At 37.3% G+C, this 65248-nt stretch overlaps 1 long non-coding RNA gene across 1 annotated transcript; it reads left to right on the top strand.

The window, feature by feature from the left end:
* The first annotated feature begins 4974 nt into the window (after window positions 1-4974).
* LOC135301219 (uncharacterized) lies at window positions 4975-30560 on the top strand. Its single transcript, XR_010362951.1, has 4 exons — window positions 4975-5118; window positions 12153-12244; window positions 13514-13584; window positions 30231-30560. It is a non-coding gene; the product is annotated as an uncharacterized LOC135301219 (long non-coding RNA).
* The last annotated feature ends 34688 nt before the right edge of the window (window positions 30561-65248 follow it).

Genomic DNA, 65248 nt, shown 5'->3' with positions numbered 1-65248 from the left:
CACCATCCTTCTTATTTGAAATGTTTACACCATTTCTGCTATCATGGTGTTATCATGTTTTTAATCTCTTGGTCTATACTTTTAAAATACACATAGATCGGAATCAACATCACCTCAATTACAGGGTTTTATTGTTTTCCTTATTACTTTTCTATTTTTCCTTTTTTTAAGTTTTTTTTTTTTTTGAGCACAGACTTGAAGTTTCTTCTCAGAAAAACAATTTGAATTTCATTTGCTTTGAATCTAATTTCTACACTGCTGTGTCTTCCAGCATGAGAATATTTATTATCAGCAGAAAGCTCTTTTTATGAAATGTGCATTTGTATTTGAAATCAAAAATATGAATATAAAATCTGAATCTACTCTTAGTTAAGCCAGTGCTAAAAACTCCATGGGCATTCAATAAAAAGGGAAACAAACCTTTAGAGGACAGCAGGGCTATAATTTTGTTGCCTACAATGGGCAAGGTAACATCTATAGCCAAAGAGGAAGAGAAGAGTTTTGAATAAGTTAGGACATCAGTAGCAGCATAAAACATTTAATTTAAATAACTATAACATAAAAAACCCCAAACCAAACGAATTGCTGATACCATTTTTTCCATGGGAAAGCAAAAATTGCTGTGCCACACAAGGTAAGAGTAGGAAGTATACTTCCTTACATGTAAGTTTCATGGCATACACATTTTATAGAGACTCTTTCCCTACAGGTTATTCCAATCTCTCTTGCATGGAATTCATCATTATATGTCTGTCCTCTTCCTCACTCCAATCCACATCTAGCCGAGTCTAATTAGTGGGGGCTTTCTCTCATGAGTTACTGCAAGCCTGCAGTAACTACTGCAAATACAGGATGTTTTACTCACAGGTCTGACTGCAAAAGATGAGAAACATCAGATTCTGTATTCAGAAATATAGCACAGGAAAACTGCTTAAAATATCTGCTTCAAATGATTCCCAAAGTCTTAAAAGTAAAGTAAAAAGTATGGCTTAGATACTGGTTTTAAAGTAACGATGTAAGATATTACAGCTTTTGGGAGAGTATGAGTACTTTTTGGTTTTTTTAAAATAATTTTTGTTCAATTTGCATTATTGAATGATGTATAATTTGAGAAAAACAGGTTGCTTGTGTTTCTTGTTCCAATAAAGACCCAAATGAAGTCCTGGTCTAGTAAAGGAACCTTCCTTTGCTTTCCACAAGCCCTGGATTTCACTCTGGTGAAATCCTGTGTGCTGCCAGCCTGAGCTATCTTTACACCTGCAACCTCAATTTTTGCTTTTTTTTTGGGTTTGATGGATTTATTGCTGGACACAATAGTACAGCCAAATACTCAGCAAGATGCACAGGACTGAAAACAAAGGAAATAACAATAAAGGAAAAACAAGCTTTTGCTCCTCTGCACCAAGAACTTGTTTCTTACTAGAGCGTTTCTTACTAGTGACAAACAGGAAAGACTGGCAGACTCAAATTAGAGGTTAAGCAAAGGCTAGCTGAGAAGAACAAGAGTCAACTACCTTAGTTTAAAAATAGAAACAGAATGAAGCTAGCAACCTGAGGGAATTGACATGTAGCAGATTATGAGGAAATTGGGAAGGTTCTTTTATTACAGTTAAAACACAGAAGAAATGAAAAAAGTGCCTGCTATACCAGTTTCCAGTTCTGCCTTCAGCCAAGAAGAAAAGTTCATAGTAGTAAACCAATTAAGATTAAAATGAAACTTGTAGGCAAGATGGTCCATTCTCTGATAACCCTTTTTGTGTGGTGCAACAGATGAGATGTATCCCTTCCCCACAAGATGGCCAATTAAAAGGTTAATGTGCACTAAATTTTTAGAATTAAAGCAAGGCTGAACAGCTTTTTCATTACAATTAACTTTAAAGGTTTGATTATCATTCACATTAGACTGCCTTTTTTCATTTGCAAACCAATTCTTCTTGAATATTGACATCAGAGGAGGAGAAAGTATTCCAAGCACTAGTGAGAGGGGAAAACCAGGATGGGAATCTTCACCTGCAGTTTAGGAGATGCTAAGGTGTGTTGGATTTATCACATCATGGCTTGCATGCACTTATCTGTTCTGTTCTTGGTAAAGACTGCTGAGATTTAACAGAAATATTTATATACACTGCACTCCATCTTAGGAAACTTCTGAAACTGGTAATTTCTAGATACAGTCAAACAACAGAATTTTTCCTGTGGAAAATTGCCTTTTTGATGAAAATCCTGAAGTTTTCGTTATCTGACAAAAATTTAAAGTTTGAGGAAAGCAGACACTGTAGAAATTTGTTTAATGAAAACACAAGTTCCTACACAAGAAATTTAACAGAAAATACTTGGCAGACCCTAATTATTTCTTTCTTGTCTTATTTCCTCCTTGTGGCACATTACTGAGAAAGATGTAAGCAAATAGGATCTGGAGAATTCAGGACCCCTTAATCCACCTAATTCAAGACACGGTATAGCATGCAGTTTTCAGTAGTTCATAGCTTCTAGAAATAGAACCATAGAATCATATAATCATGGAAAATTTGAGTTGGAAGGGATATTAAAGGTCATCTCATCTCAACCCCCCTGCCATGGGCAGGGACAAATTCCACTAGACCAGGTTGCTCCATGTCCCATCCAACCTGGCCTTGAACTCTTCCAAGAATGGGATGTAATATAGAAATTCATCACAGCTAGAAAGAATTTTTTTTTTTTTTTTTTTTTTTTTTTTGCAAATAGAGTCCTAGTGCTTTCAGAAAAAATCAAGTCCTTGTACTGTAAGTTTAATTCAGATGTAGAAATAACACACTTCAGAGCTGCTTTCAGAAAGGCCTTGGCTGGAAGAGCTCAAGATGCAATTATATGATATTTTATATCTTTTATCTTAATTAAAAAAAATGTTCAATATGAAAATATTCCATTCACATGACTGAAGCTGGTTTCTGACAAGGACTATAATGTCAATATCTGGTTTCATTTTAAGACATGGACTCTTACTCCATAATGATATTAATTTAAGGAAGATTATCTGAACTTTGAAGGTAGTTCTTTTCTCTATACCATTACTCAGTGCAACTGAACAGGGGGCACACTAAGAGTCAGTAATGGCCCATGTATAAGAACATAGCCTAAGTGTCAATAATGCTACACAAAAATGAGGTAAATCTGATAATGTGTTTAGGGGATAACACCCTGTATAAGTCCCCCAGCAGTTATCTTTTCCTTCACAGTGGAGTTCTAAATCAATTCCTAATGTATGAAATGTACAATCACTTTAGTTTCCCTTAGTGCTGGTTTAATTGCCGTAATTCATTGGGGGAAAAATCACAAAATAACAGAAGTAACAAAGAAAAATCAGTATTAAAGGAAGAATAGACAGAGTCAGAATTCCCATCTGAAATATAGATGGTGTTTAAGTCCAAAACCTGACTTGAATTTTACACTCAAAATCAAGAGCAAGCACTTTTCTGTACTCCTGCTTCATATATAGAGAGGAATGAATATAGACTAATCTAAATTGTAATTTCATAGGTTGTTTATACTGCATAAATAAGGTACAGCAGCTGTTTGAAAGGCAAATTGAACTAAAAGGTCTCTGGATTGAATCCTAAAGTATTTATATTCAGTTTTTCACATTGTGTTCTGTTTTCAAAACCATTGCTGAATTTGTTAAATCAGTGTTGTGCTTGTTAAAGAAAATAATATTCCATGAATGCTGGCTACCCTTTGACTCTCTCCTTGAATCTAAGCATTTGTAGCTAAATACAAAACCTCTGACATAGCTGTCTTTAGTGAACCAAAACAAACTGCAGTGAATTCTTGTTTAAACTCCATCAGCCATGATGATTATACTGTATTTGTAATGAAGCAAGGCCTCCCAATAACACTATGAGGACACATTTCATAGTGTCTAATGGTTTATACTGTATATATGATTTCACATGTCATTAGCCAGACTTTTCAAATGTCTTCCAAAGTAGCTTATAGAAAAAAACACAAACATGCTGAAACAAGATTATTAACAAAATCAATATCACTGAACAGGCAATTTATGTTTCTTTTCCTACTTCTGTTGGTAACTACTCTAGCAAGACCAGAAGACCAGATTTAAACTGAAAGAGGGTAAATTTAGATTAGATATTAGGAAGAAATTCTTCCCTATCTGGGTGGTTAGACACTGGCATAGGTTTCCCAGAGAATCTGTGGCTTTCCCATCCCTGGAAGTGTTCAGTGGCAGGTTGGATGGAGCTCTGACCAGTCTGGTCTAGTGGAAGGTGTGCCTGTCCAGGTAGAGGATTAGAATGAGATGATTTTTAAAGTCCCTTTCCATGCAAACCAGTCCGTGATTCTATGAATATAATACAAATATTCTGTTGATCCGAAAAAAAAATCCCAATTTTTCTCAGGAGTATTTACTGTAGTATGTTAAGACGTCATTGAAGTTTTATTTGAGTTTTTTCTCTTTCATGTAAGAGATTTCACATAAAAATTTCTTATTCTTATTAGCCTCAGGACTTTAAGCAAGGAAGATAATGAATTAAGCTCATGCAATGTTCCTCTCATCCTACCTTCTTTCCATCCCATGAAATCCCTGGCTTCATAGTGAATTCAAACAGACCAAGCTTGAAGCTACCTTGTGAACTGTTCACTCTTTTTGAGCTATTTCTTTCCCATGCCCTAAATTTTCCAATCCCAATTGCTCAGCAGCATTACTTCAGTAGTAGACACAGTGCCCAATTCTTCTGCCTTTTCTTCTTCTCTAGCTGCTCAGGAAAGACCCTGGAGTGGGAGTAATTTGAATATCCAAAGTCTGAGGGTGATTTAACATCTCATAAGGGTGTGAGGGTTTTATCCATCACAGTATGGGCTAATATGAGGATTTTTCCCTTGGGAAAAGTAAAGAAAGACTGTGCTCTGGAGTAAGAACATTCCTGGGGGTGGATTTCTACAAATTCCCATTCTCATGACAGAGAAAATATAGCAAGAAAATCAAATCAGGCAGACCTTTGGTAATAATTTCCGGCCCTAAGGAAGCATTTCTTGTTAGTGTTTTCATCTGTCTGTCTTTGAGGAAAGCAGAACTGAATTCTCAAAGGCTGCAGAGGTGGGAACTGGGAGAAGGCAGGTAGGCAGGTAAGTAACACTTCTGGGGACAAACAACTGGGTTAAGATGATTTAGGAGATCTGAGATAAGGAGAGAAATGAAAGCTCTGTTTATTCTTTTTGATATCTATTGCAATGTCACCAAGACCACTGAAAATAAGGAATTTGACTGCCAATGCTCACAGCTATTTATCTGATTGCGTGCAATCTTTACTAGAAATAGTCATTTTAGATCTTCTGATAATTACCTGTGAGTAAGCATTCAATTTTGTGATTGTATATTTGACATCACTGAGTGCTGATGGATTTTCCACTTGGGGGATTGAAATACTATTATTTAATGTTTATTTATAAATGCTGAGTCTTTACAGGTCCCTTAAATAATCTAATTATTTCCAGATGATCTGGAACTTAAGTAGTTTTTCCTCCCTCTCCATTTGGATAGATATTAGTAATTAACTTCAGTAGTACAGGAAGGACACAAAAAGGGAGTTAGAAAAACTTTGACTGAAAAGGATGCTGGTATGGTTATATCCTTGTCTTGCAAGAATTTATATTCTTGCTGAATTTCATTCATAAAAGCAATCCCATTTTTATGCTCACAGCCAAGAAATAAGATCAAGGTAGTGTTTTATTATTTAAAAATTAAGGACTTGGAGTTGTTTTTAAAAGTTTTTTTGTGTGTGTTAAAAGAAAAAATATCTAGAAGTAAAAGGTAAAAGCAGGAGGAAGAGATTTTCATTTTTCCATCCAATTTATCTGGAGTAGTCGATTCAAAAACTAGAAGTTTAAGAAAAAAGAAATAAGTTGTTTTTGCAGTTTTCCACAATAACAATGGTGTGGACATCACTTCAGATAAATGCATTATCTTGCCAAGCAAAAGTTTGAACAGCTTTGCTCTGAGATATACTTTTTATCAGAATGATTGCAGAAAGCAAAAGATATATTGGTTTGAGTTTGGACATTTTGTGGGAAAAAAAGTCCTTATGTAGTTATATAAAATTCATTTAATTTCAGACTTGTATTTCTCATTTACACCTTGAGGGTCAATATGAAAATGTGCTTCAAGGTGGTTTGTTTATTTATTTCCTCAGGGGTGGTCCTTGTTGCTTAGGGTAAACATTTGCTCTGCTCTGACCTCTCTATCCTTTATGAATACAAACATAAATAAAACTTAACAACACATGATTCAAGTTATTCTGAAAAATCTATACCAGCAGTGGTGAATTGCTCTCTGAGATTTTCTATTTCTTTCCAATGGCTACAGAGAAAGTCAAGAAATTAACTGTGAACAGACCCACTGTACACGTACTGATGGATTCTGGCTCTCCAGTGGTCAGATATTAATCAGAGTTCACTCCTCTGTATTTGGAAAGATACAGTTCTTTTACTGGGCCTGCCCATGATCCTGACACATACAACACCAAGGCATTTGCTTTGACCATCCTAAAATGCTCCATTCTTCTTGCCAGCACTAGAAATTTGTTGTGCTGTGTGATACTTGCTAAATATTTTATTCTGCTTTTTAAGCTGTAGTATTAATAGCAGGCATTTTTCTCAGGTTCTATATTTTTTCCTGTCATTTGCATCTCTTTGACAGGATAAAAAGAATGGATAAAAACTCTCTAGCTTGTAGCTACACACACAAATGGTCACTGCTTGGCTCAGTTTCCAAATTGTTTATGGCATTTGAAATGTGTGAGAATCTTTTATCTTTCCTGCAACTCTTCATTATCTTTTTGTATTTGTCACCTCAGTGACAATACATCAATTTCCTAAGATGCCTCAAGCAGTTTTAATTTTCAGTTCTATACACCAAAATCAGTCAGATTGAGAGTCTCTGTGTCTAGAGGTTGATTCCTGACTGCTCTGATTAGGTCTTCATTATCATAAAATCACAGAAACATAGAATATCCTGAGTTGGAAGAGAACCCACCAATTCCACCACATGACAGCTGATTTACCCTTGCAGAACATCATGTTGGTTTGTGCTGTCTGTGACACCTGTATGGGCCCAGCAAACAGAGCCCAAGACCTACAGGAAACTTGCATCAATCCAGCTGAGTTCAAACTCCACCAGCAGAAAAATCCCTAAATTCCAATTGAAAATTTTTAGGTTGAAGTATTTCAAGACTGTAGGACAAGACATTTTGGTGGAAAAGCAATCTATTGGGTTTTACAGGACCTGATGAAGTCCTGTCCAGTACCTTCCAGTATCTTAGCATTACCTGGATGTTTGACCCTTGAGGAAATATCCAGTCATCTTGATGGCAGGAATCAAGGATCTTCTGAAGAATGTCTTTGGCTAGATTTTGGTGCAATTCAGTTATTTGGACAGGGGTGTCTATTTCCACCTAAACCAACTAAAGCCTAGCAAATATCCACCCCTGTGCCATGGCAGCTGGATATCAGGAGGGAACACTTTGGGCTTCTCAAATAGAATGATGTGCCCACATCCAGGATCACCTCCTTTAAGTCCTCAGGTAAATAAAACTAACAGTGAAAGCAGGAGAATTTTTAATTCATTCTGTTTACCACTTATGATTTAAATATAGCTTAACAAGGCAAACAAAGCAGAGTGCCTCTCTTCCATTATCTTTTTATATTCTGGGAAAAAAAGACAATGCACAAAAAGTGTCTAAAATTGAGCAGCTTATGGTTATGTTGCTATAGTTACAGGATGATCAGAGGCTTTGCTAAGCCAGAAAAAGAAATGAGCAGTTTCAAATAGTTTTGCACCTAGTCCCTGCAGATAGTGCTACATTTCCAAGTACACAGTTTTGATCTGCTTCTCATTGGTGAAATGCAAAGAAGCCATTTGTCTCCTGAAATTTCTTATAAATAAAAAAACCCTTTGCATTTTGCATCTGAGAAATCCCATGTATATTTCAAATAGGAAAAACAGTTTCTATTAATAGACATGGTCAGAAAATGTTTGTGGTTTTTTCTCAGAATAATTCGTTTATCCACTTTTCTTTACAAAATGAAGCATTTAACTTTCTTGTGCTGAAAATCAAAAACTTCTGCTTTTGAGTCAAATGTGTTATCTATATGCATAAATCTATAATATACTTCAACCAAATACTTAAGTTACACAAGAACAAATACACCCATGAAACGGTCAGCTCAAAATAGAAAAATAACACCAGAATTTTTTTTCTAGAAAAAAAAATGTCATAATCATATTAGCTTTCTCCCATTTAAAAATAATTTCAGTATAAGTTACCAATAAAAATTCTCAGTCAGAGATGTTATTGCTAGAGATTATAATAGAGCTTGGGAAATTCTGCTGGTAAACTGTGTATAAAAAGCTGAATTTGCACTGGTTTGTGCCTAAAATCTTATATACTTTTTAATAAAAACTCTGAAGTCGGCTTTTCCATTATGTTTTGCTGCACAAATGAAAAAATTTTGTACCTGAATATGATGACTACATAAGACTAAACATTAGCAACTAATTTTCCTTATTTTCCCAGCCCTTCTCAAATGCAGTTTCATTCAAGCAAAGTGCCTGCTGCTCTTAAATTTGTCCATCTTTCAGTGTATATTGAAGTGTGTGGTGCAAATTTTCTGCTATTTCTCTTTCATTTATTCTATTGCAAATGTGTCCTACCACCCTCTAAAAAACTCCACCACAAATTAAAATTTGTGCTCTTACAAAAATGGCTGCTTCATCATGAAATCAGTGGGGTGGCAGAGGGAATCCATCCAGGCTTCAGAGCTTTGTTTTAAAGTGATGAAAGGACTTGGCTTAAATCAAGAAGATTAGCTACAGCTCATCTATCAGAACATGTCCATTTATAGCACCCCAAAAGAGATAAGAAGGATGATTTTATTGCAGTTTACTGGCCCTTTCTACTTATCTCTCTTGGTCTGGGCCTTTTAGGCTTCTGCAGGATTTTGAGCAGGGGGATGAACTCAATGGCCTCCAGAGATCCCTTCCATCCAAATTATTCTGTGACCCCTCCCACCTCTCAGATATCCCAGATCGTGTGGGTCAGCACAAATCAAAATTCTTCTCTGTCTCTGAATTTTACAGAAACTCTGAAGTTTTACTGACCTGTCCTACTTGGCAGTGATGGGACTTGTGGGAAATCATTGATCATCTGAATCAGAACCAGCTGCTTTTGAGGGAGCTGAGCATGGCTTCAGGTTTTCATTGACTAAAGAGAATCAAATTCTCAAACAGAGAGTTCAGACTCATTAATCACTTGTGAGAACTTAATTTATATGCATCTACCTGTAGATATTTCATCTGCAGACTGAAGCACACAGTTATAGTTTCAATGTCAGTAAGAAGTTAATTACTCAATCCTTCTTTAAAAGTTGATAAAGATCTAAGATAAGATTAAATTCAACTCAGTGTAGGCATATGAAGTAGTTCAGAAGAATAATTCCCTGGAAGTGATTCTGTTACTCCCATAGAACACCTGGTTTTATTTGAAATATCTTAGGGAAACCTGTGGGGTGTCCTGGTGCTTCTCCAGAAAGCCACTGCTCCTCAGTGGATCCAATGTCAGATTTACTGGCGTTAGATACCCTGGGGGTTATAACTGCATTTAGTAAAATTTGTTGCACAAATATAGGTTACTTCCTCTCCCAAGTTAGGAGTCCTACAATATAAAGAACAGACATGCAAAGACAGGGCAGGAGATGTTCAGTTTTAGCCCCCTGCACATCCCAAAGTGCTAAAGACAGGGACAGAGAGAGACCAAAAGGAGAAGAGAAACTGATGAGTTTTCAAAGAAAAAGCACAGTGGTTTGTTGGTGTGATAATCCCTTACTCCACAGAGTTTCTAAAGACTTTTGAATGGAAAACTGATGCTATTCATTATGCATGCATTGCAGATTTACCATTAGCCCAGTAATTTTTTTAGCATAGAAAAATATCTCCAAAGTAATTCATGTTTTAAAGAAACCCTGCAAGAGTCATCTAATGTGGTTTTGAGGTGGGAGAAGAGAAATACCTGTCACCTTTTGGATAGTGGTTATTTGCTCCATGTAACTTAGCTGTTTCAAGATGTTTGCACAGATCTCTTAGCACAAAGAGAGTTAACTGTGATCTTTGAAAATATGTGATTTTGTCACACAAATGTTTTTCTGCATGAAAACCAATTCAATTTATTTTGTGTAAGTTTGCTTTTTTGTTAAACTGAGAAAAAAAAAATAGAGGTGAAACTGAACTACTTAGGGTTACACGCTGCCACTAGCAAATGAGTTTTTGCAGAACTGGGTTACAGTTATGGTAGTTCTTCTGAAGATAACTACTCAATTTAATCAAAGATTATATGAAAACACCACAATAATAATTTTGAAATAATAGATGTGTGTATGTCATCCAAAATAATGCCCAAATTGTTCTGTTGGGCTGTAATTTCTTAGCAGCAGTTCTCCCATTTTGCAAACCTGTTATTTATAAGAGAATTAAACAGCATCATCAGATGGCTTAACTGACTCTGAAATCATAGTATGAGGAAAAAACTGGGAGGGAAGTGTCAGGCTATCAATTGAAACATTACTCTAGCAATGTCTGAGGTGATCAGAGAACAAATAAAAGCCCATACTCCCACCCGAAACTACCAATTAGGGAAGAACCACTCATCCATTATCATGAGCAAATTAGACTAGAAAACTCCACTGGAGATTATTTGAAATTGGATTTTTTTTTGTTTGTTTGTTTGTTCTGGCTGGTGCAAGTTATTACATTGACAGAGTTTTTTGTCTGTGGTTTGTTTTTTTTTTCCTCAGTTCTTCTTCTTAAGTGAGCTCCAAAATACTGGACTAAAAAGAGATGGAGTCACAAAAGTGTTTAGACTTCTGATTCTAGATAGGTTTTTATATACCAAAGACCTCTAATGGCCCATAAAATCCATCCCCAAAAGCTCATGTTTACTGATAGTTCTGCATAATGTTAATTATTGTGCTGAAGAACAGCCCAGGCCCAAAAATTATATGCATCAAAAATGAGAATTGAAAATTATAACTGAGGCTCTGAGACCACACTTTTTAATTAAGATAGCAAATAGCAGCAAACATACAACATGTGCTCTATGTGTGTGTTTGAAATTTATTTCATATAAATTATACAAGTAAAGTAATTAGGTTCTTCTTCAATAACCTACCCACTGGTACCCACTGGGCCAACCAGAACACATTAGGGTATGTCCAGCTCAACTGCCTCCCCTCATCCTCTCCTTATTTTGCTAGAAGTTATTCAGCCCTGCCCATGCCTTTTTTAAAACAAACTTTAAAAATAAACCATAACACCACAAAACCCCAATCTATATTTCTGCAAAATTGTGAGCTGGCTCTGCTCTGTTATACAGGATAATGACAAAATAACTCTGCTGGATTTTCTAACAAAATGTACCCTCACCAGCATAAAATTGACAGGCTAAGATACATTTATGGCAACTAATACTATAAAATCTGGACACTTCACATGTTTTATGATATCCCACCGTGGCAAAGAAGGAAGAGTTATTTGACAACTGGGAGTAAGAGGCACAGAAAGGCAAAATGACTTATCTAGGATAACATAAAACAACTGTGGCAGAAAAAGAAGCTAAACCGGTGTCCCCTCATTTCCAGGCTTATGTTCTAACCACTAGATAATCATTCCTGCTCCAAGCCTGAAATCTTGGTGCTCTCATTGATTTTGCATATTATTTAAAGAAATATTTTCAGAAGTGCACAGTTTAGATGTTGGCTGAAGTGTCTGTCCACTGAAAGGAAAGAAAAAAGTACAAGAAATTCAGGATGTACTGGTAAATGGGCTTGTTCCACCCCATGTGCTGGACTTTTCATTCCCCTTTGCCAAACGTCATGACTTTCCTGCTGACCCATTTTTATAACCTATTAAAAAGGTGATATAATCATCTGACTCCTTCCAGGTTTATACCATCTGCAGGCTGGCTGAGAATTCACTCTTGCCCATCATCCAGGTCACAAATTAAGGTATTAAAGAGTATTGGCCCAAATAGTGAAGTCAGGAGCACATCACCAGTGACTAATATTTAGTTTCAGTTCTCATATAGTTTGTTTTGTTTTTTTTTTAAATCCAGCCATCTGAAATGTTTTATCAAGGAAATGGTCCAAGTTTCCTGTAAAGCCACAAGAGAAGCAGAGGAAGATCTGTGTCATACTAAAAAGAAAGGTATCTGCCCTACCCAGTTATTTCTTTTCATTGACTGTGGCTAAAGCTTTGATTACTATGGTTAGGCAGCAGGATTTTAGAAAATACAGCTGGGTTAGATGTATGTCACCCTTCTTTAAAGAATTAAATTGAGCTATCACTACAGGAATAGATTGAGAAGGGTCCACATCAAAATACCTCAGGAGCAAAGCACTCATCAGCATTTAACTCTGATTTGAAGTGTGCCATAATCAGTGCCCACTCTGACTGGATTTCCACATGCGGTTTGGAAAGGCTTCCTAACAAAACTTTCAATGAAATCAACTCATTTTTCTGACAATTTTAAGGGGGAAAAAAAAACAAACAAAAAAGAAAACAAAACAAAAACAAAAAAAAAATCCCAACCAAACAAAAATACCCCTAACAATTCCTGGAAAGCCCTCATTGTCAAAAAGTCACCATCTCTTAGGAAAATGTATTGCAAAGTATTCTGCTTGGAAAGTCAGTATTTCCTGCAGGAAACTCACAGTGACTGCTGCAGGTGTCTTGTTCCTTGCCTGGGCACTGGCCCTGTGACAAGTCAAGAATTCACATTTCAGAAGTGGCTTTAATCCCTATGAAACCTGCCTTCATGGTTGCTAATAAGAATTGTCACCAGCAGCTCAAACAAAGGAGCATCCTTTTTGTTTGAAACACGCTGCCTGAGACATTGCAGCAAAACCCACGTGTGCCTTGCACTGTGCACAGTTTCATCTCTAAATAAACAAGCCAGAAATAAAACAAAATGAAAAACAAAGTCCAACCCAAATGGAATTTGAGAACATCCCAAAGAAATATGCTTGAAAGTTGGATATATTTGAGATAAACAGCAGATGGGCTTCTCAGGTGGTGCGAAAGATAAAAATGTGAATTTAGAAATGCTAGGAGTTTTGTTGCTGAAGGAAAAGTGTTACTGTTGGAATACAGCAACAGATAGTCCAAAAGCCTGTTTGCAGCTTTTGGGAGCACAGCTGCTTTACAACTTCTCATACTGTTTCAGTAGTAATTAAAAACTTTGCTCTGTCTTTAAAATAAATGCAAGCTTCTGCAGGTCAGAAAAGCTGTAAATATCCCTCACTGTGTATGGTTAAAGCACTGGTGAGGACTATATTGTTTCCATGCAAAAAATAGAATTACATTGGGTTACCTTTATTTGGAATCATCTTAATATAAAACTACAGAAAAGTTAAAGTGTCTTTTAAGAGATCTATTTTGTGCTTATTTTCAAGATTTTCTTATTTTCCTTGACAGGAAGGTCTTGGAGGTTTAAAGGAGTGGTATGAAGAAAATCCAGCTATATGAGTTTCACAGCTGGAACTCAGGTTTGTTTCTAGCTTTAACCCTCTTGTGCCACCAAACTGCATAAATAAAGTCCAAGATAATCTTACACAGTGTTTGTTTAGGATTTTCAGTTTCATTTTTGGAACAGTGTGGATCCTGATGTTTTCTAGCTATCTACCCCTATGTTTTACTTCATCATGGTCAATTGGAGGAGAAGAAAAGATTGGATTTCAGAGAGTTACTCTGAACAGAATAACAGCAAGGAATAAGTCACCTGAATGTCCCTTCCTTGGGAGGACCAAAAAACTTTTTTTTTTTAATTGCACGAATAAATCTGATTTCTACAATTTCTGTGCTCTGAAAAATGCAGTAACAAAATAATAGAGTAATAGATTCTTATGATTGGTTGATAAGAGCAGAGCACAATGGCCAGAGATACAGAAAAGAGAAAAGGAGAACAGAATGACAAAAGAATCTGGTTATTTGGTGTTTCTTTTTTCTATTTTTTTTTTTACCAGCTCAGGAAGCAAAAAAAAAAAATTAATGTTGTGAGAATATGACTTCAGCTCACCTTCATAATTAGAAAGAAAATCCATGTGCAGGAGAACAATAAGAATCTTGATGAAATTTCAAGGAGAGATGAGAAAGAAAATGAGCCTGGAAGAAAAGCTTTATTTTTTTGTTGTTGTTGTATTTTTTTTCTCATCTAATTTTGGATTTTTCCTTAGGTAACTAAATTGACTAGCAGGCATTTGAGGCCCTTGTGAAGACTGAGGGGTGTGGATGACATTCCCAGCTCAACTGGTGAGCTGCAACTGCACAGTGATGGGGAGAATTGGGTGGTTTAGGGCATGATTCCCCTGTTCAGATCAAAAGAATGAGATAAATAATGCTCTAGAAATAGGATTTTTTTTCTTATTGACTGTAAAAGAAATCCAGGTATTTAACTCAGAAAAAAGGGTGCAGACATTTATAAGAATCTCAAAGATATTTATGTAGTTGGGATGCTGGGACAATGATGTCCTAACTGTGGTCTGTGGGGTCTGTTACTGTGAAAGATGAGGAAGACGAGAGGTGTGCCTGTGGATTAATAATAATAATAATAATAATAATAATAATAATAATAATAATAATAATAATAATAATAATAATAATAATAATACATTAGGTAAGGTAAAAATCTGGACAGAGCATGTAGTGTCCAAGAATAAAAAAATTGATAACTCTCAAATGTCTTTGAAGAAAAAGAGATATGAAAAAAAAAGAATTCATCTGTCTATGCGTGCTAATGTTTAACAGATGCTGGCACTTACAGGAGTGTTATGAGAATTAATTAATGACTGTTGGTAAAAGGAAGCCAAGGAAGCAGGTTTTTTCCATATGATGAGCATATTGGGAAAGATGCAATTTTTCCTTTGTTAGCTTTATAGTATATAAGTGAAACACATTCTTGGTCATAAAGACAAGTAAAAGACTTTAAAATATATTCACAATAAAATCTGAAAGTAATTTAGTCATAATTCATGAGCCATAAAACATCCTGAGTTTGAAGGGACATGCAGGGATCATCAAGTCCAACTCCTGGCCCTGTAAAAGACAGCTCCAAGAAAAAAAAAATAAAATTATCCCATGTATTTGTAAAGCATCTGTTGCTTAATTTCACCATTACTTCATGTGTGAGAGAAGTGAGACTCTTTTGTTCTGTGCCTGGAACCCCCTGTCATACAGAAGTCTTGTACTTAGTGGGGGTCACTGCATTCTACCACAATATGAAGAATAATTAGTCTAAATTCACTGCCTCAGTACTTAGATAATTTGGAGATATAAAACTCCCCAAAAAGAAAAACCAATCCTGAGACAAAAGATAGTTTAAGGTCAATGTGCACATCCTAATCTGTGTTGTTTGCACATACTCCCTGTTTTGGCCATCCATGGGCTTTAACTTTAGTTGAAAACAGGAGTAATAGGGACATTTTTACAACTCTCTTTGTAACTTTCTGTCTACTCTAAAGACAGGGTGACACAATATAAGGAGGTATCAATAGTATTAATTCTGTGTTTATTGGACACATAATACCTGTTTTCTAGTCTTTTTCTGAATCACAGAATGATTAAGTCTGGAAGAGACCTCTAAGAGTATTGACCATCGAGTTCAGCCATTAACCAAACATACCAATAAGCCATGTCCCCAGGTGTCACATATACTCGTTTTTTGAACACTTCCAATGGATAGTGGTTCCATTGATGCCTCAGGTTTTAGCTTTTATATTTTTCAGATTCTGTGCTGTTTTAGTGTGCAGTTCTGAGCTTCATATTAGGGGATGGTGAGCACTCTTCACAGATTAGGGAGACAAAACAATTCCTTCTCCAGCTGGGGACCAAGGACAAATGATCCAAATCTCAGGCCCAAGAGGACAAACAATGTGGTCTGAAGAGAGAAAAAGAAGCAGGATGGGACTGCATGGGCTAAAGCTGTAATTGGACAATTATCTCCAATATGCAAATGGAGCTGAACTTGCAAAAGTGAGAGACCCCATGAGTGGTCGTGCATTTTGTGGCCATTTGGTTCATCTTGGGTGCAGCCCTAGCTGGGCTCTTGTTTTGCCCAAGGTGGATCTACTGAGGCCTCCTAATACTACTTTATTCTTTAACTCTTTTTGACTCTTAGCCTCTGTTCTAGGTCAGCCTGCACAAGGCATCACTTTGCTGGTCAGCCTGTTACAATGCTTGACGACCACTTCAGTGAAGAAATTTTCATTATATGCAATCTAAATCTCTCCTGGAGCAACTTGAGGCTATTCTCTCATTTGTCCCACCATTTGTTACCTGGTGGAAGGCTGACCCTCGTAAGGTCCTCTCAGGGACTTGTGCAGAACAAGAAGGTCCCTCCGAGCTTCCTTTTCTCCAGGCTGAGCCCCTTTCCCAGCTCCTTCAGCTGCTCCTGGCATTCCAGGCCCTTTCCCAGCTCTGTTGCCCTTCTCTGGACATGCTCCAGCCCCTCAATGTCTGTCTTGTATGGAGGGGCCCAGTTCCAGACCCCAGTGGAAAGCAAGAGATCCAGAGGGAAATGAAGAAGCACCCTTGAGGTTTGCACCCAAGCAGGAACCGCACAGTTTGCACAGAGTAAAGTGGGGCTGACATGGATGCTTTAGACCCAATCCAAATTTTAAAAGTCTGTTTTGTGCAGTAATTAGCACTAACTTTATTTGCAGAATTAATGAATGTTTGGGCTCCAGAGGACAATTGATATAACTGCTTCTGAAGATCATCCACTTTCCTTTTTTGTTCCCTTGGTAATTCACTGTGAAGTTTCATGGATGTTGTACTGATCTAAGAGAAGTAATAAATTTTGGAATTAAGTCAAAGCTTTTACTAATCGTTAGGATTGCAGAGAGATTGCTTTTGCCATAGAATGTGATATATTTATAAATACATAAAATTACTTTTCCCAGTAGTGTTATTGCATGACCTTTTAACCATCTTTGCACACCATAAATATTCTTTTTATTATTAATGAGTAACAAGAGTTTCTAAAGCCTTCCATGCAGTGACTTTTAATTCTCTTGCTGGCAAGAAAGTCTCCTCAGGAAACCCTCCTTTATTTAGATGCATGTAACACTTTGACCCTTCCTTCTGTCTTTGGGTCCCTAACAGCATTGTTAGAAGAGGTTCAAAAATCACACTTTGATTCCATTTCAAATCAAAAGAACTGGAAAGGCTTGTGCTGAATGGTCATTGTCATATATGCTTTCTAATAGTAAAATAATATCAAAGAAAATAGAATATGTCTTGTTAATTCCTTAGTTCAAATGGAAGTTTATTGTCTTCTGTCATTTCTCACACTGTGTTTTTCTGACCAAATTTTTAAAGCAACCTGCAACTGAGATTCCACATCTATGGAAATAATATCTTATTTCAGTGTCAGCCTTTCTAATGTTAAGGTTATTCCTTCACATTTAACCTGTAAGACTTTTAACCTTCATCTTTTTGTAAACTTTGTCCTTTTTTGAGGTGTCTGTAATGGACTATCCAGTAAAAATCAAAACAAAGGTATTATATTCTCTTTCCCTTTTCAACAATCTTTCATACATCCAAAGACACCTCTGCTAAACACCTTTTCTTCAGTCTGCCGTAATAGATTCTGTTTTCTAGAGTTTCTTTTTATCTAATAGCTCCAGTAGATATCCTTTTCAAGGTTTAATGTTCAATTATGTATATGATATCCCATCTGAGAAATCATAGGAACATTATTTCTCTTTTATATTAAAAAAATATAATTGGTGATTTAATTAAGCAAAAATCCAGATGTTAAAGGAAAAAACAATTCCATTTTGATGAGACTGAAAAGCATTACTTCAGTTTTTTGCCTAAGCATCATATTTTTGAAGGTAGAATTTTTGAAAGATTGTGGGGATTTTGGAGTCTCAGCATTTTGTCTTCTAAGAAAAAAATTAAGTCAGAAAATGTACATTGACTGAGCAATTTTAGGAACTCAAGAAATTAATTGAGTAAATATAAAGAGAAAAAGGGCATAAGTCTGCTGAGAATGACCACAAAGGAAGTTGGACCCTGAAGGGACATTTTGTTTTCTCCATGGTGTACATTATGATTTTAGTACTTGGTTTGTGTTTCCAGGAACAAAGTTCAGTAACTTAGCTGCTGGCCAGCAATTCAGAACCCTGAGATAACAGAAAACTTTCTCATTGCAGTTTCCCACCTCCACTGAGATTATTCTCATTTTGCATCCCCATTTTCATATAAAAACATCCCAATTTAGAGCGATTTACTATTATTTCCTGCCATATTCACAACTTTTTCTCCAAATTTCCTTCTGTCTTACAAGGGTGCACTTCTATTTATCTAAAAGCACAAGCCAGGAGCCTTAATAACAATTAAGTTCCTTGAACACAAAGACAAATATGGTGCTAACTCAGAAGAGTTTACAATACACTCAATACACAAGTCAATACTGTTTTCAGCTGAGCTGATGTGCTCTAAGAACAATGTTACATGTGATAACCCCCCCTCCAAGGACAAAAAAAAAAAATTTAAAAAAAATCATAGAGGGCTTTGGATTTTGAGCTGTCCATATAATTGATTTTTCCTACCATTAGTCAGCCAGCTGAATATTTCCTTTCACCTCTGCTGCTGCTGTGTCTTGCATTGTGTGTTCTTTAAGGAGAATATTTCTGCACAAGGTATGCACACAATAAATGCAGAAAAGTTGAATACTTGTAAGCCTGCAGACTCCAGTAGAATGTTTAGAAACAAAGAAAAGTGTTAACAGCTGTGACAATGCTGCTTTCCTGCTCCAGCAAAAGGACTATTCCTGAGTTTATAATTGTCAATGGAGCAATTAGTAATAGTTTTTTTTTCTGATAAAGTTCTTGTAAAGAAATCTGTGCCCAGAATAAAAGTAAAGAACCACGTAATCAGGGGTGTGGAGAAAGTACAAGGATGCAGAACATCACTTCTATGTAGGATGCTGCTTGTTTATAGCTTTTCTCTCTGCATTACTCAGAAAAAGCTCTTTAGTGGGTGTGGACTGTGTTTAAATAACACTTATGGAGGCCTAATCTTTCAGTAAATAGCTGTCACTATAATAATATGTTAGAAAATAGAAAAGGGTGCTCAGGTTAAGGGTTGGTTGAGGCAGACACTGATGTAAAAATAAGGGGAGGGGAGGCAGAAGATTATTTCCAGAATAAGGAAAAAAAATGTCTTTTGGATCAATGCACAGGACTGTATTTGGGGCAAAATTTCTGTAGGTGTGTTTGAGTTCTTATCCCCCTTTCTGCATAAATTTTATTCAAGAAAAGTGTATTTTTATCCCATTGCATGCATTCTTTCCTTTCTCATCTGCAACCATACCCAGACTCTAACTGCACAGGCAGGTGATTTCGTGGTCTTAGACTTCATTTTCCACTGAAATTCCTATTAATTAAAAAAAAACAAACCAATGTCTAAATTTAAATAATGAACAATAATAATCACCTCCACCTTTATTAACTGCCATCCTCAGGACCTCAGGGACTTGCTCTCAGGTTCATGAGGTACATGGTCTTGATGGGCTTGAAAAGGAATTCAGGAGGAAGTGGTCCAAGGGAATGTTCCCTACATCTCCTGCACAGAAAAATACAAGAAGTGTGTTTAATATCTCGTGTCAGTGGACATCTTTTGCTTAAAGTCTTCTCCAGTGTACAAAGGCTACAAAATCTGAGCTTTTCCTTTGCCACCTCTAATTTCCAAGGACTACTCCTCTGAATAGCACATCCTTGCCCAAAGCTGCAGTTAAATCCTTATGTGTCTGTAGGCATTCTCTGCCTGCAGTGACACACACACGCAGAGAAAAAAATATCCCAATTTGCTAAAATCCATGCATTTCACACTTCATATTGATATTTTTGATTATTTTTCCTTTCAGCTAAAAGAAAAGAGCTTGTCAAAATGCCAGAAGATTCTTTGTTTCTGGAGTGCAAAAGAGCTTTCTAGACTATAGGGCAGACTGACAGCTATCATTTCTTTTCCCTGCAGACAGAGCAGATGATATTTCCCAGCATTTCTTGGTGCTAGAGTGATAAGGAAAAAAAAAATCACCACTGACTCCTGATAGCAACAAAAAGGCATGAGATTTAGGGAAGTTCTGATAATTTAAGTGGTGAACAGAGCACACTGACAGGTTATCTTCAGAGAGTCAGCAAGGTGCATGGATCTGATGAAGGAGTTTAACTTGCTTGAGTGTTTGAATGCAGGATGATCAGCATATGAAGGGAATGAGACCTAGAATTCATTTTAACCTGCCTTATCTCGATGCCACAGTGGAAAATAAAAATAATTTGTTGCTTTTTTGCTGACTGCTCACTAACAAGATTTAATCACTGCTACTGGGCTGATTTCTGGCCTTGACCTCTTTTTAATAAATCGAGATCTTTCCAGCACATCACCTTTCATCACAGTTCTGTTTTGAAACACTCTGTATCACTTTCCATTGGAAATTAGTCTACTAAAAGACAACTTATCTACCCATTAAGACTATCAGCAATAGCTGGGTCTTATTAGAGGGCACATGAATACATAAGTTAGAGTTCCTTTTTCCTTTTTTGGATATATATTCCTATTTAAGCCAAATTCTGCCATCCTGAGGAACAAAAAAAAAAAAGAAAAAAAAAAAGAAAAAAAAAAAGAAGTAATCAATTAAGACAAAAGATTCAAGGTCAGGTTGGATGGGGCTTGGAGAAACCTGGGATAGTGGAAGGTGTCCCTGCCCACGGCAGGGTGTTGGAACTGGATGATCTTTAAGGTTCTTTCCAATCCTTGAAGATGATTCTGTGACTGCAGTGATCCTCTTCAGATTAAAAACACAGGCATTTCTGATTAAGCCATGTTTATTGTGCAGAATGGGGAATATTGCAGAACATCTACTTTCACTTTCCATCTGGTAACTAATGTACATTTGTATTTTGACAACTGAATACCTGAGGGCCATTTCACAGTGGGAGTGAATGCACTTTGCAAATAACTCCTGGTCATGGCCCAGGTTTCACACAGAAGCCATTGGATTGCATTTTCTTCCTGCTGCTCCTCCTAATTTCACCCAGATGTGAGACCCCAAGGTTCATCCTAAAAGCCTGAGACATTTAAATTAACACATTTCATCTTTCATAGAATTTTCTAACCAAAAGACCCTGTGTGGGCTGTCTGACTGCTGTGGCTCTGAGGTATAATCAGGACAGTTTACACACCAGGTTTTATCTGCTGGATGGCAGAGATTTTTGCCCTTGGAAAGAACTATCCCAGCCTGTGCTGCTCAGACTGATGAGTTTCCTGCATCTTCACTGCAAAGCCAGAAGTTGCACTGGTACTATCTCAAAGCTCTAGCCTGACTGTGAACATGTGCCAAGTTCATCCTGCCTGGAACAGAAATTCAGGGGAAAGTAATTTTGCATGTGGGTGGTAAATCTGTCCACACTGAGAATTAGCAGGCATGTGGAATGTGTGCTGCAGGACTTTTCATGCCCAGAACCACCACCTCTGGTACAAAATAGGCAAGAGTCTAACGGGATGAGACTTCAGAAAAAAATCAGTTTATGCAGCCTGTTCATGGTTTACCCCAGAAAGAGGTAAAAAGATATGCCAGTGATCTGGGTTCCTTTTCCTGCTGAGCTGTATGCAGTCTGTCCAATAGAACTTGAACACACATAGCCCATGACAAAACTTTTTAAGGAGAGAATTCAGCTGGGCTTGATGAATAAAACAAACTGTAACACAGGCAAACATCAGCAAGGTGCAGTGTTTGCTGCAATCCATAGGTAGCCTTGTTTTAGTATAAGACATGTCACTCTTGGGAGAATATATCTTTTCCATGGATAAACCAAAATGGACTTGCAGGTCTTACAGACTTTTTCAATTTCAAAAAATTATGATTGCATAATAACACTGACAGCATTCTCTGCCAACAAAAAGATGCATCTCTGTCCAGAAAGAACAAACTTTCTGGTTCAGCACCAAAGAGAAGAGAGCAAAAAAAACACTGGAATAAAGCAACCCAACACATTTGATTTGCTGTGTATATTAAGCTTTGTAATCATAACTAAGATAGATCCAAATTAATGACCTTTGCTTAATATTTATTCTGATTTTTAATGCCTGTGCAGAGCAGAAATGAGTGGTTGAATAGATCTTGCTTGTAAGGATGCCCAGTTGTTCTGGAACTTCCTTTAAGCACTACTTTTTAAAATCTTCTTTTGGGTAATTTCCCCTCAGCAACAGCACAGCAGTGAATCATAAAAGAATGAAGAAGTGACAGCAGATGCAGTGCGAAGGTTAACCTTGATTTCCAGCTAAAGTTTCATTTTAGATACTAGTCTCCATCAAGAGGCTCTGTTGTTTACTTTTAGGCAATTTGTTTCATGTCTCTCTGCTCCTTTTCCTCTGTGTTGGTCAGACTTGAATTTTCAGTAGTTGATCAACATGTCTCACAGGACTCTGGTGAGAGAATCTTTGCAATACTGGTAGGACAGCAATAAATAAGTGTGTGCTAAGCCAGAGCCTTGTATCTTTTTCAGTGTTGATCTGAACGATGGGCTCAACTGATGAAAGGGAAAAATGCAGAGGTTGTGAGTCCTGGGGAGACCAGAGTGGAAGGTTGCATTAAAAATGTGGAGAAACAGCTTGAATTGCGGTTCATGGGGAATTTCAATACTAATAAAACCTGGTATAAATTGTTACACTTCTGGGTAGGAAATAAAATTCATATAACATGGAAATAAATTGCTAGACAGTAGCATGAGAAAACAACATAGAAGCTGAAATTTTACAAAGATGAGGGTGAATGGTGTAACCCTGGAGCAGAAAAGGGCACATTCCCTTCTGGTCTGTTCTAGTGGGATAGTTGTATGTTAGTCTCAGGGGGTAACTGCTCTCATACGCTCAGCTGGAGCCTTGCTTACAGGGCATTGAATATAGAAGATGAATATCCAGAGAAGGACAATGAAAGATCTAGAAAGCTACTGTGCATGTGCTAAGTTTGTTTTACCTGGAAAGGGGAATCTTGATTCAGTTGCCAAAATATGTCTTTCTAGAAAAACTGGAGTTGCCTTATGCCATTCCTAATATCTGCAAAGGCAGGCAAATGTGAGAGAAGTGAATACGAGACTAGATCACTGAGGCACCTGAAATAATACCACATGTCAGTGTTTGGACAACTGAATCACTGACTAGAAGATAGAATTTTTTAATATCTAGGAGATGTTTCATCATCATCATCACCATCATCATCATCATCACCATCTTCTTCTTCTTCTTCTTCTTCTTCTTCTTCTTCTTCTTCTTCTTCTTCTTCTTCTTCTTCTATAATAATAATAATAATTATTATTATTATTATTATCCAGTGGCACTAAAAGTCAATTGAATCCATCACTAGGCATCCAAGTGTGAGCTGAACTGTTCTCCAGGATGTGTTCACTAACTTGTTTAGATCCCTCCTGACTAAAAGGAGTGCTTTAGATACCCATACAGAGAAACCAAAATTTGGCTCTATTGCTGTCAAGTTGATCTCCAGGCTAAGATCTCACTTCAGTTGCCTGAACCACTCACTGTTCTGGTAGGACATGGATCCCCCAGAGGTCCAGTGTTATTTCTGTCACCCTTACAAAGTGTTTTTGACTACCTCAAAGCTTTTCATATGGCACTGAATGCATATGTATATGACCTTCACATAGAGAAACTTATCACCAGGAGACTGAGCTGCAGGTTTCCCTTCCTGCTAGGACTGTAAATGATGCGAATTTTGCACTCCAAAAGGAGCAGGAAACTCCTGGAAACAGAGAGCCCTCTAATAGCTTCCTAAATTGCCTTGTAGGTAGGCAGATCTGTAGCGTATATCTGAAAATGTCATTGAATGTGTTTTAAGATAAAAATTCCTCAGGAAGGTACCTCAAGATGGATGTGTGGTTCTCTGATCTTGTGGATTTCTTTGCAAAGTGCAGATATGTTTCATAGAATACTGGAATCATCAAAAGCTTTAGTTTTGAAGGGATCGAAAGGATCTCCACGTTCCAAACCCCTGCCTTTGTCTGCGACACCTCCTACTAGACCAGGTTTCTCATTTCTCTGAAGGACATTTTCCCAGGAAGGGAGTTTGTGCCAAAGCCATGCTGAAAACCAGGAATGGTTTCTCTACCCAAAATGAGAAAGTGAGCCAATCTGTCACATTGGGCATTCACCTACCTTCAGAGTACGAGCTTTTGGAATGACTAATAATGAATCAAATCCACCTGACAATGAACAGCTCATTTACCCTTCACTGAGCCTGTTTCTCCACCCCAGCACCACTGAGCAGGTTTTCACAGCAGCAGCTCACACAGAGAATCTTTCAATCACCACTGGAGACCAATGTGGATTTGTATTGATCCAGGAGTTGCATGTGAGACTGTATGTCATGTAAGAGTCTTGATGAAAATATCAGAGCTGCTGTCACTCTGAACAGCACCAAAGGTTGGCCTGCTGATCTCTAATCAAAGTTTTTGGGTATGCTTCTATGACAAAGCCAGTAATTCAGAGTGAAAGTTCTCCACAGGGGCCAGTGTCATATCAATCTTATTTAACATCTACTTAAATGTTATTCCTGCTACCTACAATCAGCACACAAGTTCAGCTGCTCAGCCAGACTACATCTTGCCCCTCTTAGCTCCTTGATCATGTCAGTGAATTATTCCTGTCATTTTCCTCACCTTTTTTCTCTACCTTTACTCTCGTCTGTCTTTAGATTTGACTGTGTCATATTGAATTTAGCTTGAATTCCAGCTAGTGACAAAAAAAAGCAAGTTTGCTTTGTGAAATGCCTCACACAATTTCAGGGCGTCAAAGGGGAAAATCGACATTTGCTCACTGAGAGTGGAATGCCTGCATGAAGACAACTTCCCATTCCTGCATCCACTCCCCATTGTCCCCCTTATGCTTCTCAAGAAAAGTGACACTTCATGATCAATTTTGGCATCACGGAGTTTACTTGATAATTTCATTTCTGGAGAATGTTTTCCCCAAGTGCAAAGATTAATATGGGAGAAGGATGAAGTTCTTTGAAAGGGGAGATATGTTTATTGGCACTACAAAGAGGAATGGCGAAGGTATGAGAATTCTGGCTTTCTTGCACAAGTAAAGGCAGTGGTGTGTGGCCCAACAATATTTTCAAAGTATCTCACTTGATCTGATTTAACAATTACCTAATCATCTGCACGTGTGGCTTTAACTCAGGAGGAGGCTTTATAAAACTTCTTTTAAAATTTGAGTTATTGCATCCATTAAGTTGGCTAAAAAGAACTAATACATTGCATTGAGTATTATGAAATGTCACAACAGCACTGGTGTCTTATTCAGCACGTACCAGACTAATATAAGGAAAGAATTTCAAGTAAATATTGAAAGTTAAATTATGACCCTAGAGCTAACACAGATCCACTGATTCAGTAGAACTATAATCCTCCCTTCTTTTCCAGGAAGAGAGTTAAAGAAGCACATTTGATATTTGTTGCAACCTCCATGTTTTCATAGTTTTGTATAGTCTTCCAAAAAAAAAAAAAAAGTATCACACTTGATAAAAAGTCAACAAAATAACGACTTTTATTTTACTGTTTGTATGTAATGAGTAATCAGCTCAATAAATTCCCACAACTCCGCTATTCTAGGTACTGGCAGGTTTTGCATAGGCTGTACTGATCCTTATCAAGAGTGTGAATCCAACTGAATAACTTATTATTATCAGAGGTGTTGATTTTATTCAGACTCTGCACTAGCAAGTTTCCAGGAAATTTGTTAGGGCTGCATTTATGTTCAAAACTCTCATTTTTAGAATTTTTTCAATAAAAAAAAGTTTAAAATTCCATGTGAGTCATTTAATGTGCAGTTCATCTCACCTAATATCTAGAAATCTAAAAAGTAAATAACTACATCTGAGCAGGTCACCCTGACCTCTCTTGATAGTCAGTAAGGAAAAATACGCATTTTCAGAAGATGATTCATAAAATCTGCCTCATCTCCAGTTTTAGAATACTAGTTTACTCTTTATTATTCCCTTTTCCTGTCCATTATGTCCTTTCCTCATGTAGGGTCAAACTCAGGTACAGAACATACTGTTAAGATGTCACAGCTGCAGTAGGTGGATCCTAATTCTCAGCAATTTATGGGTTATTAGGAAGCTTTACACATATAAGACCTAAACTTTGATCAGCAAGAACTTTAAGGGCTCCAAACTCTGTATCTAGGGTTGTATAGCAAAATCAACCACAAAACAATGTCTCCAAAAAAATAATTCTTCTTCCTTCAAACACAGACTTCTGATGGATTAATAAATCTTAGACTAAGGATTTTGATTTTCTTCATTATAGAAGTACTCCTGGCATAGAAAATTTAGCACGACTCCAAAGACTCAGTCTGTTGGTTTTGCAGTATTTCTGTTTTGAATTGTGATGGCATGTATACACTAAGGTAATCAACAACACTCAGAAGCTACTTTATATTATTCATGATAGATTTAAACATCTCATACCAAATTAAAAAAAAAGGTAAATGAAAACAGAAAAACAAACAAAAAGACATAGAGAAAACAACTCCCACTCTGTATTATATGAAATGCCAAGTAAATTGGAAAACCAATTTAAGAACCAAGTGATAAACACCTACTTTAGCAGCTAAAAGTGAGCTATAAATAAAAAGTTATTTAATGGTTTATTTAAATTAGGCAAGTCAAAACTAAAGGTATGGTTTGTTTTTAAACAGTGATGTTTTTCTTACAAACAGCAAAATTTCAAATTCCCTATTAATTTCAACTGTTCATGGATATGAAGCTTCAGACTGAGCCTTATAAATGTAATGGTATTCATTAAAAATTCTCATAGGAATGCCATAATCCAACACTTGAGGAAAAATCTGCTTGGCTGTGAAGCAGTGCCTGTCACAGCTTTATAAAAATGCTCTTGCTCCAATGAATTAAATGTTAATGCAGATCCACCTGGTAGGATCCCACCTGATCTTTCTTCCAAATTTTGCTTTAGTTCAGTTTAACAGGACTTGAATACAGAATAACACAGAATTCTGACAGCTTTGGTTGCTCTTTGTCACTGTACCTTTTTTGTTTGTTTGTTTGTTTGTTTAAACTCTTCTTTAACAGGACTCGGTGACTTCTCAGACTCAGAATATGGAGGCCACCTAATACAAACCCCAAGGGCAGTGACTCCTCCCAATACGAAGAAATTAAAAAGTAATAAAGTTATTTCTGAAAGCCACCCTGTAATAATTATGCTGTGGGTTTGCCCTTATAAAATAATTAGAGACAGGTAACACATAGTCACACACATTTTCTCAATTATGCTAAACACATTTGAGTTTTGCAGGTAGTCTTGCAAAAAAATTTTCAGTGATCAACAGCAGCTGCTCCAAAGAATTTAGCAATTGCTACTTTAAACTATTCAAGCCAGGATATTGCATCATTTTTAAATAAAAAATCGAATATTTGATACTTTAAAGTGAATTTTAATGTCCTGAGGATATTTTTTATGAAGAGAGGAATCTTTATTCCATGAACTTTTAGTGCATCATAGTAAATTCTGTTGACTGAATAAAGCACACACAATTCAATTTTTCCTTCAGGATTTTTGGGTGGGTCATTGTAACTGAATATAAAGTTATTAAATATTTTTTTTGCAATAATTTTAGAGTTAATGCAGAGTAATAAATATGTTTTTGAGACCTTCTTTAAGAAAAAAAACATTAAAAGGTAAATATGTACATGTATTTTTGGTTTTATTTGTATATGCATGTATTTTTCTAATTTCTACCACTTCATGTTTAATTTCATAGTGACATAGGGATTGTCTCTCACAGAAATGACAGAACATGTGTATATAATTTAATTCTATTCTGTCCTAGTAAATTCTAGCTTTATATGATGAGATGTAATGAGTGAGAAATCACTAAGAAATGCTGCTTATGTTTAAAAGTTAGAAATATCTTTCTGTATTTACTGTCCCCTGAATTTACCTGCAGATGGTAACTTCTGATATTTTAAAACTGTATAGTTGGGAATGTCTTTTTCACAAAAATTCAGATTCTCTTTCTATATTCATAGTTTTCTCTTCAGCCAAATATATCCTTCAATTAGGTGGGTTCTACATCCGTCATCTACCCCATGAAGGATATTCAAGGACAAATTAAAGGCAAACAGACCTGAGCTTGCCAAATCTAATGGAAGGGCAGGGTAAATGAAGAGTCAGAGTAATGCTTCAAAATATTAAAAGAAAGTTTGAGGGCATTCAGTTGCTGAAGTTCAAAAGGGAAAATAAAAACACCTATGGAGATGTTATTTAATTTATATTAAAAAAATGGTGTCTAAAATTCTTCCACTGTATACCCTCACATGGCATTTGTAGACATATTTGCTGCTTGAAATAATTTATGATACTTTTGGTGGGATTCAGATTCCCAAAAGTGGGCATTTAAACCCAGCAGAGATGTCATAAATTATCAGAAACCCTTGTGTAATGAAGAAAACAACTGACTTAGACGGGACCCAGAGCTTCTCAGAGTGAACTTCTCACTGGACACCTGGCTTGATATTCAATCCTGCTCATGTGCCCTGAGAAATATTAAATAAATTTTATTGGTTTCTTTGAAGATTAATTTCTGTTGTTACGTCCAGCTTGCCTCCTTGAGGGGAGGGGATGCCACTGCCCACTTCAGCAGCAGGAGAGGCAGGAATCTGTTGAGCCAGGAGAAGGGAAACCCCTCTGTAAGGATCGAATTATTAAGAGATGCCTCTGCCAGAATTAACAAGCAAACAAGACCATAGGCTGAATTAATTATACAGATTTTATTTAACAGCAAATGTTGAGGGAGAGAGATAGAAATAGGAAGAGAGAGGCGAGGAAGAAGAAAGAGAGTGAGGAGACAGATTAAATAAAAATATCATGACCATAGGAATTCCAGCAGCATCCCACTGAACCTCTTCTTCTGGCCTTCCCAGTGGTGTGGGTCCCAGAGTGTTCTTCTGGAGATACCACTTTTATAGAGCCCAGGTCCCAGGTATCCGCAGGGTGTAGGTGCCATTCCCACAAATTTTTCTAACATGTCTGTAAGGAATTTCTTCCTTAGTTTGCCATGGAAGGAATTTTTGTCTGTCTGGGGCACCCAGAGCTGAGTCACCAGGCCTGGATTCCTGTTGTTGCCATCTGCTCTCATCACAGGATCCCACAGCCTTCACTCTCACTGGAATCTTCTCTGCTGTGCTAATTCCAAAGCTTCACCTCCCTTTAGACCTGGAATCAGCAGCTTCCTGTTGTGGTGCCTTATCTTAGGGGAACTTCCTTCTCTGACAGTGTTTTTGAGACATTTCACTGCATTCTCCAAGTGCTTCCACTTTCTGTCTCAGGACCTTTTTCAGGTCCCCCAGAACAGGTAGATTGCACACTTTTCATGCTGAAAATATGAATATATCAATGTTGGGAGGAGGAAAAAAGCTGTCCAAGGATCATCAGGCTATGTGGAAGAAAGGGAGGAAGGAAAGAAAGAGAAGAAATTATGTAAGGGGGAGACATAGGGTGTGAGGGAAGGGAAAAAGGAAGGAAAGGAGGGAAGACTTCAGGTCTATCCAGACAGTAACATTTATAAAGCACAAACTATTCAAGATTTGGGTATTTGAACAACATTTCTAGCTCAACTAAGCAGAATATGCCTCAGCTCAATTTTACTTCCAGTATTATTATTGTTATTTTTCTCACACATAGTATTGCAAATTGCAAATTCCTTTTATACATTTTAATACTACTTTGTAGCTGTTCCTCTATTGCAGGCAATTTTGGGTTATTTCTTGTCTTCCTCTCTCGAGCCTGAAAATCATATCTTTTCCCCTCATATCTTCATGTTCTTCTGGTCTCTTTCCAGTGTGCCTCTGTCCTTGTTGGAGCTGACAGTAACTCTCAGTTTCACAGAGATAGTGATTATGTTTAACTCATTGCTTCTCTCTCCTTCAGCTCATTAATTAAGAAGTTAAGGAAGGCCAGGCCTTGTTCATATCCCAGCTAAAAGTCTTCCCAAACTTAAAATACTGTTCTTTATCACTGATGATTCCATAACTTCTGTTATGAAAAATATAAATTATATGTTGAAATAACATAAACCTCCTCTCTGCCTGCAGCTCCTGTGGCTGCTGAGTCATTTGGAATATCCACTCAATGTGGCTGTAATCAGCAGGGCAACTTCCACTGAGACCTTCTGAGAGCTGCCAAAAGAAATCTGGATGATGGAGTCACTCAGAGATTCCAGTTTGATCTGCATCACACCAGAGCCGTGGGGACCATTTCCCATTATGCTGGAAACAAACAGTGCAATGACATCCAAGACTGGACTGGTTTAATTTAAATGAGAAATCAGAGGCTTCTGGGATCAGGACTGTGTTATCTCCACAGATGTAGAGCAGAGTTTCATTTTTTCATCAATCTGCTTACATTAAATTGAAATAGCAGAAATTTACAAGCCTTTTATTCTCCTTGTATAATCATTCAGTAGGATTTATCACAGTTTTCACCAAAATTTCTTTTTTTACTTATATTACTCTTCAGTTGCCATGGTCAGAGTTCCAAGAAAGGTGTATTGCATTACATGTCTTCTGGTAATATTTTGTGACAAAAAAAACATAGGATGTAACCATTTATTTCTGTGTGAATCTCTTTTGGATCATCATTTCCTCTAATTTTTTTTTCCAGGTGTATTATTCACTTATTTAGGAAAGTAGGAGATTCAGACAAACGTTTGTGGATGTGCTTTGGGTATGTGGTTTTCTTTTTTTAACTTAGTCCCAGAAATAGTGTGAGGGCCTTACCCTGCATCACTGAACTCTGTGGAAATTGTAGTCTCTACTTAAAGCCTCTCTGCAAGAATTCAAGGCCATATCAGTTAGCAAGAAGAATATAATTCTTGCTAATTCCCATCTTAAATCTGATTCAAATATTATTAAATTCATGGTTTTTCCCCCTAAGGAGCCAACAGTCCAAAGCCATGCACCCTTAAATGTGTATAATCAGGTTCATATTAAAAATGATAATTCTGTTTTCCCTGAGGATAATTAATAGGAGATGTGAAGCATTTAAAAACACAAACTATAGACCACTTTTCAATGTGGTTCATAACGTCTGTGTAGATTTTTTTTGGCGTAGATTTTTTTCCCCATACTTAGAATAGTAAATCTTATATCTACTTTCATATATAAGGGATTTATTTAGGATTAAGGCTATGTTACACTACAGTGCTGTAAGGACAGAAGAGTGCCTGTATTCTCCATGTCCATACTTTAAGTGACAAATTAAGTAAATAGGACAAAAACTGGAGCAGCTCAGCTCTTCATGGAGTAAGGACATAAGGGACCCACCATGATTGTTCTGCTCATTCTTAAAGGATATTACGTGCTCCAAATCCTTGCTGAAATGACATTTCTCTGACTTTTGTGTGACTACACAAACTCTGATGATCAAATCCAGTATTCAGTAACTCTCAGCAGCTTTAGGATAGAAAGGAGGAGAGGAAATGTTTGTTTAGCAACACAAGGAGGGGTTGGTAGCAAAGCTGAGGCAGCAGGCTCATCTTGTGAGCATCCAGCCCTGCTCTGTGCACTTTGCAGCCTCCCCTCACCAGGGCTGGTCCGTCCTCTCACCTCTGCACTCTTCCTGGGTGTGGATGTGAGCAGCCTGACTGAACTTAATGCCTGACCCTGCTCCTCCCCCAAAGCACTGAGCCATCCTGGTGCTGACACTCCTACACTTTATTTTCCTACACAGCAGTGCCAGCTTAGCATTTAATTTTGTTCCATTAGAAGAAAATTATTTTTTAATTATAATTCATTATTTCTCTTAATATTTTCAAGACTGGTGCTGGCAGAGGCTTAACAGATTCCAATCCCTTTTTCATTAGAGAGCATTTCTTGCATTCTCCTCACATCTCCATTATGGGCTGTCACAGGCTTCGTGCACAGCACTAATGGCTTGGGTAGGTGCTCATAAACATCCTGCTCATCTTAGCAGTGGTGTAATTGAGAGTAAACACAAATCAGTGGTGTTTGCCCACTCCTAACATGGGTCCCACTTCTCCCTGTGTTATCTGGGTGGCTTTTCCTGATTTAAAACCAAACTGCTTCTCTGAGGGTCAAAAGAGGATTGCTGAAATAACAGCAGTTCTCTGTCATTTCTTCATACCAAATTATCTTAGCAAGGACTGAAGGCTTGTTTGCTCAACAATCACATAAGTCATGCTTCCTAAATTTATGGAATTTACCTGGAATTTGTCATTCAGTAAATTTTTTTCTGAGGTTAGAGTAAGGGTGCAGATCTTTAGTTTCCTCTCAGCTTCTCTCCTGGCCATGTTGTGGAGTGACCATGGTGAATTGACCCTGGATAAAAGCCCAACAAAACTACTCTGCCACCTCCCTCCTCAGCTGGAAAGGGGAGAGAAAATGTACCAAAAGGGTTCTTCAAAAGGTTGAGGTAAGGACAAGGAGAGATCACTCAGCAATTGCTGTCATAGGCAAAACAGACTTGGGGAAAATAATTTAATGTATTACCAATCAAATCAGAATAGGATGATTAAAAATAAAAGTTAATCTTCAAACACCTCCCCCCTACCCTTCCTAATAGGTTTCACTTTATTCCTGAATTCTTTACCTCCTCCTCTCCAACAGCAGAGCAGGGATGTGGGGAATGGGGGCCATGGGTCTGTCTTGGAGCTGGCTGGCCTTGGATCTGTAGGACACAGAGGAATCTTCTCAGAAACCACCCTTCAGTCCTGCCTGCCCTGCCACTGACAAAACCTTGACATGCAAATCCAGTAGAGTGACATTGCTGCTGAGACCAGCTTCTCACAGGTGCAACCCAACTTTTGCTCTCTCAGGGAATTTTTTTTCTCCTCGTTCTATTCTCTCTTCACCACATAATTTAGAGTTATGAACTCCAGTTTGACAGCAGAGCCTGGACTCTTTATTCTTTCTAGCATGCAGTGATATTGTTTCCATCTTGCACTTAAGGGATGACACAGAAACTACATTTACCAAACAAAATTAGTCCAGCAGATGTAAAAGAACCAAAATCACCAGCTCATAATTCACTGCACGGAGGCAGTCACTGGCTAAAGGATAGTCTGTATGTGATAAACAGAGTGACTTAGTTTAATAAAGCACACAAGTTTTGGGTTGAGGACCATATTAGTCCAAAATGCTACAAATATTAGGGTCAATTCTTAAAAAATATTTTTTAATAGAAAACTTGTCCAGGAAGAAATTTACAAAAAGAAAAAAATATTTTTATATATTTTTAAAATATCATTTATCCATGACTTCTCTCATTTTAAGATTTGTGTGTACTAAAACTTAGAGAACAATTCTATTGACAAATCAAACTTTCTCAATATTTCATTTATTGAAAAAAGGGATATTTATAGTGGATTTTTCAAACTTAAAAAAAGGACAATGATCTTACTCACAGGGGCTATTAAGGAACTCTGGGTGGTTTGGTAAGAACATCATATTTTTTTAAAAATCAGATTTCCTATAATAGTTTTGCAAGGCATCTCTCTACTTGCAGGAGTATAGCAAGGAATAATACATTAAGCAGGAGCTGCATTTGACATGTTGGTTCCAATACTGAGAATACTGGATTGTGAAGTCATCTGTGCATATTAGCACAGGGAACACCAGAGCCTCAGGTATTTATTGGAATTCAGGAAAACAAAGAACAGAATTGCTCTTCCTGCCTATCTCCCATTTTCCCCTTTCCCTCTCCCCACTCAATGTGTTCAAAATCCTATGAAGGTCTCTGTATCCATCTGCAGCAGGGAAGGATCTTTATTTTTTTGACTGTTTACTCTTTCACAACGGCATTTCTTTATCATCTGTGAGGCCAGAATAAAGACAATATCAATTTGTTTCATATTAAATTCCCAGTGTGCCATTTCTTCCCTTACATCTCTAGGTAGCTTGGACTAGCATGGCAATGGTTAAACACCATGAACTCTCAAATTTGTTTTAAATAATTATACACTAGAAGGGTTACATCAAGAGGTGAATGCCTATAATTTGTGCTGTGCCAGTAGCTTTCAATTAAATCTCAATTTGATCTCTTGGAGCATCCTGGCCCAAATTTGCAGCTAATTCTACCTCGATCTTCAGAATTTAATCAAGTATTTAGAATTGAAGAAAGTAATTTCTTAGGTGTCTCAATGACTTTGTAATCTTTCACAATGAGATCCTGCAATGATAAACATGAACAAAACTAAAAGTATATTTGTAGTGGGATGTCTGAGGGTGAATCATAGATCATACACATGTTCATTCTGCATGTGAATACAACAGGTGAAGGGGGACATCTGAAATGTGAGGAAAGACTGACAGAATTGGAAATACATTGATGTTTATGTAAAGCAGTTTGTGAAGATCAACTAAGGTGCAAAAAAGAAACAAGATTAAAAACTTTGTCAGAAAAATAGTAAAAATTAAAAGGTAGAAAGGCATCTCTAGATTGCAGTAGATAATTCTGAATTTTTAATGCTTCACAGGACTGGAATCAGTATTTTTTCCTCTTAACTGAGGGTCAATAGAAATGAAAGCCACTGAGGATTGTGGGAATAATTAATTTGAATTATGAAACTATGATATGCAGTCTTGCCTGGGATCTACCTTCCCTGAGCAAAAGAAAACAACATTTCTGTACACCTTATATTTCCTTTATCCTGACTAGCAAGATGCAACAAGACAATCTGAGGTGGCAATGTGAAATCATTTGTACCTGTGTGGCCTGGACTTGTGCTGCTGGCTCCTGTTTGTGAAGTGTGCTTCACATCAAAAACGAGCACCACCCAACCCTTTGGATTGCTGAGAATCTCAGTGTGTGATGAATGCACGAGTACTTCTCTGATTGTCTCTCTGTGAAATACATTGAAATATCACAACTAAATGAGGGGCATTTTCCCAACCAATTTGCTGACAGCGTGAAACTTGGTGCTAACAAGAGTTTTGCAATTTGAATGAGTTTTAATCAACTTTAATGGAGAGTGTCTCTGTGGGCTGAAGTTATTAGTCACATTCCCTCTGATTCCAATGATTCAGGGTCATGCTCTAAAGGTGCTATATTATTTCTGAAACACAGAGAAATAAACAAGAAGTTGCTGTTGCCGGGTCCTGGTTTACCATTCATTTGAATCTATTTCTTCTTACAAACACATGTATGCACATAATTTTGAGCCTACAATGTTTTCCAGCTAATGGGATACTTCTCATAAGGATGCTTCTCATAGCAGTGGCCAAGCTCTAAATTAAATTAAATTAAACACTGAACACACTTATCTATTTGCTCTTGGGTATCATTAACATAAGGTGAGGAAGGATATTTTTCCCATTGGAAGTATATTTATCCCTTATTCAACTCTTAAGTCAGGGAAGTTTTTTATTCAGCAATTATAACTCTCCTTTGTTATGTTTTCTTTTCGTTACTTTATTCACCTTCCATTATCCCTTGTTTTGACACAATTCACTGCAAGAAACAGCCTGTCATCCTCTGTTTCAGTTTAAGTTTCTACTCTGTTCCAGTTCTTGTTACACTGAACTTCAGGCATGTTGGGATATTGAGTAGATATCAGACAAGATGACCTTTGCTCAAAACCAGGAATCTGCTCAAGGTACCATAAATGTCTTGGGACTGGACAGACCCATAAAGTGTATGTGTGTGTGTATGTGTGAGACACGATTTTCCAGTCAGCCTTGAGGGATTCCTCACAGAAGGAAAGATGAGTAAGACATTTGGATGAAACCCAGTGGATGAAGTAGAGGCTGTGGGCTTCATGACTGTATGTTTCCTACACAGATTCATCTTCAACATCCTGTCTACAAATACAAACTCTGAGTAATCAGGGGAGACAGGCAATGAAAGGCCTCAGTCCATGTCATTGTGATTTGGAGAACTGAGAGGTCATCTGAGCCGCAGAACTGCAGATGGGTCAGGCTGGAAGGGACCTCAGTGGATCATCTAATCCCACCTCCCTGCTCAAGCAGGGTCATCCCAGAGCCCATGGCACAGGACTGAGTCCATTTGGTTCTTGAACCCTGCACTTGCCTTTGTGGCACTCTGTTCAGTCCCTCTTTGCCCATCTCTCCAATCTGCTGAGGTCCTTCTGAAGGGCTGCGCAGCACTCTGGGCTGTTGGCCATTGCTCCCAGCTTTGTGTCACCAGGGACAACAAAACTGTTCTGGGCCCAAGCTAAAGAAGTGTGTGTTTTTCTAAAATTAAGTCTGAGATCAGTATTTAATTCCTCATGTCTCCGTGTACCAGCAAAGGGACTCTAAGCAATATCTGCGATGAATGCAGTTCATATTATGACCATTATATCCAGAGGGTTTGCTTTTCACTTAGCATCTTTCCTCTCCCCAGAAAAAGATACTGAAGCTCTTTTCAAATTCACATATAGAACTTTTTTAATGTAGAATTAACTGTTCCAGTGATATCTCCCAGTGCAGACATCCCCCTGTCCAAAGACACTTCAATGAGCACATCCTACAGGTATTATGTAAAAGACTATTCTAAGGAGTGATGTGTTCAGGGTCTCCTGCTGACATTGCTCCATTTCATTAAAATCCTCATATACCCCTGGAAAAATAGGCTAGAGTGCAGGTGTCTGGCTTCTCAGAAGAATGAACTTGACACAAGGATGCTCAGACGTCATTCTTCCTCACTTCTTCCCGCTAGTGCTGTTCTACTTTACATTTAATGTTCAAAAGTCTTTGGAGACAAAGAGAATTGGTCCTTATCAGGGTAATCAGGACATGTGCTCTAGAAGTGGGACACCTGTTTTGTTTTTTTTTGTTTCACTGCTAATGGACATTTAATTTGCATATAATAGGACACCAGCCATAGGTGAAACCAAAAAGGATAGAAATCTTCCCACAATTCACAAAATACAACATAGTGGGCACTCAGACAGGAGGCTTGAGGTGTTTCCTTCATCTCCATGATGGAAATTTGGACTCACTATTTCTTTCAGAAGGGTGACTGCTTTTGCCAGCAGACCATGATGAATCAAGACTTCATTTAGTTTTCATTTTTGCAAGTATCATAGTGAATTTTTTTTTTTTGGTAGAGCAGTTATATAGTTCAGATTGTTCTTCAATGGGAAGAAAAACCAAACCCAAACTAAAACATAGGTTTTACAACTATCTCTTCTCTCCCCTCCCCTTTCTCAGTTCAGCAGCCTCACCAAAAGGTCCCTACTTTGAGCAGTCTCTAACCCTCATGATTAGATTCCCAAAGAATGGCTAAAGAGTTCCTGGTAATCATTCCTAAAATCACCACTGCCACTAAGGACTAATTCCATTTTTATTGCTCCACATACATCTTGAGCAACAGGGTTTGTTTTGGTCTTTGTGTGTGAGCACAGCCTTAATGCAGATCCCACATATTTGTGATCTCCCCGTGAGCTGCAAGGATGGGTTCCTTCACCTGAATGCATACATAGGTAGGCATTCTTCATATGTAAAATGTCAGTTTATGACTACTAGAGAGGCATATTTATTTTTTGTATGCATTTTCCTAACTTCCCTCTTCACCATTCTTATCTGCAAGCAAAATCATTCAAAAGATAAGAAAAAATGTCAAAAATTCAATATATATATTTTTTTAGAATTGTTCATTGTTATCTGAAAATACAGCTCCTGATGTACACATTGAAGTTAAGTGATGATAAAACCTTGGGCAAAATAAAAATAAAAATAAAAAAATTAAAGGAGATGAAAAGAAAATAATCATACTGACATTTCCTGGAAAATTGAATGTTCTTTTTGTGCAAACATTGAAGACTGGTTTCATTACTGAGTGCCAAGAGTTCACTCAATAGCAAAAGCTCCTGTGTGTCACTCAATCTACACTTTAGCATTTTTCCAAGAGGATCTTCCTTTGTGTAGGGGGTAAAGTAGTGGGGTAGGTGTAATGTTAAATGAGTAATAAACTTATGAGACAGCTGTTAAGGTATTATAACACCTTTTTAATTACATGGGCAATAGGATCAGGGTATGCCTGCTGAAACTTAAAAAAACATTACCTCTTGATAAATTCTAAAATATTTCACTGCCAATCAAACACTGGACTGCAGCACCCAAGACTGCAAAAATGTCATGGTCTTTTTGTTCTCCCCATCTTTGATGTTATCTTCGCTGTAGGTCTGAAAAGAGGTTGTTAGTCAAGTTGACAATCTGGCATTACAGCCTCAATTCTGAAGTCTGGGAGATCAATCTCCAAGCTCCAGTAACTTCAAATTCTAGGAAGACTATAATTACATAAGTGTTAGTTTTGCCTTAAAAGCCAAAATGGAGACTTCATGGCTTGAGTGGAGGAGAGGAAAACCTTATTCACATTTCTGCTCTTAGTTTCCTGTGTGACTTTAGTCAACCTACTGCTCTTGGGAGTTGTGCCTAAAAGCCAGTTCATTACCTGTGGTCTTCTGCAGTGAATATTAAAATCTGTGTATGAAAAATTCCAGAAAACCTCATCTTACCACCTCTATTATTTGTTACTTTTCTGCCTCAGTGCTTACAATCACCTTTGACATAGCATTACTCACAATGGACTCAAAAGATTTGTAAACAATTTTCCAAGTTATTATGTTCATTAAGTCTTTGTCATAGATTTATATGCAATGAGAGCTGGTTTTGTTATGGCATAGGTATATACCTGACTCAAATACAGCCTATTTTGCAGTTCCACCTGTGGGCATTTCTCAATCATCTTTTTTATTACTTTCAGTGCCCTGAGTTTCAGAAAAGTAAAAGGTTTATTGGGAGGTGAATTAAAATGCTCTGAAAGTAGAGGATTGAAGGCATTTTCCAAATGGGATAGGAATTAGCCAGCACATGAAATTATTTGCCAAATAAATGAAGGTCAACATGAATGTCTTGATGTTTGAATAGACTTGGGAAAATAATTTCAACCAACAAAACCAAAGTCAAGTGTTTTGTTTTGAATGAGATGTTGCTATTAGCAGAAGTTACCCGTTCTTCACACTTTTCTGCTCACCATTGTCAATAACAGATCTGTGCTCTTCAGTGGAAAACACGTTTCAAGCCAGCCAAGAGTGGAGCCAACATTACCAATATACTACTTAGAATCACAAAACATTTTAAACACACATCTGATATAAAACAGGGTGCAATCAGAGTGTTTAAGATCCTACTGAATTAATAATAAATAAGTCCCTTGCAAAAAAGTTTGAGCTTGACATTCAGTTGTGGTCTGAGTTCATTTGAATCTTTTTTACCCCATCTTCACCATTCTTTTTCTGTCCAAGCCAGGTTCTGAAGCACATCCAGAGTTTGGTAGCAGATGGAGATGCTTGGGTGGCTCCCACTCTCCTGTGTGAGGTGTTTGCTCACACAGGCTCTCTCAGGTGAGTCAGCAAGAGCTGGAATTTTTTAGCATTTTCAAATATTCCAGATTCTTCAGTTATGTGACTTGTGAAATTTGATATCCAATTTGGGCTCCTCAAGTTAGAGAATATCAGTGTGAAAAAACTGAGCCTATCAAACACAGAGAGGATTTTTTTTCCCTGCAAAAATTTATGTCGTGCTTTCAAAAGCAACATTAATGGTGGCATTTCAAACAAAGTCATAATACATTTTAAGCACCTGTTCCAAATCTATCAGAACATCAGTTGAAAAATTTGTCCATTGGCTTACATGAAACTGGAGAATTGTTCTATATTTTCACAAACCTGTTATACTGATGAACTGTTATTTTACACCTTGAAACTCATTATGAACAAGAATTGAACTTATAACTGTTTGCCTCCCTGGCAACAAGTACACTGCTGTTATTTTATATATAATCTTTCCTTTTTTACTATGAACCACTTTGAAATATCAGTGGCTGTTCTGGCTGCTCCACGAGACTCTAAAAAGTAAAACAGTCAGAAAATAACTGGGTGGGCAAACGTAATGCCTAACAGAGGAATGAGTAATTAAAATAAAATTTGTGTGTTGTGTTATGTTAGCCTAAAAGTGCTACTTTGTCTTTTTATTCTGTTGGCATTTAGAGGGAAAAAGGAAATTCTAAGCAGTACTAAACTAAACATAGTTCATGAATACAAAGTGTTTCTGCCAACAAAGCAAAGATTGCAGTTTATACAACGCAAATGAAAAAATTGTTACAAAATTCTGTTTTTCATGAATCTGGAAGGCTTTAGTATATCTCTGAGGATTATCTATGTTGTGTTTACATGGGCTTTCCTTCTCTCCTAACCATTTTTTTTGTTTCTGAGATATGGAAGTATGAGATTTACCTGGTTCAAAATCTGGGTGAAAACAGGAGTGTACAGATCTTTGCTGTAAACCCTAAACTCAAGGAGGAAAGGACAAACAAACAAACAAAAAAAGAAACTATTTGGATATCATTTGAATTTCAGATGCTCCATTGCCCGAAGCTCACGGACCATTCTTTGAATCTGATTTGGCTCCTTTTGAGTTTAAGCTCAATTTTCAACATTATATGGTCTAATTTGTCAACTGAGGGCAACTTAAATGACTTAGGTTAGTGTTTCAATCTTTCTCTTATATAATATGTAGTAATTTTTAAGTTGAGTTCTAATTCAGTTTATTTGTGGTTTGAAATGTATAAAGTATGGATATTTTCACAGAATTTCAGGGCTTAGAAGAATTACCAAAGCTTGGAAGAGTTCACAAAGAGAGTTACTATGTTTATACTTAATCAGAATTGTTATAAATAGAGTTTAAAAAATGTAAAAAATAGCTGCTACTTTAGGGCTACTTTCCCCTGCCTCTTTTTAATTTTTTTTCTATAAATTTTTAGTTGTTGAAAGACATTACCTTTTGTGTTTACAGAAACTGAAAAGCAAAATATTTCATTAATAGCTGAAAAGAAAAGAATTTATCTTTTTTATTTGTGGTTGCTTTTTAAAGGAAAAAAAAATCTTTTATTTCCCTAATTATATTTATTTTCTGAAAATGAAATTTGTAATCAGGGGAATAAAATGAGTGCTCCACCTTAACATAATTTTATCTATGTATATGAAAATTCGTCATTAATATCTCGGTATAGGACTATGCCATCCTCCTGACAGTTATACAGAACACACAGAATTGGAGTGTACATTATGCACTGGATCTGAGAATTCTACTGAGGATGAGTAAGTCTTGTGTTAACATAACTTGTTGAATGAGCTGTACAACAAATTTTTATCAAAAAAAAAAAATTGGAAAGATCATTAAAACTAAAATTTCCTTCATGGGAACACACCAACTTTGATTAGTAAAAAAGCTTTGGGTATGTAATGGATTTGTTTTGTTCCAAAAATAGCCATGTTATCCCACTGTAGCTCCAGGGTGGAATTAATCTCATGGCACATCAGCTGTCATGTAAGCTTTGGATTTGAGACAACCAAATCTTGCTGGTAATAGAGGTGGATGAAAAGGAACTTTAAGAATCTGATTCAACTCATCTGATGCAAAATTCTGCTTTACAGTAAGACCTGTCATGCCCAGAAATCCTTTCTTTTGTCTATTCACAATAGATATGTTCAGGCAAATGTACACACCAAATGTTAAAACTGGCAACACCACTTTATGTTTTCCCTGTATCCAAAATCAAATCAGGAATTTGAGCCAGATGCTCTTGCTACATAGACACAGACCATAATGGAGGGATTATGAACACTTTCTTATGTGCTGCTCTATCCATGAAGGCAGTTAAAGTTATGAACAACGTGACTTGGACAGTACTTTGGGTGGAGGAAAGAGAAAATAATTTCCAGTCCTTGCTCCTTGAGGAGTTTTTTACGTGTGTAAAATGTAGACAAGAATGCTATTTATTTTTTTTGCACATGATTCCTACAGGAAGCTTAAATCAGAAACCTAAAAGCAAAATAAAATAAATACCTTAAAATTAAGTATAGCTCAGAAAATCTCACATCTGTATGGGACAGTAAAGCCACATGTGTAAGAAGATTGAATTTCTGTTTTAACTTATATTCTTTAAACTATTGTTCAGTCAGCACAAAAATACTGTTACTGCATAGCCCATTGACACCTTGCTAGGCTCTTATGTTTTCTGATCCCTTTTTCTATTGTCCAGGTCTCCTCTATGCTCATATTGACCTAATTGCTGTATCACTGACCAAGATTTTCCCCTTCTGAGCTTCCCTTATTATTCAATCACATGAAAAGATTGCTCTACTAAAATTAGATGTTGTTTTTCATTGAATCCAGGATGTTCAGTCATTTCAAGAGTTGAATGTCCTAGAAGGAGGCTTACCTTTATTTTCATAGTGAGCAGATATCCTGAAAATATTTTATTTCGGAGCTGTTTGTATCCATGGCAAAATATTCTAAAGTGCAGTTTGTATCAACCATTACAGAGCACTGGAACATGACAAATACATGAAACAGTTTGATAATATAGTAAGGAGGAGAATATCACAAAAGCGGAAAAAAAAAACAAACCAAAGGAAATTCAGAAAACCATAGAGTTGCTGCGATACAATTAATTCCTTTGACACATTAAAAAACCACCCTGTTTGAAAAACATGCAGTACTGGAGCTGAAGTTGGCAAGGGATGCAAAGAATAATAAAAGGGGCTTCTAATGGCTTGTCAGCCAGAAGAGGGAGGCCAAAGAAAGTGTTCCTCCCTGAAGAACAAGCCTGGCAAACTGGTAACAGCAGACAAGAAGAAGATTGAGGTACTCAACAGAATTTTTGCCTTAGTTTTCACTAGAAACATTCAAGGTCAGGTTGGAAAAAAACTCTGAGCAGGCTGAACTAGTGGAAGATGTCCCTGCTCATTACAGGGGACTTGTACCATCTGAACTTTAAAAGACCCTTCCAACCCAAACTGCCCCATGATTCTGCACTTCCAGGATGCAGTTGGATTTGGGTCTCTTCATGCAGATTTACACTGTGCTTTGTAACGTTACAGATTGCCCCACACAAATAATATTTACTTAACTGACATGAATGCCAACAATAGTGCATATTGTATTGGGTAGCCAAGGCAAATGGGTTGTGTGGCATTCACATTCTCTGAAGAAAATCCCTTCACCCAGGATTTTTCTCATGGGAGGCTGAGAAGCCTCAGAGAAAAGGAAAACAATTCTCATTTGATTCTCCTGTGTTGTGCTCATGTGCGGAATGTGTTTGGCGATTGTTTACCCACAGGTGATTGTTTGATTGGATTCTGTTGTGACTTACTTTGACTCATTGGCCAATCAGGGCCAAGCTGTATTGGGACTCTGGAGAGAGTAATGAGTTTTAGCATTCTGTATTCTTTGGTATAGTATAAGTATAATATTCTCTAATATAACATAGCATAATAAAGTAATAAATTAGCCTTCTGAGAACATGGAGTCAGATGCATCATTCCTGCCTTTGTCAGGGGTGCCTTTGAATAAAATAAGGTTGTGCCAAAAGAGATTGGGGCCTAGCAGACGGTGCAGTGGGCTGTAATTGCACTGGGCTTGGGTTTATTGTGTTCTCTAATAGATGCCTCCAAGGACACTTTTCTGAAGACACTTAATCTTTCCTGTGCCTGTTTTCAGTAGAAGTAATAAGAATGGTAGGAATAATGACAGAAGTTTGTTTTGTAAAGCACTGTGAGACTTACTGAGCTCTACATAGGTGTTAGGAGATGTTGTTATTATTACAGTTTTAAATACCAGTACAACAAATATAAAACAAATGCACTTTTTGGGGACCAAATATATATTTAGCAATTATTTTTTTTTAAGTGTACCAATTTCATTGTGATCAATTTGCAATATTTTTTCTCATCTTCTTTTACTTGTGCAGTCAGCTCTGTTCAAGTATTGGCCTGGTCCAAAGGACAGACGTTTGAGTACATCAGGTGTGAGGTGGATCTCATTCTCCACCTGAGTTTCATCCATATAATGTCCAGGTCATACAGCTGGAAAAAACTATACAGTTAAACCTGTGCATGATGAGATTCACTTAAAAACTTTATTTCTGATTTGTATTTGTTTCCTGATCATGGTAGGGGCCTGGAACTAGATAATCTTTGAGGTCTTTTCCAACCCAAACCATTCCATTATCCAACGACTGCACAAAGCATTGAGTCACTAACTTGTGGTGACAATCTGACACCTTTTTCCTCTAGACCAATAAATATGACCTCTGCAGTCACATCACAAAACTCTGTTCTAGCTGGTAACGGTTTCTAGAAACACTGTTCTGCAGGAAATTCATGTAAATGAAAAATATGGAAAAGGAATACATAATGATCTACACACTGTGCTTTAATTGCATCAAAGAATGGACAGAGCAGATGAACATCACTACTGCAAGCCCTGAACACACTATGTGTGCAACCAAATTCGAGAAACCAAGCTTGACAGTTCACCACTTTTCAAAATCCCTATTGCAATGGCACCAGCCAAGAAAAAAGATCCAGGGCCAGAAACCATATGTGATGACCAGATGCCAAATACATTGGCAGCAGCTGTAATTGGAGGAACCTACACACACAGAAATGCAGTGTGAGGCTGCCTTTACTGCCTTCCTCTATATTCTGAATGTCCTTTTTGTTCTGTGATAGGATTGGGGGCTGTGAACAACTTTGAAGAAAATAATTTCAAATGAAACAGCCAGTTTTTGTCGGCTGATGAAACACAACCAATATTTATAGGGTTTTCTAAGGGGCTGTAGCAGAAAAGTTTCTGAAGGCCTGAAAAGAATACCTTGCTCATTGAAAAAGTAAAGAAAGTGAGAGAAAAGTCCATGAAAAGTACCTACGGACATTTACTCAAATAACAATACCAATAATAATAATAATAATAATAATAATAGTAAAGTATCCTTATTATTCTAAAGAATGTTTTTTTCAGTGTGTCTGAAGATTTCTTTTGTAATGTTTGCTTTTGTGCTGTTCAGACCAGTGCTTTATTATTGTGACAGATGAGAGAAGTTTTGGGATCTAAACCCATTTAAACAAGGATGCCAAATAGAACTGCAGAAGCAGCTTTTAATACAGCATACCATTTCTCTGAATTTTGCCACATTAGATGCTCATTGTACAACACATCCAAGACTGCCATCTAATGCTTCTCAGTAAAATTCTTTGTTCAGTCTTATATTTTTGGCATAATATTACACCAGTAGGAACACTGCAGCAACATGAAAACATTCTTAGAAAATAATTTGCTCTAATCAAATAACATTTTGTTTTGCTACTGCTGCTTAATTCCCTGCCGGTTTGGATATTAGGCAGTAAGTAAAAGCATTTTTTAAATGGTATAGCTGTGATGAAAAATCTATTAACAGAAAATTTTACAAAGTTGTTTTATGTAACATGATAAACATTGACCTATAAATTTTTATTTATGCATTGTCTGTACATTTAAATTTATCAGTAGGTTGAACATTCATGGCCCTTGCAAATTCTTATCTGAACTTGTTTCTAAGTGCCTGGCAAATAAAACCTCCTGTAAATACTGTAGTTTGATCCAAAGCTATTGAACTAGATAAGATCAATAAGCTGATGGGCTTCAAATGGCTGTAAACCCTGTACTTGAATAATACATCAGTTATCTTGATTTTTGCTACGTTAGTACTTATTCATTATTAAAAATAAAATTTATTTAATCTTGCTAAGAATGTCTGAAGATTATTGTGTAATACCAGGAAATAAATGCTTTTACAAGAGTAAATTACTCTCTTCCCTAAAGGAATATTTTAAGATTTAACAAATTGGTAGGTGATAGAGTACAAGGAAATAAAATTGATTTATTTTGAAAGTTTATACTACTATCCTGCCCCTCTAATCCAGCCCTTAGTGAGACCATATCTGGAGTGCTATGTCCAGTTCTGAGCTCCTCAGGACAGGAGAGATATGGAACTCCTGGAGTAGTTCCAGCAGAGGGTGAAAAAGATGAAGAAGGAACAGGAGCATCTCTTATGAGGAAGGACAGAGGCAGCTGTGTATGTTCAGCCCTAAGAGACAACTGAGAGGGGATCACATCCATGTCCATCAGCATCCAAAGGGAGGTGTCAGAGGATGGATCCAGGCTCTGCTCAGTGGTGATAAGGAATAGGACAAGACACAAAGGGCAGAAACTGATGCCCGGGAAGTTCCACCTGAACATGAGGAAGAATTTCTGTCCTGTGCAGTGTCCGATCACTGGAACAGATTGTGCAGAGAGGCTGTGGAGTCTCCCTCACTGGAGATATTCCAGAAGTGTCTGGACACATCCCTGTGCCCTGTGCCCTGCTTGAGCAGTTAATGACCTATCCCTCTGAATTATCAGTGTGAAACACTGCTACCTAATAGTTTACAGCATTTCATGTTATTCAAATATTCTCTGAATAGCTACAAAACCCTTAAACTTAACCAGCAGTGCTGCACCTCACTGGGCTGGTTTCTGGGATGGATCATTGTGTATGTCACCACAACATAGCAGAATGATTCACTTCACAATATTAGCAATAAAATCATCAGTACTTAACATCTCCACTAAGAAGATGGGAAAGAGAGTTGATGTTTCTCAGGGATTTAGGATTTTGGTAAAACCATCTCTACACCACTCGAATTTTGTGTTTATTGAAAAGGGTCCAGTACTGTAAGAATTAAAAAAAAGGAAAATGTTAAAATTTCAGGACTGGAGAATAAAATATAGATTTCATATAAAGTGTCTACAGCATGTCTGAACCCAGTGGCTTAAGGACCGGACTTTTTAAATTATGTGTAAAACATGTGCTGAATAATTTGAGGGTGTATCTGTGACCAAATAAAGTTCTTCAACACTTGGTAGTATTCTGATGTGATCTCCATCCGTGCTGTTAAAATCTGCCATTGAAATGTATCTTTCAAGCTCTGCTGCTTGATTAGGTGTGGTCAGAATAAATAATACTGAAGGTCTTCTGTTTTAAGAATTTGTACATTTCTTAAGTTCAAATTATGATGGATTTATCTAATTAAATGTAAACATATAAGGTCGACTCAGTTTCTGATTGCACTCATTGATGAAATCATCTGAACACGGTCTATGGAATTTGTGGAATCATTACACAACATAAAATGAGTAGTACTATACTGAATGTACCTCAAAACACATGCATAGCTGCACTTTAAACTCATAAAATTAGGCAGACTTAAAATCTTTCCATGATTCTCAGGCTGGTCCAAGAAAACAGATACAGAATTTTCTTCCATTTTTATGAACTGTCTACTAATTGAAAGCTTAGAGAATTTTCTAGAAGTTAAGCAATAAAAATATTTGAACAAAATTAAATACATATTTACCAAAATACGTAGCAATAATCTTTGAGTCTAAAAGTAAACTGAATGCTGCATACTAATGTAATTCAAAAGAGTGATAACCTGGGGAAAATAAATTTTTTGCAATTCAAGATCCATATTCAGAGATTTTTTGAGGCTACATTTCAGAGATTTAGAGCACAAACACTCCAAGCTATGGTGCTTAACCTCTCTTCTGATAAATTTGAGAGGCATTTAGACACTGCCCTTAACAGCAGTGAATTTAAACTTTTGGTCAACCCCAAACTGATCAGCAGTTTTACTACATGAGTGTTACACATCTCTTCCAACTGCAAAGATTCTATTCCAATATATTCTAATCTATCTTACTCTAATTTAGTTTGTGGGGCAAAACAGTATCGGTTTTAGCTGCTTTGAGGACATTTATATATTATTCCTTGATCTGGACCTAACCAAGGAGAGGACATTGTTGTGAGGAAAAATCCTGATGGGCAGTATTTGGCTTCCTTCTCTGTTTCTTTTCCTTTCAACTGGAAGAATTTTACCCTTTAGATTTTTGACATCATGTCAGCAACTTTTTGCTTGCTCATTCTCTCAAACATAGCCACAAGGCATATTGAGAATCAAAATTGCTGCAGTACTTGACAGTACAGGTTTTGTAAATCCCTTCTTATCCTTGAATTGTAGAAAGAAAGTCAGGATTTGCAAGTGAAAGTGTTTGAGTTTTTCATTCGGGATTCATTGACTTAATTGGTGAAACTGTTTCGAGATTTGTAAGCATATAAGTGGGACTCAGAAATACTTTGTCAGATTTGCAAAAAGGAGAGACCTTCCAATGTCAATAACACACTCTTCAAAGCAGCTGAATATCAAACTAGTAGTTTATAACAAATTTGGTTAGTTTTTAACAATGCCTGTTCAGCTTTTCAGAGATCACAGACTCTGAGACGTCTGAGTTGCTGAGATTTAGGGCTTTGTAAGACAGGTGCTGCTGTGAGTTGTTATTTTTCTCCTGACAAGGTGCCTGATGGCAAAGAAACAGACACGCAGATGTCAGGTATTGGACAGCTGGAGAACAGGTAGGAAGAGGGCTCCTGGCATTGTTGGGAGATGTAGGGCCAGACCCTGTGCAAAGACCCCTACTACACTTTGTTCTCAAGGTCACACCATGGAGAGATTAAAAGTGGAAATGGTGCTTCTGTCACCTCTGCAAAAAAATCTGAAAAGGTCTCTGATGGCTGTTAGTTGTTTTCCTTACTTTGGCCCTTCTAATGGGAAAAAACCTCACATTAAACAAGTGCCTGGAGGAAAAGGACCCACATCCAAATCTTGCTGGAATCAGTAGCAGATTTAGGATTCACCATTTTAAGAAAACTAAGAGTAATCCACCCATTGAATGGATTTCAAAATATAGATTATGGTATATATAGAATAGAATAGAATAGAATAGAATAGAATAGAATAGAATAGAATAGAATAGAATAGAATAGAATAGATTGTATATTTCAGTAGGAGGGCATCTAAAAAAAAACATCTAATCTGACTGCCTGACTAATTCAGGGCTGACCAAATTAAAGTATGTCACTAAGACCATTGTTCAAATGCCTCTCTAGGAAGTCTGTTCCAGTGTATTTCAACCCTCTCAGTAAAGAAATTCTTCTTGACCAATCCAAAACTCCCCAGGGGCAGCTTTGAACCATTCCCATGCATCCTTTAACTGGATAACAGGGAAAAGATATCAACACCTCCCTCTCCTTCCTCACGAAGCTGCAGAAAATAATGATGTTGCCCCTCAGCCTCCTTTTGAAGGCCTTCAGCAATATCTATGATCCCAACAGCAAGGGATCCTGCTGTTATTTATGCAGCATGTCAGGACCATGGTCCTTGTCACTGCAGGTGCTTTACAAAGACACAGGAAGATAAACCCCCTATTCTATCAAGCTAATAAGATATTAGCTGACCATAAATAACAATAGCAGGAATGTAAGAAAGAAGGATGACAACAGCAAGTATAGGAAGATTACACTGGTAGCTACTGAGCAAGCTGATGCCCTACTGAAGGCAATGACGTTCCTATTTACAAGCAAAAAAAATGAAATCAATGGTGCATGGCTGATTGAGAGCCAAACCATCACAGGCTGGCCAATTCCTCATAGACATCACAGCACACACACCTCATCTAAAGCTTACGAGGAGTAGGTAAGAGGGTAATGCACTGTTTCCATGCTCAGTGCAAGACAAATCCTTTGTTAAAAATAAATGTGGTAAGTCTCTGGTAGCCAGAAGTAAAGCATATATATGATTTGAAGTCATAATAGATTTTTTAACAGTAAAAAAAAAAAAAAGTTAAATCCATGCTCAAAAGTTTCAGGGGTAAGAAATTTTGAACTATTTCTATGGAAAATAAAGGATTTAATCAGTGTACTGAAAGTTGTCGGTTGCCTTATGAAATAAGACTATACATTCTGTGAACTGGTGTAAACAACCAAAAAAACCATCTTCCAAATTATTTTCTGAATCTAATCGAAGTACAAGAGCTTCACAACCACACCATGTTTCATGACCAGAGCTGTGGGGACATCAACAGGTAAATTTTAGCTGGAAAGGGGAGGATCTGCCCAGAATTGTAGTCTCTTGTCTCAAACCACACCATTTACTCTGTAGATCCATTTACACATTTTTCCACTGAGTGGTATGAGCACTCCAGCATTGAGACCTGAAATGCAGGTCAGTGTACACACCAGACGAGGAAGACACAGGCCAGTGTCACCTCTTCACCATCCTTGCATATTTCATCAGTCAAAACAAATATATACACCTGATTTCCCTGATAAGACAAAAAAAGTATAAAGACAGGAAATATTAAAAAGTATTAGAAAAAAACCCGGATGAAACTTGGGAGCTCTTTATAAATAACTGAAGTACCTAAAATCTCATAAATGCACATTAAAAAGAGAGGACAACATTAGTTACAACCCTTCCAGGCTCAACAAAAGACCAGAGGACTTAGAAATTAAAAGGCAATATTTAGCAAACAGAAAGGGGAAGCAACAGCTATCAACCAGGAGGGGAAGTTATAGGGTGTAGAAAATTAAGGCAGTAAAAGAGCAAAATCTGACTAGCTGGAAGAAGGTAGGTTCTGAATAATAGCTATAATAAAATTCTGGTGCTCAGGGGGGTGGCAGAACTTTTAATGAGATATATGTTTATTCAATATTTCTGTTTTGTATCTCGAAAGAAGCAGGAGGATGTATTTGAATCATATGAACATGATAAAGTATTTTCCAGTCCATTAGTAGCTGTGGAGGGTGTTAAACATCTCTCAGAGATAAATAATTTTAAATCAGCAGGCCAGGATACTTGCTTGGATGGATCCTGTGTGAGTTGATGGAGGACATTTCTAGTTCATGCTCTGAATATTGAATAGACAGGATGAATAGACAGGGATAGAGGCAAAACAGCAGCAGGCTGGAAAAATCCTAGCATTGTATTATGATTCAGAGGAGGCAAGAGTGTTCAGGATACTATGGACACAATTAGCCTACCTGTCACAGACAAAATCCAAGGAAAATCTGATTGTGGTATAAATTCATAAATTATCAGGCTGGGATGGTGTTTAATGTCAGTCAACACTACTTTTTTCACAGGAAAATCAATGCAATCAAACCAAAAATCCCTATATTTTTTGAAATGACAGGCTTGATAACTACAAACATTCTAAGACTTCAGAAGAGTGTGGGACTTAGTATTGTACTATCTTCTGGTTAAAAGCTGTCAAGAAAGCACATTAGGTGAGTTGAGAACTTGATGACTGTCTATTGTCAGAAAGACATTCAGTGGAAAATTGTCAGCCTGGGGAGGAAGAACAGACAAAAAAGATTCACAAGGACTCACCTAATGCCACTCAGTATTTTCAGAAGAAAATCAAAAGAAAAAAAAGAGGAGGTGACATCAGGACTGAAAGCCAAGGAAATTGTGAGAAAGTCACAAAGAGTAGTTTGCAAGTGAAAATGCATGTCCTTGTGAAAAGTCCTTCTCCAGCCTTCATGAAAGCCTCCTTTGGGTACTGAAAGGGCTGCTGCAAGGTCTCTCTGGAGCCTTCTCTTCTCCAGGCTGAACAGCTGAACTCTTTCATCCTGTCTCCACAGGAGAGCAGCTCCACTGCTGTGATCAACTCAGTGCTTCTCTGGATTCATTTCTTGTATTAGGTGTCCCAGACCTGGACAGAATTCTGGTTGGGGTCTCACAGGAGCAGATCACAGGGGGAGAACCACCTGCCTCAACCTGCTGCTCACATCTCCTTTGATGCAGCCCAGGATGCAGTGGCATATTGAGTTTTTTATCCACATGCACCTCCAAGTCCTTCTCCTCAGGGCTGCTCTCAATCTATTTGCCTCTGGTTGTGCTTGGGGTTGCAGGATGATGCACTTGGCCTTGTTGAACTTCATGAGGTTCCTTTCTGTCCAGTGTGTCAGACACATTGCACAGCTCAACGTCACCAGCAAACCTGCTGAGGCTGCCCTCAATCCACTGGCCATGTTGCTGACAAGGATGTCAAACAATGCCAGTGCCAACACTCACCCCTAAGGAGCACGTCTTGTCACTGGTGTCCATTTGGATATCAAGGTTTTGATCACAGCTCTTTGAGTGCAATCATCAAGCCAACTCCTTATCTACTGAGTGGTCCATCTGTCAAACCCATCTCTCTCCAGTTTAGAGACAAGGGTGCCATGTGGGGCAGTGTCAGATAGGGGACATCAGGTGCTCTTCCCTCATCCACACACAACTGTAACCCCTTCATAGCAGGGCACCAAATTTGCCAGGCACAATTTTACCGTAGTGAAATCCTGTTGGCTGTCACCAATCACCTCCTCCTTTTCCACGTGCCTTAGAACAGTTTCCAGGATGATCTGCTCCTAGACCCTGAGATAAGACTGAGTAGTCTGTAGGTCCCCAAGTCTTCCCTTTTATCCCTTTTAAAAATTGTGCTTCCCTATTTCCAGTCAGTGGGATCTTCACAGCACTGCCACAACCTTCCAACAGGATGGACTGTGGTTTAACCACTTTATCCACCAGTTCCCTCAGGACCTGCAGTTGCATCTCATCAGGTTCCAGGGACTTGTACACCTTCTGGTTCCTTAGATTTTCTCAAATCTGATCTTCTACACGGGACAGCTCTTGCTTCTCCCAGTCCCTGCCTTTGCTTTTTGTGATGTGGGCAGTGTCACTGGGGCACTTGTCAGTAAAGACTGACACAAAAACTTTTTGAGTGCCTCAGCCTTCTCCATATCCCAGGTGAAGTTCAACCCTTTCCACTTGGCCAGTGGACTGTCCCTCCCTTGGGGAGGTGCCTTCCTAAGTGCCCTCCCATGCAAACACTAAAACCCCCAAGTTCAAAGATTCAACAGATCAAGCTGAATGAGAATTAGACGCTTTTTTCCCCAAGAGTGGGGATATTTAATTACTGGAAAATAGTGACAAGGGAAATACTCTGTCTCCTGACTCTATCTTGTTGGAAGGTAGACTCTAAAACAACAATATAACAGTCAAGTTGTAAGGCATACTGTTAAGGTAACAAGGACATAAAATAAAAGACACTATTTGTTTTAAATTTCAAACCATAATATGTTGTATATTTGTGAATCTTTCAGGAAAGGTTTATATTCTAGGCAGCACTAACACAATTCATAGGCTAGTCTTGATCTTGGTGGCCACAAAGACAAAAGTCCTATTGATTTTAATGGAATAAGAATTAACCAAGTCTTTTAAAATGTCAGGCTAGATGCTGATCTGTGAGAACAAATCTGAAGTGATTTCTTCATATTTTCATTCCAGTCAATAATTTTTGGCTCCTTTGAAGTCCAACTCAGCTGTTTCCAGTCATCACCAGAGCTACCATTATCTCACAGACCTGCCAAGCCCTCAACACACCTAATAAATCTGCTTAGTTTTGCAAGACAAAAGATTTTGCAGCAAAGACAGAGACATTAATTAATAGCACAAAAACAGCATGGTTTATTTTTTTGCATATCTCATTTCTGAAATCTCCTTTTTATGTATTTTCAGACAGTCACTATTATACCACAGCACAGATTTTTGTGTCAGACCCAGGAAGAGATTTCTAATCTGCGAGGAAGCAAATCAAGCAGGCAACCATGAACTGATAATGACTGAAAGAGAGAATACAAATTCAGACTGTAAGCAGTTAGTACAATAATTAGTCAGGCAATTTATTCAGTGTAGGGGTAACGTTTGCACAAGCTACTTAGCATATGGTGATAGCAAGTGCAAATGTGGTTGTCTGAGAGAACTTCCACTGTGCTATCTCCAGTGATCAACCCCATGCAAAAGACAGTCAGCAAGGAATATCTGCAGAACAGATCTTTCTGTACTTGCAAGTTTGTATTCTCTTTCCAATTAGCCACAGGCTAGTATATTGACACAAATTTTTAATATCTGTATCAAAGTTCAGGCATCATGTAGTGCAGCTCAAAAATGGGTGGCCAATTTGATGTGCACAAAGATCTTGCCACTCTACAAGATTATCCACCAAGATCATGTTGACAGGATCTGTTTGAAAAGTTAAAAATCTCATTAGCAAAAGTGTTCTAATGCATCAGGCTACAGCTGGTGGATTAAAAATATAATTATATATATCTTCAAAAACACAGCACTGTCAGTAATCAGCAGGAGTAGAGCCAAAAAGTGTAGAATCTTAGAACAACTTGCTATTATTGTCTTTGTGTGTCCTTTTTTTTTTAAGGCATACCTGGCAGCTGAATATTTTTACTCTGTCTGCAATAACCAGTCAAGCAGCTCTGAAAATGCAATGACAACTTGATAAGAAAAATGATATGTTCAGAGATATAAATAGTTCAAGCACACACTGCTATTTCCATAGATTCAGAGAGGCTGGGAATACATCTTACATAACAGGAAAAAATGGTTGAAAATTATTGAGCATTCTGCAATATACATCTTAACCACAGTTGTTTTTTTTTTTAATGAGGAAAAAAGAAAAGAAAGGGTTCTTTGTGGGTTGCTTATTTTCTATAGGATGCATACTCAGAAGCTCTGCAAGTTGTCATCCCTAAGAGCGTGAATCAGAAGCACAAATAAAAGCTTAGGACTTGAGAGATGCAAAAGTGCTATAAATTGCTGTTAACATTGAATTTGATTGTGGCTTTGTCCCAGCCTCAAACAAGGACCAAATGCATCAAAATCACAGAAGGATTTCCCCTGGCTCACTCTTCATTGTGTTTTAAATGTAATCTCCAGGCCAGGCTTGGGGCAGGACTTGCTGTCTACCTGGATCCTTGTTTCACATATTCTTGCTGGGATTTGGTCTTGTCTTGAACCTACCAGGATGCTGAGAGTGCTGCACAAAGAAGGAAAAGGGAAGTCTCCAAGGACAAGATTGTATTCATGAGATGTCTTGCTGATGTCATGCAATTACTCAAATGGTGAAGTCACTTTTAGATGATAAACAGAGCAAGAGAAAGGGAGAATGGGATAGTGAAAACTCTCCCCAGTGGCCAGCCAGGGAGAAAAACAATCTTCCAGTTGATAGTTTCTGCTTGCGATCCTACTAACACTCCCTTGAACAAATTTTGATTACATGTTGTGCACCAATTAACTATGGAAATTTTTGCATATATCCATATTATTGGATAATAATTATGGGCTATTGAAATGGCTTTCATGTATTGAAGTCATTTATTAAGTCTTCCTCTCCTCTACTATATGGTTATACAGTTAAAAAAAAAAGACAGGAAAAGGGGAAGAGAGTTATTCCCAAATCTGTGACAATTTCTTACAGAAAAAAATTTACTAAATCAGTATATCTCAGGATTTGCAAGTATGAGGTTATGAGAAAAACATGTGACAACAGCACACAAGAAAAACAGCATGAGATGCAGGTGTGAAACTGCCACAGCAACTCCAGGTGTACAGAGGAAGGTGGTAGAGTGGGAGAGTAGGGTGCCAAGAGAAAGGAAAAGTCTTCAAAACGAGAAAGGTTAAGGCACTCTGCAAGGTGAAGGATACTCCATTAAAAATTAAAAGTGTAATGTCTGTCTTTATTGGTACATCAGACTTCATGATAAATAATAAACTTCTCTGAGTATGTTCTTAATGTCACCCAGCATCTGGAGGTTTGTGGTAAGGAACAATTTTGGGCTATAGGAGACTCTGCTTCAACAGAGCTCCTAAAAGGATGAAGGGAAGATTAGATGGAAACAACACCAGAAAAGTGTTCAGTTCTTGTCTCATCAAAAGTGGTCTTTGTCAATAAATAATAAAATCTAACAAGTTTGTATTATATGCTATTAGCAGGCTCCTTGGAGACATCATCATTTTGGCATTCCATTTTTAGAAAGGTTGAAGAAAAATATCTTTAGTATTTGATATGTGAAGAAGGAAGCTTTGGTTTCTTTTTATGAATCCCAACAAGCATGAAACTTTGCAAATGATATTTTTCACTTGTCCAATCATGGACAGTTGTGCCATTGCTCAACATACTTTAAAACTTGACCCTGATGAGGCAATGAAAACCAGGGTGGTAAAAATACAGTTCCAAACTGAGATTGACCTACTTCTTTCAGTCACAGACATGAGGACAAACAACTTTAAAGATCTCAGATCATGTGTCAAATATTGTCTTTATTTTTACATTTGCTACAAAGAATATCTGAGGATAAAACAAAAACATGTTAAGGTGAAACAAACCTGTTACCAAAACAAAGAAAACCTTTCCCAAAATTATGAAAAGTCCATTGGAGAAAAATCAATATGTGAAATGTATCTTATGAAGAGAAAACATCCATGTCTTTAGTACATTGACTATTATATATTACTAAAAATAAAGATTTATAAGAGAGTAACTTAACAGTAGTACTAATGGGAAAATGATTTGCAGTATTCTGTACAAATACTGAAAAATCAAAATTTTCCCATGGTCTTACTGTGGGAAAATAGTGGCCTTTTGTCACATGGCCAGTGGCATGTTGAAAAAACATATTCAAGGTCAAGTGCACAGAGATATATCCCATTTACCAAAAATGAACCATGTGTTACTGTTTAGAAAATTCATGGCTCTGGTCTAAACTCCTTCCCATGGATGTAATTAACAACAGGGTCAGACTACTGAGTCTACCTATAAATACAACTATAACACTGCAAAAGCTGTTCCTGAAGTACAGAGAATGAGAATTTTTTGGCTTCCAGCTGAAGGTTGTACTATGTTGTTGGGAGTGGATGTGCACATCTCACTGTGTGTCTAATCCCTGTTGAGGCTTTCTCTGAATGACCTGCAAATCACTTTGGCAAAAATAGCAATGCAGATTCAGCAACCAAAAGCACCATTCTGCCTTTTCCATGCCTTATCTTTTATGGAAAAAATACCACATCCTAGTTTTTAGGTGAGCACTGCAGATTATTCATGGGGCCCAACAGAAGCTGAAAAAAGTCTTTGTTGTGCAGAACCCAAAACAGGTTTGAATTCCTGTAACCATGCCATAGCCTTGGATATCAGATATGTTTCTTCACAGATTCTGGAAGGTTCAGTCTAGAACAGTCTACTGTCATTGTCAGTTTCTCACTGATACCAGGCTATGGAAAAAAAGCTGCAATGTTGATTGTGCTGAAGAAGCAGAGACAACTTGGGAGACAGAATAAAAATCAAGGTGCTCATGTGTGAAGATGAAACAAAAACTATGGGTTATACTTCACAACATAATTTTGTGGATGCTTGTGCACAAGCTGATTGTAATTGTGAAAGTGTGAAAAGTGAAATTATTCTAATAATAATAATTCTAGCTTGAAAGGGAAGGAGGAAAATTGGGAAGAAATATTTTCTTGTTAATAATCATTGCAGAAAAAACTAAGCTGAAACAAAGGGAAAAATCTAATTTGACTTCCTTGTAGTCAGGATGTCACCTAAACAGCCAGGTCCTGAGTAAACAGATTAATTTGTGCTGCTTTCCTCCAGAAGCTGAATAAACGGCAGACTCCTCTGCCATGGTCTGTAGGCACCACAGAATGAAATACAGCAGCATTTTCATAAAGGACAGACACAACAGAAAAACATCTCCAAATATAAACTGAAATTAATGGTATTCAAAGCAGAATTTAACAACATGGCAGGAACACCACAGGAAAAAATGTGGATATCAACAGAAGAATTTTAAACACACAGCCCACTCATGCACTGAAAGGGCCTGGAGTGACTGGTGAAAGATTTCTAAAAATGGGTGAGAGAGGGCACATGAACGTATCTGAACAGGAAAAATAAGTTCTAAAAAGGAAATTATTCCTGTGACAGGAAGAAGATGACAGGAAGAAGCATTTCCATTTTTATGAGTGGAAATCAGAGAATTTCCATCAACTCCATGGAAATTACTCCAATACAAGTTGAAACTGCATGTGCACTGTCAAACTGTATGTTGGCCTGAGAATGTGCTTTTCTCCAAGACAATTAAATATGTAGCATTTTTCATTGCAGCTATGTGAGTGTTTAATCATATTAAATGGTACTTTTTTTTTTTCTCCACACTTTTGTAAAAATAAACCAAATAATTCCAAAGGAAAAATAGATACATCAGATCTTTCATACACAGGTCATTGAGACAGAACCCTTTGGGTGAATAAAGCAAACATTGAATAAAATTGAGAGAAAAAAAATCTTTATCCAAACCTAACCAGAATTGTTTTTCATGGCTATTTCTTGTTCATTTTAGGATACTCAAACCTCTAGGGAAGTGCTACATCTTGACTTAAAACCACAAAATACTTTTCCACCTATTTGTATAGAAAACCTGTAAAAGATACAAGCAAACCATCATTTGGCAGAGAGTTTGGCTGTGGGGATCATCATTGTGCTGGCAAGTGGTTAGACAAAGTCCTGTCAAAATCTAATCCTACCCCCTGCTTGATTTTGTGATTTCCTAAGGGTGGAAGACAATTCTTTCTCTTCTTCACAGACACACACAATGATGACTCCAGGCACATGCAGTTTGGCTGCCTGAGCTCATCACATAAATCCATTTTAAACTGGTTCATGGAGGATCCACATCAGCCCATTGGTGGTGCAGGATCAAGACTCTTCTATTGTTATACTCATCCATGCTCCTATTTATTTTTAAGAATGAGGGCTTCTTTTGAAAGCAGAAGAGACATAATCTGTATTTTTAAGTCTTTGTTAACTTTCAAAGCCAGATAAGCCCCTTCCTGTCTTTGTGGTCCATAATGAAAGTTTCTAGCCATGCCTGTCTCCTTCTAGTTGGGTTGGGAGGACCCAGAATCTTACTAGGAAGTTTTCCTTAAACCAGAACAAAGGTTTGAGAGTGTTTTCTGTCCAGTGGCTTTAGTTGTGAGGTACCTGTTTTTATTCTCTTAAATCCAGGATTTCACAGCAGAAAACCTTCTCCTTGCATTGTCCTCAGTCCTGTTTTTTGTAAAGGGGCTGCATGTGAGGTTTGTTTTTCCCTGAAAAAAAAAATAAAATTGCATATGTAAAACATCAGAGGATACATTTTTATTGGTTTTCTGATTGGAGTTCTGCATTCTATGAAGCAAAGAGATAGTATGTGGATTGATTTTTTTAGCCCATAGAATTATCTCTCTTTCTGCAATATATTAAGTCTGAAGTATCTTATCCCCCATCCCATTCCTATTCCTTTTTCTTCCCACTGTTTCAATTCATCTGCTATTTCAAAAGCACTCCCTGTTGTATTTGTTACATTAAATATCTGCAAGAAGCACTTAGAGAAAATCATTTGCTACTATTAGAAGGAGAAAAAAAAGTACTCCATCCCATTTCTATTAGGAGGTTTCAAACAACCTATTTAACTTTTCTGTCTTCAGGTTTGTTTTTTTTTTTTCCATATTCAGTTTGCCTGACATAACCTTTTCATTAGTGTATTAGCTATAGCAGCTCAGCCAGGAGAGGCACATGAGATTCACATACACCCAGTGTCTGAGGGCTTTTATACCCTCCAGGATGGAAATTCACCATGGTAATTTCAGCCTAATCAATTGGAATATAAGATTGAAGCTACTGCTAATTGACTGAACAAAATTGAAATTTGGAAAATGTCATAATGTCAGTTTACTCATTCAAAAGTTTCTCATGACTGAGGAGGGAGGCTGTTGGAGGAGAGAGCAACCAGAATGAGAGGTTGCTCAGTAGTGGGCAATCAGGGGATAAAGGCAGTACGTTCACTTGGGTCAAGCTGGCTCATACCCTGGTGCAAAGTGTGTTGGTTATTCAGTTCTCAGAAAAAAACCCACATTTGTGGTTGAAAGAACTACCTGGAAACATAAAGGCAGTGACAGTTGGGAGAACAGAACGTAAAATTATTACCACACATTCCTTTCCTGTTCTATTTGTATCTTTTATAGGAAAGTAAAAGTTTTGTCTTGTGCTAGGAAAGCAGTGACTACTCTCTTCAAAGAAAAGGGCTGAGGATCAGAACATAACTTCTTGAAAAGGTTTTACAACTTCTTGCTTTCGCTAATGACTACTTCAGCATCTACTAAATCTACCTTCATCATTAATCATCATCAAAGAACCCTAGATTTCTCAGATTCTGATGTTCTTGATCAATCAAAATTCTACTGAAAGTCCTCAGGTTTGTTTATGGGTGAGAATTAACTAACAAACATATTTAACACCAGCTAAATCTCAGCAAAGCACTCAGAGTATGTTAGGTGGGATATAAATTCTTGCAGTGGCTTTTAATGTAGTCAGATGAAACTTTAACCTAAACTTTGCTGTTTGAGACCAATTTATATAATGAATATTTATGTAATGAAAAGATATTTATCTAATGAAATACACTGAAATTACCTGGAATCATACCACTCTACCACCCAAGTGGTTATATCTCTGGATTAAATTCACAGTTGTCTTGTTGCAGAAACTTTATTGTGCAAATCTTATAGGGTGAAGCTTTTAATCCATAGGGATATAGGTCATAAAGTTTTCTTATATTTTATCCAGCTGAAATGCTGATAGAAGACAGAATAAATTCTGAGCACATGTTATTCTTCAGCTCTTTATGTTCAGAGGCCATCTGTTTTTCCCAAATATATCAGTGGATGTAGTAAGAGTGAACGCTTCTTCCGACCAACTTGATTTTGTAAATATCTTAGACAACATTGGATAATTCTCCAACAATAATAAATATGGCATTTTAAGTTATTTGATAGTTTTATATTTACCCAGGAAGATTTTTCCTGTCTGCAGTTTTACTCTGACTACTAATGATCTACAGTCCTTGTAGATATTACCCTCCCTCTGCTGGAGACAGCTGAAGCAGGATCAGTGAAGCCTAATTTGGGCATATAAATATAATAGAGGTATACTACAATTAATAAACTTAGAAAAAGCCATTGGGAAACCATTTTCCTTTAAAGTTTGTTTTCTAATCTCTCTATGGTACAAGCTTGCTTTTAATCTATACCTACAGAGAAAGATGTGAAATTCTCTTTTTCTTCAATTAAGCCTCATAAATTCACCCCCCTGTCCATTAGTTCACATGAAATGAAAAACACTGCAGGCATGGCACCCACAGCCACTGTACACCTGCAGTACTCATTCTCTGGGATGAGCAATTGACAGGCTCAACTACCCCTGCTAACATTTCTGAAAATATTCCTGGTTAAGGTTGTTATTAGAATAATAAAATCATAGAATTGTTTAGGTGGGAAGAGACCTCTAAATTCATCAAGTCCAACGTTAATCCAACACTGCCAAGCCTACCACTAAACTGTGTTCCCAAGTGCCACATCTGCATGTCTTTTCAACACCTCCAGGGATGGTGACTCCACCAGTGCCCTGGGCAGCCTGTGCCAGGGCTTGACAACCCTTGCAGTGGAGAGATTTTTCCAAACATCCAATCTAAACCTCCCCTGGTGCAACCTGAGGCTGTTTCCTCTTGCCCTGTCACTCATTTGGGAAAACAGATCAATTCCCCCTGGCTTCATCTTCCTCTCAGGGACTTTTAAAGAGCCATAAATTCCCCCCTGAGCCTCCTTTTGTTCAGGCTGAGCCCGCCCAGATCCCCCAGCTGCTCCCCATCAGGCCTGTGTTCCAGACTCTTCACCAGCTTTGCTAGCAATTAATATTGCTAAAGATAAGAATTCTTGCTCCATAATAGTGCCACTAAGCATATTTTACTTAAACAAAGTTTTCTTAAGGAGGACTGAATTTTAAACGGATTGAGAGAAGTTTATGGGGCATAAACAGCCTTATGGATTTTCTTAGCTCAGACTTCACCCTATGTATTTCAGCCTGTAAATGAGGAATGTACATATAATGGGACTGAAACTAGACCTACTGCATGTTCAGACCCAAATATACAATCTCACATAACTGTAGACTTCTCTTGCAGCTAAAGATGTGATAGCCAAACTTTCCTTGGCAGTCAGTGAAGCACGAGCAGGATATTTATTTGAATCCTGGACCTGAGAATAACCAAAAAAATTCACATTTTTTTTAAACAATTTCATACTCATTTTTATTTTAACTTCAAACAGGACATGCACAAAAATAAAGGTCTGCAATAAGGGCAATGAAGCAACTGGTTGAAATGGGGTTGGCAATGCAGCTTCCGGACAAGAAGCTGTGTGATGAATTTAATTTTAAGTATAAATACAATGTCCACCATGATAGAACTCTGATTTGCATGGTAAGCAAATTGAAGGATTCCATTTGTTTATACATACAACTTAATTACTTTGTAAGAAAGAAAAGAGCCACAAAAATTGAGTTCAGCTATCCAGTAGAGACTTTGTGCTATAAAGACATTGAGTTGAAACATCTCTGATCCACATCCTACACAGGAAAGAAAGGTGTGATGGGAGGCTGCAGCAGGGGGGAGGGAAGAGGACCAGAACCAAACAATGGAAGCTGAAGCTTCACATTTTGAGGGATTGGATGTGAATAGAGAACAATGCTTTAGTGAGAGACTTGTCCTGATGGGATCAGTGTAAGTTCTACAGATCTAGAACTTGCTGACCTGCAATGCAGAGGAAGAGAGGGTGATCTAAAGGTTTCTTCTCCTATAACTAGTGAATCAGACCATAAATTTTAGAGGAGTAGAACACATTCTTGTGCCAGACCATCCTCATGTACATGAAGGGATAGGAACCAGATCTGTGATTTTTGATCACTTAGAACACAGACATAAAATTGAACAAAGTTTTGGTGTTTTGTTTTTGGTTCTGATTTTGTTTCGTTTTTTTTTTGGGGGGGGGGGATGTTTTGGTAGATTCTAATGTAAAAGCAAAGGAATGCATTTCATGGCAGATGGAGAGGAACATCACACTCTGGATGTCAGTTTGTGGACATCCCATGAACCACACATTAACAGTAGGCTCTACTTTGTAGTTCATTGATGAAAATCCCTTTCTGAGCACTTGCTATGATAGTTCATGTGACAGGATGAGTCATTCCTTCACCCACCTCAGTGTATAAAATCATGGTATGGTAAAGACAGGCATTAATCTCCAGGCAAAACAACACCTAGACTGCAGATAAACACCTTTTATTGGTTTAAAAGCAGATTTACTGACCTATATTTGCCCAGACTACATTTCCTCTGCTAAGACAGGTTCTGTTTGTTCCCTGGTAATGTGTCCTCACAGCAGCCTTTTGATGATTCTTGTACTGCTGCTTAGTCATTTTAGTATTTAATTCTGATCCCTGGCTCTGATAGTAGATGAAGAGAAATACACAGGCTGAACACATTTGTTTAGCAATGACTTGAAAAGGGTTTTATTAGCTGGAATTTTGAAAGTATCCCTTTTGTACAGTATTTTGGGTGTTAACTAGCAACCCTGGGACTGAGAACAGCTGTTGGCTGATTAGCTGCTCTGAATCAATCACATCTTAGTTGGTGCTTTTTTCCTATGAACTGCCTAATAGTCCTATAGATAGGTGTGTATGTAATTGCTATAATTAATATGAGATAACTAATTAGCAGTGCTGTAGGAAGTACACAATCAAATTAATGTTCCTATGGTAATTTGGAAGAGAATGAAGATGTTTAGAGCAGGAGGATCATCATATTTTTCACTCCCAGTGGTGTTCTCCTATCACTTGGGCAGCTAGCAAGATGCTTTTCTCTGGGTAGACCTGGAATTTGGGCTGTTTTTTTTTGGAACAAAGATGAAGTTACTAATTCAGGATAGAAATCTGCTCAGGTGTGTAAAATAGATTTTTTTTTATGTCCAGGTTTTGCTTATGAAAGCTTTTAAATTGGGTTAGCCTGGATTTAAGTGCTCACTTCAAAATTATGCTGAAGCATCTCCTGGTACCTCTCTGCTTTCTTTGGAGTCATGGTAGATATATTTTCTCACACGAATGCAATACCTGAATTAGAACCTTGTGCCCAAACTACAGAATGTAAATAAGATTAAAAAGCCTTAAAAAAAAAAAGTAAAAAAAAATTTTATATATATATACCAGGAGAATGAATGGTCAATATTTTCCCATTAAACATTTTTTTTTCTTCCACTATGCTCTGCTGTTGTTCTCAGAGACAGAACTACCAACTAGGAGATATAATTTTCTATCCAATAATATAAAAGTGAAGGCCAGGGCAATGAAAAATAGTTCCCATAATCCTAAAAGGTTAGCTCAGGCAGAGTGAGATTAGTGTTAGATTGACCTTAAGTAAAACATTTCTGCCTGGCTGGTAAGCTAAGACATTTTATTTTGATCTTATTTTGATCTTATCATTGTTTTGAAGCGTTCCCATAATCTTTTCCAAATCACAGTGAATTGGGGTAAGATTACTGAAGTTCCTTCAGGGGAAGTAAAACAATCTAGGTTTCCAAGGAAAATCTTCATGGACATAAAATAGCTTTCACTTGGGGTTTTTTTGGTGGTTTGTTGGGTTTTTTTTTTCCTTCGGAAAGGCAAGATAAAAACACATCAGATTCCTCACTTCATTCCATTGCAGTGAACAACAATAATTTACATCCTTCTTTCACAGCAGTGGTTTTAAACAAGTTCAAGAATAGACTAGAAAGTTTATGAGAACCTTATACCTTCCCATTTGTTCAATAACAAACAGGAGACAGACATAATCATTTCCAAGTGGAACAACACCAGATACAACATTGATGGTTTGGTATCAACTGTTGGTACAACATTGATAGTTTGGTATCAGTTATTGATACAACATTGATGGTTTGGCATCCATGCCCCCTCAGTGCAGTCATGTCTGTCTTGTTCTGGTTTGGCTTTAAAACATGAGTGACACCAAATTTTTTGGGTTCAGTCTCTGTTTTCCACCATCCTCATCAATTCTGTACACATCAGAGATGTCACTGGGACCTGAATGTTACCTACCACCACATCACATCTGGCAGACAGTGTCCAAGATATCCTGCCAAGAATATAATAGATGATCTTGGATGCATTTATCAAAATGTAAAGAAAATTTGAATAGTTCCTCTAAAGCTTATACAATTATCTTGATTTTTTTTCCCCCTCTAAATCCTAAGGACATGAATGAAATATCAAAACATAGTTCCATTGTATGTGAAAATATAGTTTAATAATTTACATTATCTCCCTATAAATCTTTACTGGTTTATTTGACCATGGAATTTTGCATAACAAAATCTATTTCCCTTATTCTCACATAGTTGAAACTTTCAAACGTTTATTTATCTTTATAAAATATGCTGCATAAAGACTGGGATTAAGAGAAAAAAAATACCATTGCTGTAACACACTATTCAAACTGAAATGAGATGGAGAAATTGCTGGTCTTTAGCATCCAGCCAGCTCAGAGGGAAAATGGGAGAGAAGGGTGAAATGTTTCCCAAAACCAAAGTTGAGGTTGTAGGACAGAAATTGTTCAACATAATAAGAATTACATC

Source organism: Passer domesticus, chromosome 5 (assembly GCF_036417665.1).
Source record: "Passer domesticus isolate bPasDom1 chromosome 5, bPasDom1.hap1, whole genome shotgun sequence".
In the NCBI taxonomy this organism is placed as follows: Eukaryota; Metazoa; Chordata; class Aves; order Passeriformes; family Passeridae; genus Passer; species Passer domesticus.
This window is presented reverse-complemented; position numbering and strand designations above follow the sequence as displayed.